The 72,089-nt window shown below is 37.3% G+C and overlaps 1 protein-coding gene across 6 annotated transcripts; it reads left to right on the top strand.

Moving 5' to 3' along the window:
• Positions 1 to 21,556: 21,556 nt before the first annotated feature.
• LOC125656965 (uncharacterized) lies at positions 21,557 to 66,868 on the top strand. 6 transcript variants are annotated; one of them, XM_056142867.1, is made up of 10 exons: positions 21,574 to 21,597; positions 23,855 to 23,910; positions 45,680 to 45,751; positions 48,878 to 48,949; positions 53,351 to 53,422; positions 58,194 to 58,265; positions 61,283 to 61,342; positions 61,483 to 61,554; positions 62,568 to 62,663; positions 62,819 to 66,868. In XM_056142867.1, the coding sequence occupies exons 2-9, from the start codon at positions 23,889 to 23,891 to the stop codon at positions 62,660 to 62,662; spliced, it is 537 nt and encodes a 178-aa protein (XP_055998842.1). In that variant the 5' UTR covers positions 21,574 to 21,597; positions 23,855 to 23,888; the 3' UTR covers position 62,663; positions 62,819 to 66,868. The 6 variants fall into 6 exon arrangements, with proteins under 6 accessions (XP_055998845.1, XP_055998842.1, XP_048743546.1 ...); XM_048887589.2 differs by lacking the exon at positions 21,574 to 21,597 and adding an exon at positions 21,618 to 21,688; XM_056142870.1 differs by lacking the exon at positions 61,483 to 61,554 and having other exon boundaries at positions 21,557 to 21,597; positions 62,819 to 63,044.
• Positions 66,869 to 72,089: the final 5,221 nt, after the last annotated feature.

Here is a 72,089-nt window from a genome sequence, read left to right as displayed (position 1 = left end):
CGTGATATACACTGTACAAACCGATATTTCCGTGATAGTGATACCGGTAAGTATCGTGATATACACTGCACAAGCCGATATTTCCGGTAAGTATCGTGAAATACACTGTACAAACCGATATTACCGGTAAGTATCGTGATATACACTGCACAAACCGATATTTCCGTGCTAGTGAAACCAGTAAGTACCATGATATACACTCTACAAACCGATATTTCCGTACTAGTGATACCGGTAAGTATCGTGATATACACTGTACAAACGGATATTCCCGGTAAGTATCGTGATATACACTGTACAAACCGATATTACCGGTAAGTATCGTGATATACACTGTACAAATCGATATTTCCGTGCTAGTGATACCGGTAAGTTTCATGATATACACTGTACAAACCGATATATTCGTGCTAGTGATACCGGTAAATATCCTAATGTACACTATACAAACCGATATTCCCGGTAAGTATCGTGATATACACTGTTCAAACCGATATTACCGGTAGGTATCGTGATATACACTGTACAAACCGATAATCCCGGTAAGTATCGACATATACGTTGTACAAACCGATATTCCCGTGCTAGTGATACCGGTAAGTATCGTGATATACACTGTACAAACCGATATTACCGGTAAGTATCGTGATATACACTGTACAAACCGATATTTACGTGCTAGTGATACCGGTAAGTACCATGATATACACTGTACAAACTGATATTTCCGTGCTAGTGATATCGGTAAGTATCGTGATATACACTGTACAAACCGATAATCACGGCAAGTATCGACAGATACGTTGTACAAACCGATATTCCCGTGCTAGTGATACCGGTAAGTATCGTGATATACACTGTGCAAACCAATATTTCCGTGCTAGTGATACCGGTAACTATCGTGATATACACTGTACAAACCGATATTACCGGTAAGTATCGTGATATACACTGTACAAACCGATATTTCCATGCTAGTGATACCTGTAAGTATCGTGATATACACTGTACAAGCCGATATTACCGGTAAGTATCGTGATATACACTGCACAAACCGATATTTCCGTGCTAGTGATACCGGTAAGTACCATGATATACACTGTACAAACTGATATTACCGGTGAGTATCGTGATATACACTGTACAAACTGATATTACCGGTAATTATCGTGATATACACTGTGCAAACCGATATTTCCGTGCAAGTGATACCGGTAAGTATCATGATATACACTGTACAAACCGATATTTCTGTGCTAGTGATACCGGTAAGTATCGTGATATACACTGTACAAACCGATATTACCGGTAAGTATCGTGATAGACACTGTACAAACTGATATTTCCGTGCTATTGATATCGGTAAGTATCATGATATACACTGTACAAACTCATATTACCGGTGAGTATCGTGATATACACTGTACAAACCTATATTACCGTGCTATTTATACCGGTAAGTATCGTGATATACACTGTACAAACAGATATTACCGGTAATTATCGCGATATACACTGTGCAAACCGATATTTCCGTGCAAGTGATACCGGTAAGTATCATGATATACACAGTACAAACCGATAGTACTGGTAAGTATCGATATATACATTGTACAAACCGATATTTCCATGCTAGTGATACCGGTAAGTATCATGATTTACACTGTACAAACCGATATTTCTGTGCTAGTGATACCGGTAAGTATCATGATATACACTGTACAAACCGATATTACCGGTAAGTATCGTGATATACATTGTACAAACTGATATTTCCGTGCTAGTGATACTGGTAAGTATCGTGATATACACTGTACAAACTGATATTACCGGTAAGTATCGTGATATATACTGTACAAACCGATATTTCCGTGCTAGTGATACCGGTAAGTATAATGATATACACTGTACAAACCGATATTACCGGTAATTATCGCGATATAGACTGTCACATGATGAAAAATGCAGTTTCCGCAAGGCTGAAACACTGCGGAAACTTAGGTATACATAAGGTTTCTGCCAAGTTTCCGCTTGGAAACTTAAAGTTTCAGCAAGATTCCACACTCCGGAAACTTAGGGTGTCCACGAATCCATATGGTTTCCGCAACGGAAACTTGCTGAAACCTCAAGTTTCCGCGAGTTTACACAGCCATAAACCATTGACATACATATGGTTTATCATAAGTTTCCGCAGGCGTAATCCATCAACATGCATATATGGTTTATCATAAGTTTACGCATATATAAACTATATTGGTTTATATATGGTTTACGTCAAGTTTCCACAAAGTTTACGTTAAGTTTCCGCATGCATAAGCTATTGATATGCAAATGGTTTCTGCATACATGCATTTGATATCAAGTTTCCAACTTGATGCTCAAAGACCTTCTAATGTACAGAGAATACAAGCCACAATTTGACAGTTTTATTCATTCTTAAATATCATCATATTCACACAAATGAACTTGATGTAATAATACTGATACATTAATACTAAAGCAGAACAAATCTGTATAAATATATCAAGGTAACTCCATACTTGCAATGTTCTCTGATAAAAGTATCGAAAATGCATTTATTTCAATTTATTAAAGTTAAAATTAATAAATTATCAAATGAAATATATAGGTCATCACACTTTTTAAGATGCTAGCTAGACATACTTAAACAGTGTCAAATATAAACATCCGAAAAATTGCAATTCTCCTTCAACAGCATTATTAAAATTTCATAAAAACTGGTTATAACGGTATAATATTATTAATTGTGACCTTGAGCCTTTGGCTCAGGTGAGCTAGAAATGAGGAAATTAAATATAACTATTAACAGTAATAGCATCATTTATAAGTAGAGGAAACGGCCCACTCTTGAATGCTCCTAGATGGTGGGGTCATAGTCATTTCCGTTCTACTTCTAATGGTCTTGGCTTTTTGTCTCTTTGATTGAAGTTGCAAAGATTCAGCATACTCTCTGTCCAGGTCGCACTTAACATTACGCAGCAGGGATGACTCCCATATAAATGGTAAGACCTTCCTCTGGGTGGCTTCCTCATCATCCGTTACTTCTAGAGACGTTGCCTCCTTAGTCAGCACCTTTTTAATTTTTTTTTGTCCTTGGTCGAGAAATTGGAATCTCTCTCCAGCTGGGCCTTTCGACTCTTTAGTTTCTGTAAAAAGATGTGCAATAAATTATAACGATACTGATGGTGAACTTATACTAGCAATATTCGTATATAGGATACTTCTGCATAGAATCCAAAGAAATGTCATTCAAGCATTCAGTATCTTGTTTAACACATCATGTGTACTAACACTTCTTATTATACAGTAAATTTCATATTATATCTGACTGTCCTTCACACAAACCTAATTTCTATGAAAATAAATTGTTATATAATTCTCAATTGGGATCTTTACAGATTTTCCCCAAACATCAATGAGTACAGAATCCAAAAATGTATCTGCAACATAAATTTCAAAACTATTAATTCAAATCCAAACAAGAGATGTTTGTAAAACATATATGCCCCCATGGTGCAAAATTGAAAAGGGTTATACACATGCATCATCTAATTTTATAGCAGTATCACCAATTCAAAATATTGAGAAGACAATATCTTCCTATGTCAGGAGTGGATTGACCATGTGACCTAAAAATCAATATGGGTCATCTACTCCTTATGCTTTGCCAGTGTACCAAGTTTGGTGTCAATCAATCAAAAAATTCTTAAAGTATAGGAGACAATATATTACTATGTCCAGTTTAACCCTTGACCTTTGACCTTGTGACCTCAAAATCATTAGGGGTCATCTTCTCCTTATGCTGTACCAGTGTGCCAAGTTTGATGTCTGTTAAGCAAAGAGTTCTCAAGATATTGAGTGGTCAGTATTTTCTATGTCCAGTTTGACCTTTGACCATGTGACCTCAAAATCACTAAAGGTCATTACCTCTTAAGATGTACCAGTGTACCAAGTTTGATGTCTGTCAAGCAAAGAGTTTTTAAGATATTGAGTGGTTAGTATCTTCCTATGTCCAGTTTGACCATGTGATCTGGAAATCACTACAGGTCATCTACATCTTAAGATGTACCAGTGTGCCAAGTTTATTGTCTGTCAAACAAAGGGTTCTCAAGATATTGAGTGGTCAGTATCTTCCTATGTCCAGTTTGACCTTTGACCATGGGATCTCGAAATCACTAAGGGTCATCTACTTCTTAAAATAAACCAGTGTAGCAAGTTTGATGTATGTCAAGCAAAGGGTTATCAAGATATTGAGTGTTTAATATCTTCCTAGTCCAGTTTGCCCTTTGACCATGTGACCTCAAAATCCCTTGGAGTCATCTACTTCTTAGGATGTACCAGTGTACCAAGTTTGATGTCTGCCAAGCAAAGGGTTCTCGAGATATTGAGTGGTCAGTATCTTCCTATGTCCAGTTTGACCTTTGACCATGTGACCTCAAAATCGCTAAGGGTAATTTATCTTAAGATGTACCAGTGTACCAAGTTTGATGTCTGTCAAGCAAAGGGTTCTCAAGATATTGAGTGGTCAGTATCTTCCTATTTCCAGTTTGACCTTTGACCGTGTGATTTCGAAATCACTACAGGTCATCTACTTCTTAAGATGTACCAGTGTACCAAGTTTGATGTCTGTCAAGCAAAAAGTTCTCAAGATATTGAGTGGTCAGTATCTTCCTATGTCCAGTTTGACCTTTGACCATGTCACCTCAAAATCACTAAGGGTCATCTACATTTTAGTATGTACCGGTGTACTAAGTTTGATGTTTGTCAAACAAAGGATTGTCAAGATATTGAGCAGACAGTATATTCCTGTGTCCAGTTTGACACTTGATTTTTGACCATGCTACATCAAAATCAATGGAGGTCACCTACTCCTTACAATGTACTTGAGCACCAAGTTTGATGTACAACGGACTAAGATAAAATTCAAACTAAAACCTTAGTCCCTATCATGGCCCCAACTACCCCTGGAGGCCACGATTTTTGCAAACTTGAATCTACACTGCGTCAGAAAGCCTTCATTTAAATGTCAACTTCTTTGGCCCAATGGTTCTTGAGAAGATTTTAAAAGATTTTCCCTATATTTGTATGTAAAACTTTGACCCTCCCCCACTTGTGGCCCCATTCTACCCCCGGGGGCCATGATTTGAACAAACTTGAATCTGCACTATGTCAGAAAATTTTCTTGTAAATATCAGCTTTTCTGACTCAGTGGTTATTGAGAAGAAGATTTTAACTATATATTTGTATGTAAAACTTTGATCCCCTATTGTGGCCCCATCCAACCCCTGGAGCCCATGATTTGAACAAACTTGAATCTGCACTATGTCAGAAAGGTTTCATGTAAAAATCAGCTTTTCTGGCTCAGTGGTTCTTGAGAAGAAGATTTTTAAAGATTTTTCCTATATATTTGTATGTAAAACTTTGATCCCCTATTGTGGCCCCATCCAACCCTCGGGGCCCATGATTTGAAGAAACTTGAATCTGCATTATGTCAGGAAGCTTTCATGTAAATTTCAGCTTTTCTGGCTTAGTGGTTCTTGAGAAGAATATTTTTAAAGTTTTTCCCTATATATTTGTATGTAAAATTTTGATCCCCCCTTGTGGCCCCATCCTACCCCCGGGAGCCATGATTTGAACAAACGTGAATCTGCAATATGTCAGGAAGCTTTCAGGTAAATTTCAGCTCTTCTGGCCCAGTGGGTCTTGAGAAGAAGATTTTTAAATGACCCCACCCTATTTTTTGCATTTTTGTGATTATTTCCCCTTCAAAGGGTACATGACCCTTCGTTTGAACAAACTTAAAAGTCCTTCACCCAAGGATGTAAAAATGTAAAGAGTTTACAGATGGACAGATGAAGGACAACAGTCGATCGGAAAAGCTCACTTGAGCTTTCAGTTCAGGTGAGCTAATAAAAGAAATAGTGGTATAGGATTTGACATAATGTATATATATATATATATATATATATATATATATATATATATATATATATATATATATACACACAAGCACACGAAGATAAGCAAATCCATTACTTATTATCATATAATAATTCTATTATGTTGTACATGTATTTATAACTAGAATAAACCTTACCAGTTACCTAAAAAGCCTCAAAACCATGGAGTCCTATCTCCCCTTTAACAAATCCTGGATCCACCACTGCATGCATTTACATGTACAAGATCATTTCGGGATTCTAAAATAGCAAATTTTATTGCTGGTAGTGTTTTTGGTACAGTAATTTTAATTAGATTTATTTTGTGTACATGTGACATTGTTTATAAATGCATATGTGTTTATCTATATGCACATGATTACATAAAAAACTAGCAGACATCTGACAATTTCAAAGAAAATTATATAATACAGAACACATTATTTGACTAGAGGCCACCAAGATCATTATGACTATACACCAGTTTATGTGTTAGATTTCAGAACTACTACCTTTCTAGTGGTGTAACTCAATGCATTCGAGTACTTAAATTCATCAGTTAGTTAGACAATAGCAAGTGAGTAGATTAATTAATATCCAGGGTCACCAAAAAAATGTAGGTTGGGTGGTGGATTTTATTTTATGAGAAAAGACATTGATGACAAAAGTTATTTTTGTCAACAGATGGGTGTCAATTAAGAAGGAATGCTACACCAGAGAAATTTGATGAGGATGAAAATGGAGGATATGTACATTTTGAAATTGAAAACTTTTAAATTTACTTTCTTTAGTCAAAAAATGCTGTTTTAGTAAAAAGTAATCGAGGGAAAAAAAATTAAAACCCCTGCCAAATTCCTACCTGTGATGTACAGCACAGCAGTCGATGTGCTAACCCACTAAGTTACTCAGCTAGGCAATGAAAACCAAAAGGAGAAGACATATTGCTAATATTTATATTTTCATACATGGTTTAAAAGGACAGCCATTATCATGCTGTAGAGTACCCCCTTAAAGCCTTTATTTTAAAAAGATGAAACATTTCTAATTTTATAGACCTGACTGAAACAACATAGTAATTTTATTGTATTGTGGGGCAAATAAAAATTGAACTACAGTATGTCAAAAAATGTGGAACTGTATTGAAGACTGCATTGAAGTGAATGACACTTGCTACAAACAAAACTTTTTTTTCTTGAAATGATGAAAATGGACACTTAATTTATGTTAATATTATAAGTAAAATTAATACAGTTTATAAAATCTGAATTTTGTTCTTTTCTCTATATTATCTAATAAAGTGGGTCTCTATTATGTAGAGGGAGGGGTTAAATAATCTTTAATATTATAGTAATTTAGCAGATGTCCTTGAACCTTTGCATTATTTACATAAAATGAGCATATACACACTTAGTCCAAAGTATCTGATGTTTTTCTGGCTTTTTTATGATTTTGATATTTACCGTGCCAGGAAAACGTCAGAACCGGCTCCATTACGTAAACTGGAAATTCACCGCCTCCTTTTGGAGGCGGCATTCTCGGGCCGATTTTAAATACTTTGGAGTCGAATTCAATGTTAAACTCATAATTAATCAATAAAACGATTCCAGTTTACATAATGGTGCCGGTTCTGACGTTTTCCTGGCACAGTAAATATCAAAAGCCAGGAAAACGTCAAATATTTCGGATTAATACAAACTATATGTATAGATTACGGGTGATTTCAACGTCATAATATCATATGAATAATAAGGGGCCTCCGTGGCCGAGTGGTTAGAGCATCGAGCTCAAAATCACGCGGCCTCTCACCTCTGTTGGCGTGGGTTCCAATCCCGCTGATGCCGTTAAGTGAGAAAGTTTCCCAGTTTACTTTCGGAGAGTCGGTGGTCTCTTCCCAGGTACATTGTATCTGGGTTCTCTCTTCCACCAATAAAAACTGGGCGCCACCATATAACTGAAAAATTGTTGAGTGTGGCGGAAAACATCAATCAATCAATCATATGAATAATATCTTTGCACATGTTCTATACTGAAAATTTGAAATTGTTACAATACCAAAGAGAAAAATATATCATATGACAGAAAATTTTAAACAAATTTGTATACAGCTTAGAACTTGATAGCCTTGGTCAATACAGCTAAAATATTGGAACATTTTCCCAATGATGTGAATATATAGCTCTGTGCGTTGTGACTTACTTTTTCATTGTGACATTTTATGGTATGGTGTGAAGTACATTGCTCAACATGAAGGTACATTTATGTACAGCACTGAGACTTTTGGGGGGATTAGCCTTAACTTAGCTGTGTAGCAGTGAGGGTTCTTTATCGTGCCAATACCTACTGTGATATGGGGCCTTTGGTTTTAATGTCATGCCTAAAACACCTGTGCCTTTCACTTCTAATGCTGAGGGATTGGCACAGGATTTACTCCTCATCTTTAATTTGATGCTGCACCATAATTGAGAATAGAAACTATTTCTAGGACTAGAAAATTCGGATGGTTAACTGGAAATAGTTTGTAGATATTTGTATGGCTAATATGCAATAGTCGTAATATCATTTGGTCCCAACATACATTACTGTATACAGTATTATACGTAATACCCCCCCCCCCCACTAAATTTCTCAAAGACTACAATGCAAAACCATTTCAAATTTCACATAAACTAGATCTATATAAGGACCTTGTAATCACAACACAAAATCAAACGTTATATGTAAAACCTTTCACCACTTACTGAAACATCCCATCATTGTTTGTATAAGGCATACTGCATGCTTGGAGGTTGTCCTTGCATTTCGTATTTCCTTATCATTAGAATGAATATTCCTGCATCGACCAGTTCGCCACACAAAACATATGCACTACCCCATGCAAATGCAATGATGAATCCGCAACATCGTGAATGTAAATGTTTCAAGTCAACACCGGAAATACCTACAATGATATATAGAGATGTAGTATGTGGGGAGTCGTCCCCAGTACGACTTGTTTGGCAGACAGCTTCCGGAGCCCGGATCACAGTTCCCGCCAAGAGGTATCTTTGAACTGCCTGTTGAGAAAGACAGACGTATATTGACAGTACCGAGAATATTGCATAAAGACAGCCATACAGCGTAAGTCTGCGGGTAACTCACGGGTTTACTGGGTCACTTAATAACCCCTTAAATACTTTATTGGCGCCCAACGTGGGGCACAGGCTTATCGGTGATTTGACAGTTTGTTGTTTCTTCACACCACGCTGGTCAGCCGCCATATTGGCGGGAAGTCTCAGTTTGACTTAGAAAATTTTTGTTTTTTACTTTGAATTAGATTAAGATTTTTGTGATTATTTTAGGATTTAATATTTAATTACAGAATCAATTTAGATTATTGACATTTGCATTTTTGTATATTTGTGCATTGTTGTGTATTATGGATACATCTTTTGATGAAGCGCTGTCTGGATTGGGCTTACGAGCCCACCCAGACACCCCCGCGTTCACGCGTCGTGCCCCTACGCTGTCGCAGTTAGCTTCAGGTAGAGTTGATAACCCATGGGGTTAGGGGGGGGGGCTTATGACGGTATGTCAGGCCCCGGGTTAGAGCCATATTCCCAAGGTGGATCCTTGGTTGGCGGCGATCCCTTTGTCACGCTGTCCTTGCATTCCTGTTTGAGGGAGGTGGGTGGTAGGTTGAGGGGTGCCCCAGGAGGGGGAGTGAGGTTCTCGGACACTCTACTTGGTTCTAGGGAGGGGGACAGCCGAGAATGGGGTATACGGCGTAGGTGGAACTCAGCAGAGAATCTAATTGGCCTAGATTCACCCAGAAAAGGTTCTGGACTCGACACTTCGTGGTCTAGGGATAGGAATAGGTGGGAGGAGGATTTCTTGTCCCCCATGGGGGGGTCAGTTATTCCTAACGTCTCGGCAAGGCCCACACCGGGTAGGGGGGATGGTTTCGACTATGGATTTAGTTCAGGGACTTTCCCGGAACATCATACCCCCTCCCTGCATCCCTATGCTCCAGGGTCACGGAGGTTTTCGGCCCCACTCCCTCACTCGTGGGCCGATGATCAGGCTGTAGGCTAGCTTAGTCAGAGTTTACCCCTGGGGGGCTTAGGTTCACGCTCACAGCGTCCCACTCCCAGACAGGATCCCCCAGTCGCCCCTTTTTCGGAGCCAGGGATTTCCTATGGGAATTATCACCCCCCCCACAGGCCAGCCCAAGCTATGACCTACTTACAGGGTCCCCACCCCCACATGCCCATCGTTCACATGCGCAAGACCCTTGGGCTGGGGGAAATACCCCCCATCCCCAGCATTCGGTACTCCCCAGGCTTGGCGGTTACGCTAGCACACCTATGCCCTACCCTACCCTACCATGATGACTCCACCCTATCAACAGGGACCCTCCGCTTATCCTGGCACCACGGCCTGTGGCTTAGGGGACGAGGGGGTTAGAGTAGCTCACGTTCGGCCCCAGTTAGGTGTTCCCGACACACATACCCCCTTCCTTGGACCGTTGGCCCAGGGGCCCGCTCCGGTGCCCCACCTCCCCACGCCCACCCCTCAGTACCCTAGGTCTGGGGGATACGCGACGGGCACTGGAAGACACGCGCCTAAGTACAAGGATTTGCGGTACGATGGGAAAACTAGCTGGAAGTTCTTCCTGCACAAATTCGCTCCCTTGGCCCGTAGCTAACAGTGGACCGAGCCTGAACAGCATGACCAGTTCTGCTTCTCCCTGGAAGGGACCACCAGTGATTACTACACCCTGTTGCTGGACACTGATCGCAACCTCTCATTGACCGACATCCTGAGGAGATTTGAGAAACGTTTTGGATCCTCAGCGCCAGACCTGTCACACCAGCTGAACTTCCAGTCAGCGTCCCAGAATGCAGGCGAGTCATTGAGACATTGGGCAGATAGGGTGCTTACCCTGGCCACACAAGCCTTCCCATCCGTGCCAGATGTTCATACTCATGCCATTCCGCGGCTGTGTTATGGCGCCGAAGACCGGGATGCAGGACTCTATGCCATGGATGGCCAGCCCAAGACGGTTGAGGAAGCTGTTGATCGAATGCAGTACTACCAGCATTCGAGGCAGACTAAGTCGTCAAAACCTAGGCGGGATGTGAAGCAGGTAGCCCAGGAGGAGGCCCCCGATTCTGACAAGGAGCTCAAGAAGATGCGCCAGCGCCTTCAGGAGATAGAGAAGGAACTCCGAGGGCGGACCCCCTCTCCTCGGAGACCTTCATCGCCACCTTTGAGTGGCAATCGGAAGTCAGTAGGTTGCTACAAGTGCGGGGCCATGGGGCACTTCAAGAGGGAATGCCCGGAGCTGAAGGGGAAAACTGAGGCGAACCAGGGTCAAGGGGCCAAGGCCAAGCCTAAGGACGGCCACGAGACGCAGCAACGTTCGTCAGAACCACGGGGGCGGGGAGCCAAGACCCGCCAGTCACAATTTAGTGGAGGGCCTACGTAGCGGGAAGTCAGGGTGCTGACTCCAGAACGCTCCCCAGTTAGGCCAGGGCGTGCGACGCTCGCACGGGGACAAGTCGGTTTGCAGGAGGACACAGGCAGGCGCCCTCCTGCATGCGCCGCTCCAGGAAGGGTACACTCCAAGTGCGGTTCAAGGAGGCATCCGAGGAGGAGGAGGAGGAGGAGGAGGAGGAGGAGGAATCCGATGAATACGAGGAATACGAGCCCTCTCCCAGGGATATGTTGTCGGGATTCAGGCTCCCTGAGGATATCGTGGTGCCGGAACTGCCCAGGTTTGGGGCAGAGAACCAGAGGGATGGGGAGGAATTTCCGGAGGATTCGGAGGACTTGCCGGATCAGGAGCCCTCGCTCATTCAGGAGGAGCAGGCCGGCGCGTACCTCGCGCCCAGGCCTAGTGAGTGCCCGGAGCCAGTTAAGGCGCAGGTTCAGCCCAAGGAGGAATGTGGGCTGGGGGTGGTCAGTGGCGAGGCGGAGGACGGGACAGTGGATATGCCATGCCGGCATGCGGGAGAATCCCATGAACATTTGCCTGTGCCTATAGGGCAGATACGCCCAACCACCGGATTCATGGTTGAAATGGTAGTCCAGGGAGTTAGACTACAGGCAGTGGTAGACACTGGGGCGGAGGTGAGTGTGCTGTCCACCCGGGTCTACGAGGAGCTCGACCCCAAGCCTCCCATCAGGCAGCATGTGACCTTGGTTCAGGCAGGGGAAAACGCCCGGCTGAGGGGCTTCGTCATTGGCCCTGTGGCAGTTTGCCTGGGAGACACAGAACACAACGTCGACCTGTATGTGGCTCCCCTGCAGGACCAAATGCTGCTAGGTATGGAGTTTTTGCATCAGCAGAAGGCCCACTTAGACCTGGAGCATGGCACCATGACCTTGGGAAAGGAGAAGGTCCCTATGACGTTCGGACGCCCAGGAGGGGGACAGGAGGCTCAGGTTTCGGTGACAAAGTCTATCAGGGTCCCAGCTGCCTCAGTCGTCTTATGCCCTTGTCATTTGGATAAGGAGTTGGAAGACTTTGTAGTCAGCCCTCAGATCACACGACTCTCGAACGTATTACTGGTGCCGCACACTTATCACACTGGGGGGAGGTCAGCAGTGACCTGCATTATCAACGCCTCGGACGAGGATGTGTCCATCCCAGAGGGCAGTGTGATAGGCTCGGCCTCGGAGGCCGGATTTCGGACGCCGACTCCGGACTATGTCCGGAATGTTTGCAGTGTGGCTAATCCCCACACTGATTCGGGGGCTGAGGTCCCCGAACACTTGAAGGACCTCCTTGATCGCTCGTCCAAGGAACTGACCCCAGAGGAGCGACGGATGCTCGCAGACCTGCTCAACGAATTTCAGGACGTATTTGCTACGGGGGAATTCGACTTTGGCAATTTCACGGCTCTGGAGCATGAGATCGACACAGGTGAGGCTCGTCCAGTTAAGGAGAGGATGAGGCGCACCCCGCTGTTCTTCGTGGACGAGGAGGAAGCACATCTTAAGAAGATGTTGGATGCAGGTGTGATCCAGCCCTCGGTGTCAGAGTGGGCCTCTGCCCCTGTGCTGATCAGGAAAAAGGACGGGCAAGTTCGGTGGTGCCTAGACTACCGAAAACTCAACGACGTGACCCGGAAGGACGTATTCCCATTGCCCTCATTGACGAGTGTCTAGACACTTTGACTGGCAATGTGTGGTTCTCGAAGCTCGATGCCAACTCAGCTTTTCACCAAATGAAGATCAGCCCTAAGGACAGGAAGAAGACCGCCTTTGTCACGAAGTACGGGCTCTTCGAGTTTGTTCGTATGGGATTCGGATTGTGCAATGCGCCGGCGACTTTTTCCCGTGCCATGAGCCTGGTGTTAAGGGGACTCACATGGAGTATAGTCCTGGCTTTCCTGGATGACGTCTTAGTCCTCGGTAAGGACTTTCAAGGTCATTTGGACAACTTGAGAGCGGTATTCCGGAGATTCCGGGAGTTCGACCTGAAATTCAAGCCCAAGAAGTGTGAGCTGTTCCAGACTAAGGTTGAATTCTTGGGGCACCAAGTGAGCGGGAAGGGTATTGAGATGGGGGACACTTACATCGCAGCAGTGAGGGAGTGGGCTCCCCCAACCAATGTTAAGGAGGTAGAAAGGTTCCTGGGGTTTGCGAACTACCATCGGACCTTTATAGCGGGGTATGCCCAGTTAGCGAGCCCACTTTATCAGGTGACAGGAAAAACACCCTTTGAATGGGGTCACGAGCAGCGGTCAGCATTCTACGCTTTGAAGAAAGCACTCACTAGTCCGCCTACACTGGCCATGCCTATAGCAGAGTAGATGTTTGTATTGGATACGGACGCGTCAGGGGAGGACATAGGGGCTGAGCTCAGCCAGATTCAGGATGGGGTTGAGAAACCTATAGCTTATGGGAGCCTGGGCCTGAATAGAGACCAGAGGAAGTACTGCACTACACGGCGGGAGCTACTGGCGGTTGTGAGGTTCACTCGCATGTACCGCCATTACCTCCTGGGAAGGAGATTCAGGGTCAGGACAGACCACCATAGTCTCATTTGGCTGCTGAACTTCAAGTCCCCTCAGGATCAGCTGGCTCGTTGGTTAGAGGAGCTTAGCCAGTATAATATGGAAATACAGCACCGCCCAGGCCGGCGCCATATCAACGCTGATGCCCTATCCCGATTGCCACACTCATCTTGTGCCTCTGGCGCCGATTTTGCCATTCATCCCAGCGACCTGCCCTGCGGAGGTTGCCTGAAGTGCACGAAGGCTCACCAGTCATGGAACACCTTTGTGGAGGAAGTCGATGACGTGGCTCCACTCGCCCGCCCGGGTACTTGGACTTACTTAGAAGAGCCTTCGTCGGACGAGGAAATCGACTTGGCTGAGGACTGGGCTATCAACTTGGCCCAGTGCAAGCCTGGAGTCGTTCCGGAGGGCCACAGCCCTGAGATCAGTGAGGCGGCTTGGAACTATATCTCCCGAGAAATTCTCGGGCCACCAAGCCAGATAGTGGTCCTTGAGAGTGACAACACGGCATCTGGTCCGTTCAGAACTCAGGTACGGCTGCTCACCAATCATCAGATACCAGCTGTTGTCAGGACACTTACAGACACTGGCAGTGGTTCCCTGTCCTCGTAGGCATGACCGCAGACGAGATGATGCAGAGCCAACAGCAGGATGCGGACCTGAAGCTCTTTGGCTAGTGGCTGTCAACTGATGGAGAGCCGGCGGAGGGGGAGCTGCTCCTAGCAAGCCCGGCTTTGAAAAATTACTGGATTGACAGGGAATTTTTCATGAAGGATGAGGACCAAGTCCTTTGGAAGTTGGTGGGGGAGGGAGAGTCGAGGAGTCGCTATTGGTAGTCCCCCGGGAATTGAGGGAGGAAGTTCTCAGGCTGTGCCACGACGTCCCAGCCTCAGGCCATCAGGGAATCAGAAGGACTAAAGCCCACCTTAGGGAGCGCTTTTTCTGGTATGGCATGATGAGGGAAGTAGAGGGCTTTGTGAGCACTTGTGGGCCCTGCAGCAGGAACAAGCATCCCCAGCGACACGCGCGAGCAGAGATGATAAAATATCATGCCGGAGCTCCCATGGAGAGAGTGCACTTGGACTTCCTGGGCCCACTGCCCAAGACGGACGGTGGCAACGAATACGTGCTTGTTATGGTGGATCAATTTACTAAGTGGGTCGAGTGTGTACCACTTCCCTCCCAGACAGCTGAAGTGACCGTCTCAGCAGCTGTGAACCAGTTCTTTGCCAGGTTTGGCTGCCCGTTCCAGGTATTTACTGACCAAAGGCGCAACTTCGAGAGCAAGCTCTTTGCAGCAGTCTGTGAGCTCCTGAAAATCCATAAGGCACGGACAACCCCTTACCGACCCTCGGCCAATGGCCAAGTAGAGCGGTACAATCGGACGTTAATGGAGGCTGTCGGGTGCTACATAGACAAGGCTCAGAACGGCTGGGACATACATTTGGCACAGATAGCAGGCGCCCTGAGATCGTCTGTGAACCGTAGCACAGGGTTCACTGCTAACAAGTTGATGTTAGGTCGGGAGACCAACACCCCGGCAGACCTGATGTATGCTCCCCCCATACGAGGCGAGGACCTAGACTTAGAGGACTATGTGGTGAACCTGGAGAAGTCCATCCAGGCCGCCCACGAGATCGCCCGAGCCCGACTTCGGACTACAGAGGAGCGCATGAAGCGTGACTACGACCTTAAGGTCAGGTTTCGGGCCTATCAGGAGGGGGATACAGTCTATGTCCTGGACACGGCCACCGTGAAGGGGAAATGCCGTAAGCTCAGCCCCTCATGGAAGGGTCCAGGGCTGGTGGTCCAGAAGCTCAGTGCCCACCTCTACCGAGTAAGGACCAAGGCGACGGTTATGCTGGTCAACCATGACCGCATGAAAAAGTGCGAGGACCGTGACTTACCTCGCTGGCTTGCCAATGCCCGGGAGAGGTACTTAGCTGAGAAGGGTTCATGTCAGGCCATAGACGAAGGGGTTCATGCCAGAACCCCCACCGGGGCTGTGTCAGAGCCGGAAGGCATCCCGAGGACACAGGACCCGGCAAGTCTCCAGGATCCAGAGGTTGCACAGATTCCCCCGGAAGAACCAACCCCTACACCGAAGCGCAGACGGGGAAGACCGCGTAAACATCGCGTACCGTCACCGGCTCCCCCGAGTACCCCCACGGGGAAAACGCGCTATTGCTTCTGCCACCAGGCGGACGATGGCAAACTTATGATCCAGTGTGATAGGTGTGAGGAGTGGTTTCATGGGAAATGTGTGGGAGTGACTCTGGAAGATGCAGAGAGGTAAGATAGTTATGTGTACTCCCCTTGCTCCTGTAAGGGTACGGGTGGCTCACCCCTTCTTCTTTCTCTTTGCAGGACGCTGAGTCAGAGGGGGGTTCCCCCCAGGAGCTGGAGGCGGGAGCGGGCACGCTCCCAGAGGGACGACTCCTCGTCCCAGAGCGGGAGGAGGCGGAGGGCCACTCCGTCACCCCGCAGGCCCAGCCCAGTAAAGATCAGGGAGGACTTTGTGGACCCCAGGGATGCGGGGGCTCCCAACCCCTTAGCCCCCACAGCAGTCGGGACTCGGAGTGCCCCCTGCTGTGTGGGGTAGCTACCCGAAAGCTCCGGCAGCATGTCATCCTCACTCACTTGCCGCCGGTCTTCCGGTGTGGCGTCCCCCCCCTCCCAGGAGGTCTCGTCCATCCGGGAGAGGGTCTTGAAGTGGTTGGCCAGGACCTTCCTCGGACCAGGTGCCACTCTGTCAGAGTTGGCAGCCTCCTTACGGGCCGAGGAGGTGTTCCCGGACCCCCACGGTGGCCTCACACCAGATCTGGTGGAGGCCATGGACAGTTTGTGCCGTAGTGTGGGGGAAGCCCCTCCCCCAGTCTACGAGTTGCACGGGTATGTCCACCCCGTGCTCCTCCTCCATTGGAGGGCACAGGCTGTCTTGCTCGCTAGGATTGACCCCTGCTCGAGGGCGGCCTACAAGAGGTTGGCCGCCAGCGAGAGGATAGGTCGCAGGCGCTTGAGGGACTTCTCTATGAAGCCCAACTCGTCGGGGGGTCCCTCACGCGCCAGAACGAGGCCCTCCTCGGGGGCTCCGGCTTCGGGGACCGCTGCTCCCACGGTGCCGCCGGTAGCTCCTGAGGAGGCCCCGTTCGTCCGCCAGGAGCCTAGAGATGCCTCCCCCTTCTCGGATGATGGCCCCCCCCCCCTTGAACCGATTCAGCCCGAGGGGTGGGAGTTTGACTTCGAGGAGGAGGAGCCGGTCGAGTGGTACCCTCTTGGACCAGAGATGGTCGAAGGAGGTGCCACCGACCAGCATCAGGGTGAGGAGGATTCGTCCCCCATGCTCGAGTTCAGGCAGAGCCCTTTGGACGGGGATATAGGGGGCCCTCCGGTTGGTGGGGAGTTCCCTAGGCCACCCCCTGGGTTCGTTACCTTCCAGTACCTGACGGCGGAGATGCCTCGGGGGTGGCATGGTGCCCGCAGGGTGACCCTGGCGGTGATCCAGGAGTGGTAAGTCGCTCCTGGATGTTTTCCCCTGGTATTGGGGGGAGGTCGCAGTTTTAGTGTGAGAGCCAGGGGTGACCCTGGTCCACATGGGGGGTGGATTTTTAGGGGGTTTCCCTTTACCACCGGGCAGGGGTGCATGGCCCAGGACAGGCTGTCCTGGTTTGCACGGGGGACTAATTCGGGGGGTTTCCCCGTCAGAAGTTTAGGGGGTGTGGGTCACAGGGTATCCCTGTTCCACACCGGGTAGGGACCTTAGAGGTCTCAGTTAAATTCTTCCGGGAGTATGCCCTGGTCCTCTCTTTGCCGGAGTTTTCCGGCGTCCTCGGATAAGTCTCTCCGAGGGGGCGTGGCGCGCCCACCTTGATTACTGGTGAGACCCATTTCTCCGTCCTTCAGAGAAAACGGGGGGGGGGGGGAGTGTAGTATCTGGGGAGTCGTCCTGTTTGGCAGACAGCTTCCGGAGCCCGGATGACAGTTCCCGCCAAGAGGTATCTTTAAACTGCCTGTTGAGAAAGACAGACGTATATTGACAGTACCGAGAATATTGCATAAAGACAGCCATACAGCGTAATGTATAGGTAAATCTGCGGGCAACTCACGGGTTTACTGGGTCACTTAATAACTCCTTAAATACTTTAGAGAGAAAGAATAGGTTAGATAACGTTCTGTTTCCGAATCGGAACAGGATATTTTTTTTTATTTTTTTTATTTTTTTTGTATTTAAAATTCTAAAAGGTGAATATCAAGCATGTTTTGATGTGTTCTGTTGTGATTATGAAATGAATATTAAATATCATTGCTCTTTTATGAGAAAAGGAAAATTTGTATAGTCAGAGATAACATGATATCCCGTCAAAAATCGTTTAAATGAGACGGCAATTGCCAGTATTGGCTATGGACAGACTCATACTAAAATATTCAATGAGGATGCATCATGGAAGATTGTTTTAAAAAGTTCCAGAAATTTTTACTCAATACCCTCTAAAAGACATACCTGAATGATGCCCAACAACAGTAGACGTCTCCTATTCTCAGAAAATCTTTGGATCTTCCATTCAATCAAAACATGACATGGTTCCATTTGAGTCACGCTAGGTTTTTTGTCTCACAAACAACAATAAATTTTTGCCCGCCGAAAATTACAACCAATCAGCGATCAGGAAAGGATTTATGGGAAAACATACTTTTATAGATATCTAATTTATTTTGCGTGTAAATTGTTTCACAAACGTCTGAATTTAAAAACTCATGCATGTGTTAAATTTCTGCATCGTTTTTCTATATCATAGGATTTTTTAAAATAGCGTCCCTGCGACCTTGAGTTCAAAATGGCCGCCCTTTGTTTACAATTTTAAATGTAAATAATCTGAAGTGTGCTTTATGTTGTGTTATAATGAAAAGTTTACGTTTATTAGAGGTATAAAAATCATGAAATAAACTCAATACCGGTGTAGCATACAGTCACACAAACTTTCTTCTGCATCTTTATGGGGTATTATAAGGTGCCCCTCTTCTGCCCGACTTTTCTCTGTTCTCACAATATGAGCTATAAAGCAAGTGTATATACAAGACTGGACATTCTGCATGTGAGATATCCAAATACATGGAAATGTTTTGAAGAATGAACTGCTTTTTTCTTAGCAACACATTAATTTCGCCTCGCAATTGTCAAGGATATTTGTAAACACATGTACATGTACGTGTGCCCTCAACCATCTACTTTCATTTAAAGTGGTTTCGTAACTACTGGAGTCTCAATTTTTACTGAACTAAAACGTTGAAATCGTTAGATGATAGATGAAACACAGGAACTATATACTAAATTCAAGTAATTGCTTAAGCTTCTTTTTCTCTAATTGATATCTCAGTCGGGATGCATGTCAGTAAAAATAAAATATTGATTCTACAAATGTATAATAAAAATCAACAGTTAGACATTCAAAATTTTATTCGTTTGTAGTAAAACAATATATTTTTTCTTGTAAATATCAAAATAGTCCGCAAGTACATATATCTGCGATTAGAAAAATAGTTACGGACAGAATTGTGGTTGAGAAGTACTTGCTGCTAAGAAACTGTAGACATATGCATGATGATTATGAAATTCACCGGCAGAGAATATATGAAAACTCATATGCATGATCAGTATATACATGTAGGTCTATATGTACCTTTTCATCAAATACGTTTGTGTTTCTTTTTTCTTTCTTTTTTTTCCCTTTTCTTTTTTGTGTGTTCGGTTTGGTTTGATCAATAGATACATTGTAAATCATATCTAGATCTACATGTACATGTATTATAGTTATCAAAATATGTTACCAAGAAAATAATACTTATGTACCTCTCTCTCTCTCTCTCTCTGAAAAAGAAGTTTACATCATATATATGCTTACATAAAAGAATAAGATGAATATGAAATGTAGACAGTATACCTTATGTTATTGAGTTCGTATTTCAAAATTAATATGTGTGAAAATATCCATGTAACTTATTTCCCATATGTATGCAACATTGATATATGTATGAAGTGAAAAATTCGTAAATATTTTTTTTTTTAAATCAACAGTACACATTTGAGAGCTTCTAAGTTTGCCGATTATTGTATGCTTATATCATGTTCATTTGTATGATATCACTTCCAAAGTGCATGGATATATATTGTTGAGCGTTATAATAATATAGAGATGGTGAAGATATTATCTAATTAGATTTGCTTTAATTTACTACCAATACCCGAGTTCTAGATCGAGTTGTGTAGAATACATCCCCATAGAACGTATTGTCGAAATAATGCACATCGAATTGTATTGTTGAGTAGATGCAGATTTTGCAAATGTTGTAGGTTTAGATTCAAACTTCTAAATAACAGCAAATAGACTTTCAGGTTACAATATGGACTTTCAGGAACTTAAATTGAGAAGTGTTCATAAGTGCATGTTTGTATTAGAATGCTGAATTCATTTCTAATGTGTGAAACTTTGCATGGTTTCAAACTGCACTGCATTAAATTCATATTATAAGATATGCTGATTCCAAAATTAACTAGTCCTGAATTTTGTGAACAAGTATTATATGCAACAAATATTCGCATACAGTTTAGTGCCCAAATGTTACAAACATGCGAGGTAATTTAAAATTCATCTGCATAATCGAACACAAATACATCTAGGAATGTAAGTAAGTAAGTAAGTAAATGATTTATTATAGTGACATGTGTTTTATACATTACAGAATTGAAAAATACATTAAAAAGAATAATAGGAATTTAAACACCCAGCCCATCGGGCCTATATGTCACTTTTAACAGAACCCCCCCCCCCCCACATTAAATAATAAATACAGTGGTACATGTATTACGCATGACTTATACTATTATGGTATATGATAGATTGTCTGTAGGTGTATGCGGAGAACAGGAATTTTGCAGTTTGTCTTGGGAAATTTAATAATAGAAATTTTGTTTTGTCTAAATCTGAGATATTGATCACAGTGGGGTTAAATCCGATACTGGTAAAAAAGATTACTCTAAGATTTGAATAAGAGGAACAATGAAGTAAAAAGTGACATTCATCTTCTACACTATCTGAAGAACATAAAGTACACAGTCTATCCGATAACGCCTCCCCCTTGTACCGTCCTGTTTCAATTCTTATAGGTAAGACACCACATCTGAACTAGGCAAGTATAGAACGATGACTTTTTGGAATATCCATGATTACATATTTTTCTGTTTGAAAATCACTCATATTTTTACGGTCGGTAGGTTCTAAGTTTTGGAACGATATGGACCTCTTCATTCCAGCCATTCATAAAATCCCGACGAAGTTTTTCTTCCACCGTGTTCAAGTTACAGACCATACGATTTAGGAAATATACTGTCATATCAAGAGATTCAAAAAGGAATTTGACTGTATTTGACCAATTTATGTTGTGTGATTATTTCATATCCCACATGAAGTTTTTAGGGAAAACTCAGATAAAAATAGAATTTTCAAAATGCTCATATTCATGTAAAGCTGTTGTTTTTTCCTTTCATTTCAGTTAATGTCTGGCGGTTTAATTAGAAATATGTAATGTGAAAACATTACAGGATGACAAATAGATTAGAAATAAAAACGAAAGTGGTATGCATTTCACAATGCGGTTTATTTTGCATTCCAAATATAGATACGTTTAAATTTAGATTTTCAATGTACATTTTGCAAACACGAACAGGTAATGTAATTTATTTGATAGTTTATAATACAAAAATTTCGACAGTGAAAAGAAATTGTAAATATACAAGTTCAATACTTTATACGATGGAATCACGCAGTAGTCTATGTTCATCTCTTTTTGTTGTTGTTTGCAAAGAAATCACAAATTATTGGGTTATCAGACGAGCTTTTCAAAGTTGGTCCGATACTTGACTATCATCGTTAGTGTTGCCATATTAATTATTTGTAATTTCTTTTTAAAGAACGTACATGCATCTAAGTGAAAATGATGGGATATATAATTTGATATTTTAACACGTTCTACAAAATTACAAATCCTTCGTAAATATTTTCCTTATGTAGTTTTGCCTTTTCTTAATTATCTCAGTTTAGTATTATTTTATGTTTTTTGATGTATTTATTGTTCTTTGTTTTGCTTTGTTTCACATGTAAAGCGCTTATGGGTTATTGTGTTGATTAGATAAAGCACTATAATGACCATATATTCCTCTTAAGCAGAATTTATTCACAATCTTCTACATGAGAAGAAAAAAAAATTATCTCCATGTGGCCTGTAATGTGACATTTAGATATTGGTCATCGGATAAGAAATATAAATGATAGAAAACCTCTTTGGAAAATACATAACATTATTTGGGGAGGAGAATCTTTACATGCAGGGATAAATTTTAGAAATTCATTTCAAAATTAACTCATGTTTAGCTCTATCCTTGGACGAATTTGGCTCCAGTTTTTTTGGCACTCCAGTTCTCCTTTTAGTTCTTAAAAGTTTATTGTTATTTCGGATTTCCAAAATTTCGGCTTGAGCATAACTGAAGAGGCATTATTCGTCGAAATGCGCATCTGGTGCATCAAAATTGATACCGTAAAAGTTTTACATGAACCTACATGACGATAAAATGAGTAGCGATATACTGAGGTTATATATATATATATATACATATATTGTGTGTATCTGTGTGTCTGTCTGTGTGTGTTCGTGTCATTATCCCTGCTTACTCAGACTGTGAGGCGTAAAAACCTAGAAAAAGTCGGTACACGTACTTACTTATCTATGTGTTCTCCAACTCTGCACATTGAATTAAACAATAAGATATTTTTGTTTTTTCTTAGGGTGATGAAGGTAGCTATACGTAGCATTGCAAGAAAAAAAATCAAAAGCGGGTTATGGATATTTTTCTGCAATGATTATTATTTTCATCCCCGATAAAACATCAAAGAAAGACTTTTCATATTCATATTTTGATGAAATTTTTAGAATAATATAGATCTAAGTATAGTATGCCTGTATGTGTATATGTCTCTCTCTCTCTCTCTCTCTCTCTCTCTCTCTCTCTCTCTCTCTCTCTCTCTGTGTGTGTGTGTGTTGCGTAAGTTTTAAATATAAAGAGAATACTGGTCTAAGGATGAGCTAACAACGTGTCAAAGTACGATTAAGATATGTACAATGTTGTTTGATGTATACACAACATATGTTTTAGTGTTACACTGAACTTTACAAAAAGAACTTATGACCTGGTTAATTGTGAGATGGAAAAATTATCACAATAATAGTGTAAAAGTAAAACACAGGCCATGATACAAAAATCATCCTACAGCGTCAATGATTATTCATCATTCTCCTTAAATACACAACATTTACATTCATCCAATCTTTCATCTTATATTTCTTTTGAAATTGATATTGCTTTTATTTTCGACAATAAATGCATGCTTGTTACAAACTACCTCGATCCAGTTTTAGTACCACCTGTCTATGTAATCTTTACGAAATATGGAGTGTCGTCAAGGTCAAAGGGCTGTAACAAAATGGTCTATGATAGGATATTGCAGTAGTTACATGTAGATCTATATTATTTTAAAAAAAATAAATAAAAATATGAAAATGAAATGTCTTTCTTTGATGTTTTATCGGGGGATGAAAGTAGTGATCATTGCAGAAAAAATCCATTACCTGCTTATAATTTTTACATGCAATGCCAAGCGTAGTTACTTTCATCACAGGATAAAACAACAACAAAAATATATTATTGTTCAATTCAATGTGCAGAGTTGGACAACAAAGAGAAGAAATCTTCGACTTTTTATAGATTTTCAGCCTCACATTCTGAGTAAGCAAAATATTGTAAAACTTCTACGAAATTATTTTAATTACTACATGCAGGAACTTACTGGAAAGATTGGTCCTTACAGACGATATGGCAGAACAGTTTGGAAATGGTTAGTCCCGTAGATGCTTTATTTATGATTATGTCACAACACTTGTATATCCAAATAAAGTGAAATTTCCTGTGCTTTATATATATATATATATATATATATATATATATATATATATATATATATATAAAGCACTGAAAAGGCCACGACACTGTTGGTTATTTAAAACTAGTTATATATATATATATATATATATATATATATATATATATATATATACAAGATATTAAAAGAAATATAATAAACAGTACACAAAGTTAAAATTTTAACGCAAGTGCTTTCATTTTATAATCCTCAGGCGATACATTTTAAAATGAAACGCCTGACGATTGTTAAATGAAAGCGCTTGCGTTAAAAATTTAACTTTGTGTGCTATTTATTTTATTTATTGTAATATATATATATATATATATATATATATATATATATATATATATATATATATATATATACAGTAAAACTCTGATATAGCGAATTTCTACGGACATTCTATAAAAATTCGTTATAAGCGTAATTCGCTATACGTTTATAGCGAATTCATAATTCAAATATAACGAATTCGTTATAAAACTGATTTGTTCTACATGTATATCAGTTGTACAAAAAAGCGGCAATCGATATTCTTGCGTTTGTATTGTCTCTAAGAGAACTTAAGCCTATATAATTTCGAGAAGAAATATTTTTATACAAAAATATACACATTATTTATATATAATAATTTATCTTGATTGATTATTAAGTCACGCAAGAACATGTCGAGAGAAAAATGTTAACAAATGTATGCGCAATACATACATGTACAGTCTATTGCAGTTGTCATTTACTTGTTCCTTTAAACAAATAAAGGAATGTACGATAAAATAAATGCAATCAAATTTCAAATTTGCTTAACGAGAATAGTAAAGAATACCGACAATATATTTGCTACACGTATGTGTAAGTATTGTTTTGCGTTAGCAACCTTTTTTGAAAAAATACAAACAGATATTTCGTAATAAGTGTGGATCCTTTATGGCAATGGAAACCCATTTTTAAAAATCGCAAGTTTGAAATGAAAAAAAAGATATTCGTTATAAAAGATGATTTTTACGTTCATTTTTAATTCAAGGGGAATAGGAATTTACTTCGTTATATCCGTAAATTCGCTATATCCGTGTTCGTTATAAACGCAGATTTTTATATAGAATATATAAAGAATTTGCCGGGGAAATCGTTTTCACTTCGCTACATCCATAATTTCGCTATATCCGTGTTCGCTATATTCGAGTTTTACTATATATATATATATATATATATATATATATACATATATATATATATATATATATATATATATATATATATATATATACACGAAAGGTGACGATAATGAACAGTGATCAATCCCATAATTCCTATGAGCAATACATAGTCACACCCGCCGTGAGCCTATAACCTGATCAGGTACAGAGTGTTATTTGTAGTCAAAATCAGTGTGCCAAGAACGGCCTAACAAGCGGTATGAAACACGTCAGACAGCATTTAACCCAGTGATAGGTCGTGTTGACGAACTAGATCGTTATAATGACCATAGAATTTGTAAAATCCTGACTTCAATCGAGACTGTTGAAACCCCTGTACCATCAAATTCTTTGTCAGTAGCTTGCCTCGATTTAAAAACTGACTATGCACAGAACAAGCTCTTGTGTATCAAATCAGTTGAGATATATAAACACCATAAGCAAGTGATAATGGAATATGGCTACATAAATATGGGAAGTTGACGATGGAAAAACTGCAATCATCCCGTTTGTCATACAATTGACACATAGAATTCTTGAGTAGGATTAGCAATGTGGGAAAGGAATATACTGGTCATTCTTTGAAAGTGATGGTCAGTGCTGTAGAGGGAGCAAGCTTGTCCAGGCTGCTGATTTTCTCTCCTGGTATCAGGTCTTCTAGCTGATGCATGGTGTCTGAATTTTTACCTGTTACCTTGTACCATCTTCATTGAATATGTTGACTTTTACAGCGGTGTTTTTAATGACATTACATTTTGCAGCGGGACTTTCTTGATACCGTAGACTGCTAATAAACGTATTTACAGGGTCTTACCCTTTATAGATAGATTTTCGTTGGTTTAACTTTGTTGTTCAATCTCTTTCATGGTCTTGATGTTTGACTAAGGTATAGTTACATAGTAGCTCGTTGGATTTTCAGACGTCAGGTTAGGGACCATCCATAGGATAACGTTTGCTATACCATAGATCTCATAAAGGCTAAAGTGAATTACATGTGCAGGACCCAGAATTCACAGACTTGTATATGTGGGATTGTTTTCCTGAAAGGAAATAGTAACTACCTTATGAATTGCAAACATAGTTGAATAAATAATAAGCTGAATATAATTACATTTGGGGCATGGTTCTAAAGCTAAAAACTGATTGTTTTGTACAATTTTTGTAATACTCTTCTGAAGTTGTATTTTGTTCATTTTGGTAATTAGAGAAATATGTTCATATATGAGAAAATAATATTTCAATCGTTTTTATGATTTAGGGGAAGAATGGATAATAGTTATTTGGAAAGCTTCAAAAGTAACTACATCTTACAACCAATGATATGATAGCATGTAACCCCACACAAAGACAAAAAAAATAACCTTTCTAATTCTTTACAATAAGCAATAGATATCGTAGAGATGGACATAAAAATATGATTCAACAATTCTAACACTAATGTTTTAATCATTGTTGCATTTGTACATGCTCGTATATAGGGAAAATCTTTTAGAATTTTCTTAAATTTCACTGGCCAGAAAAGTTCAAATTTGCATGAAATCTTCCTGACATCGAATTGATCCAAGTTTGTGCAATTCATGATCCCCGGGGGTAGGTCTTTTTTCTATGATATATGAAGAATACCACGGTAAGAAATACGTTTGTCCTTATTTCAAAAAGCAAAGTTTCAAGTAATAACTGATAAAGATTTTCTTTTCATTTGGAAGTTTGTATAAATTATCCATGTTTGTAAACCGGAACTACATATTGATGTTTAACCTGTGCAATGTTATCTCTAATACTTTGTAGATATATACCATCGTAAAGTAGGGAATGTTGAATTTCCATAGCCCCTTTCCGTTTTTGAATTCGTTGACAGTTAAGAACAACTCCCTGTAACTACTTATAAAACTTCAGCACGCATAGTCACCAATAACTCGCCTGAATGAGACATATGCTTCATCTAAATAACATATTCAAGAAAATATAATTAAAAATTAGATTGTTATCATGGTTGCTATGGAAATAGGTACAATTTTATCAAATTTGGCTGTTTTCTAGCATTTGGTAGGTTTTGCACAAAAAGTTCCAAATAACGCAATATGAATAGTCTTAAAATTCTAGTTTTCATATCAAATGATAAAACAGATCCTATATTTTTTTATTTAAGGAATAGAAATGAATAATGGACAATCCTAAGTGATTTTTATAATGGAATAAATCTATAAAATTGTGTTTGAATTCAATGGTTTTTAACGTCTCCATATGAGTGAAAAATTATCGAGCGAGATGTTAAGCAAGATACAATCAATCAATCAATCAATGTTTGTTTTTGTTTTGTCTTAATAACTTTTATTCGCATCCACCTCAAATAAAGTAACGCAAGTTTTTACAGCAACTAATTTATGTCGTTCATAAATCTAATCCAAAACTTTTGGGAATCTGCCTATTTCATATAATTTGAAGTGAATTATTGATGAAAAAAATGTATTCCGTAGCCAAGAGTCATTCTCCATTGAAACTCTTCAAAGTGATAAATCAGTAAAATTACATAGAAGCACAAACAATACGGCGGTGGCGAGGCAATGTCCTACTGCATGCTGACACAAGTTTATATGAAGACATGTGGCATTCAGAAAATTCTTTCCACTTCCCCACACGAAAGAAGGTGTGAGAGACATATATCAGAATACCAGAGTTCTAGTAATACAGGTAACTATTTTATTTACTTTGAAATTCATTCACAAGCCTAGAATTAATTAACTTGATCACAGTCATTTGATTTCAAATGTTTTCATAGATATTATGTACAATTATGAATTTCTCTAGATCTTTTGCAGCATATATGGCACATATGATATGCATACATGCTAAATCCACCCTTCATCTCGCCACTGTATAGTTTGTATTATGAGGTCAAAATATAGACTGTCACACATTCATTAGTATATGTACAGTACTTGGGCCCAATGCACTTCATTTTGTAGGGGATCGTATGACTAGGATGAAAAATAGATAATCAATGTGTTAGCTCTTTATCATTAGTTATTGTATAACAACATGAAGTAATAGAATCATTAAAATTCTCTATACTTATTCATTTGAAAAATGCATGACCTTTCGTCTCTATACATAATTACATAAAAGAAAAAAGACGCCCTGTTGTGATTAAGCTATCGGATAAGTCTTTATTTTTTGCATTGATACATATCAAAACCATTGAATAAACTATCCTTAATGAAATAAGATAATGGATCATAACATTAAATGTTATCTATCATTTTATCTACTTGTACTAGCTCCTTTAACTGAGACGTGATGTAGGATAGATATACAGGTACAAATATTTCATTTAGTTAATTAAGTTATCTCAACTGAGAAATGAAGTAAAGAGGGAACAACATTCAGTTCTATAAGTACGGAAGCCCATTGGGGACCTATCAAAACTATTTTTGAATTTAAAATAATGAACTAAAAAATTCGTTATTACAGATTTCATATTTTATTTCAAACTTTTCAATTCGTTATAACGGATCAAAATTTGTTGTAACGGATTTGTTGAATTTGTTATTTCAAATTTCAAAATTAGTTTTAACGAATTCAATTTGAAAACGCTTGTTTTAGAAATTATTGTATCAAATTATCAAATATGATATAGCGATTTCTGAAACCGTTGATATCAAGTAAGTATACAATTCATGATAAAGATTGCAGAATCTTTTTTTTTTTTTTTTTACCTTTTGATCAGTACATTTTTTTTAAAGATTTTTTATAACGAATCAGACAATTTGATATGACAAATTTCAGAATTTATCATTTCAAATTTGATTCGTTATTTCAAATTTTGAAATATATTATTATGAAGTTTATAAAGAAGGTGTTGCACGTCTCATGCTAATTTCCCTAAAGGTGTTGCATGGGAGATCGATAAAAGCAAGCTGTTCAAATATATGATAAGACCAATTCGAACTTATGTGTTGATTCAAACATTTTTGAAAATAAGTTTTATTATATACTATGTTAAGGCAAAACATCAAAATGATAGCAGTTTTGTAGTGTACATTGTACTTGTAAGCTGACCTTGTCCTGGGATGGAAGTAAATACACAGCAATATGTTTACCTATACAAGATTTATGTTTTGCACTTAGTGTTTTTTAAAACAACACCCCTCTAATTGTGACTGTTGTTGGTCTTGGCAACTAAGCAATGAGTAAAAGTTTGAAGTTTTACATTAAAATTTTACAATGAAAATTACACCTGTGTATTGACACCCAAATGGTATAGGCCAAAACACATCATTTCCTAATGTTATATCATAAAATCAAGCAACATATTTAGTAGATCTTCTCATTCCAGTGGACGGCAATGAGACGATTTGCAATTAACCCCAAACATCAATCATTAAAATGTCATTTTTCAATTAAACAAAAACCATATGACTATGATTCCGGTGAGCGGCAATCAAAGTCTATCATATATATGTGTGACAAAATTGTCACCAAATAATTCATTACATACAATATTGTCCAATCAAATAATTCAATGTCCATTCACAGGAACCAGACGCGCATGCTTCCACATGGCGGAAATGGTTACAACATTAACCCTTGAAGCCACCGCCACCAAGGGAAGGGGGGGGGGCTAGTTCCTGGAGCCAAGACCTTGCCTCAAAATACCCCGTCCAAATTCTAGTACAAACTTGGATACACTTGCAATCCTTTCGTTATAAATTGCTCTAATCCTGCACTTATGTTGTTGAGAAAATATGCATTGCCTACATTTGATATATGGACCCCATCTGCCTTAAAAAGCTCTGTGTTTACATGCTTGCTATCTAAATACTTGATATAACATCCCCTATTCCTTACTATATAAGCCGCCACTGAACTCTTGATTCTTTTGCAGAATTATTCATTTTTTTCTATGCTATGTGATGAATATCAATTCTTTCTAGGTGATATTTGTAACCATACAGTACTAGCTTTGTATTGGATAAAAGTTTCCAAATTTTGTCAATTGTCACTTTCATATCTTGTATAAGCTGTTTGACTGGTGTGTAACCAACATTATTACCACCACAATGTAAATTAATGTAATCAGAAGGGTCAGCAACTTTCAATAATGTTTTGATCTTGTTGTACATTTCATGCCAGCCCATATCCCCTTTTCCTTACCACCAAATAGACACATTTAATCTATACATTAGTCCCAAGTTAACTCTATCTGGTCTGATTCTAGCTGCTATAAATGCTCTTTTGACTATTGATGAGCCCACTACCCATATATGGTGTTCTGAGAAAGTGTATATATAGAGACATGATAAGATTATAATAATTATATGAATTTAAACCATTTTCATATACTTAAACATATGACAATCTTAAGGGTTACACCTACATTTATATTATGATAAAATCCTAACATAAATTCTGTATGCTTTAGATTTCCATCTTCCTGCTTTACAGATTTCTTCCTCTGACATGTCAAACATTGCTGCACTGGTTGCTGCCCCAATTCTGTGTATTTTTTACCTTCTAACCCTATTATCGACCAAACTTTATTTAACACTGCCGTAGATTGGTATCTAGTTAGTGGTTGTCCACTAAAATGACAGAACAACTCCCCCTGTACTGAAGGTCGTATGGCTATTCTTGAATAATCTTAACTGGTTCTATTTTAGACCCAAATTGGCTATTTTGAATAGTAATTGTTTCTCCTTCCCCTATTTGATCCACTTTGCAATGCTTTAGTTTTATTTCCATTTTAATTTCTCCTGTAAACATTGTTATGTCTTCATAATCAATTGCATGTCCCAGATCTTTTTGGTTTTTTACTGTCATTTCTCCAAGAACCCCAAAAATGCTAAAGTGTAAGCTGCTTGAAAAAGTTTGCATTCATAGTAGTTTGTACAAATCAAGTGCAAACTTTGTAGTATTTGATTTAATATATTTGATGTAATTGGCAGTCTGGCATCATTTTTCTTGACCTTTCTTCTGAATCCTTCTAAGAGTTTCTTAACCAGAACGCTTTGAGTTTCATCTCTATCGTTATGAACTTTCAGTTTGTAAGAAATATATGAAATGTAGGTTCTAGCTGTTGCCATTGAGAGATGTTTTGCTTACATGTAACCTATAAATAGAACTATTTGCTCTGACATAGGGGGCTACATTTTGCTTAGGTTTAAGGAATCCTGGAAATCCTCAGAGTATCTTAGTCCCTGATTGTATGTTTCCTGAGTATTTTGGGCTGTTGCTAGATGTAAAAAGTTGCTTACGTAACTTCTAACATCAACTGCTGAAATTCTACTAGTATTGTTTTCTGGTATCTTGTTTGCTTGTGGAGCCAATTTCGGAAATGTTTTAAATTGTTTACGTGACAGTGCATCTGCAATACTATTTTGTGTACCTGCTAAATGTTTTACCTTGAATATTATGTTGTTTTTAACAGTATAAGGGCCACCTTTCTTATCGAAAACGTGATTCTGTTTGATATTGATGTTTGTTTGTTAATAATTGACACCAGTGCATTGTTGTCAATGTACATTTATAACCCTTTTGTTCTTGAAGAACATTTCGCCCCATATGTAAATAGCTTTTACAATGAGCACCAGCTCCAAAAATGACATTTCTTTAAACATATATAAATCCCATTATGTTGGCCATGGTCATAAAACCCATCTATCTTCCCAGCATACACTACATCCTAAATATGGATTGCCTGTACAATCTGTAAACAATTCAATATTTTCAATACTCAGCCATTTACTCTAATGCAAGAGTCTAACACCATTAAACTGTTCTTAAAAAGTAACCAAGTTTTAACATCTTCCCTAAACTGATTTGTGATTTTGATATGATGATGAACTTTTGTCACCCCACAAGTATCATCATAAAACCTCCTGTTGAATGCTCTTGCATTTGGCACACCTTTGCTGAAAAAAAATTAAGCTTCCAACTATGCTTTGTACTTCTTCTAACTTTAATGACTTTATAATGAGGGCCATGTTTAGCATATATTGCAACTGTTTTACCTTTCCTAGAGGACTTTTTACAACCATATCAACTGTATTTATTTCTAAACCTAAAAATATAATGCTTGTAGATGGCCCTGCTGTTTTTCATTTGCTAACAGTACACCCACCAACCTGCAGAAATTCTGAAACCCTTCATTAAATTTGAACATTCTTGAGTACCTACTATTCTAATAGATAAGAAATCATCCAGATAATGATAAATCTTGCCAACACCTGTCTGTTTCTGGAGTTCCAGTGTAAAAATGTTGAAAACTTTTTAAACAGCTTACATGACATTGCACAATCCAGTTTAAACATATGTCAATGTAATAATGTTCCTGAAATTTGAAATCTAGCAAATCAAAATCACCAGGATGGATTATCATTAGTCTAAATACAGATTTGATATCCATCTTAGCCAACAATGTTCCTGGTTCCAACCTAGCTACTGTTTCTAAAACCTGATCTAAAGATGTATAAGCTACTGTACATTCTTGGGAATCTATGTAGTGATTGACACCATTATTTTCTGGAAAAGATAAATGTGTAATTAATCGCCACATTCCCTCGGAATTTTATTTGGGGGGGGGGGGTACAATGCCCATTGGTAATATCTTTAAATTTGATATTGGTTTATTTAAATATGGCCTTACTAACCTTCCTTTTTCCACTTAATTATCTTTTTGTTCGTTTGCTTTTTCTTTTGACTGATGTATGGTTATATGATTATCTCCCTATTCTTGGCCCTTTGTACCCTAATCTGAATCCCAATTTAAATCCTTGCAAAAGTTATAAAGCTATAGTTTTTAGGATAACTGTGTAACAATGATTCCAAATTGCTTTCTTTATAAGGGTGGTCCCAAGCTTCTATACATTAGACAGTTCCACTTTGACCTCTGAATTGAGACTCCCTACTTCCCCTTTTGTTTTTGTACTAACTCCTTGAAAATCTATAATTTCCCTGTCCACGAAAATTACTAAAACCTTCCCCTTTTTGCTAATGTTTTTTGACTGACAAATATTGCTAGGATGTTGATCCCCCACACTTGATACATACATGTAAATATACAGGGTGATCTGAAGCATGAATCTTGGTATTTGTAATTGTAATTTAAATCTGCCTCTGGTACATGTAAGTTGAAGCAGACGAGCAGACAGAGTTTTAGCAGCAGGTAAAACAAACATCAACCATTATTCTGAATCAACCTCACCATATGGTTTTGTAGGGTTCTTTTTAATCTTAATTGTTGGTCATACTCTTTAAATCCAAGATTTCCTGACCTAGATGCTGCTAACCTAACATCATTCATGTATTTCAAAATTGCTGAAGTTTTTGCCGGATGTGCTTCTAAATAAATACTGCAAAAATTATAAATGCATCCGTCCATTGTTCAAAGTTGTTGATTTGTTAAATAATTTTTCTCCGATGTTTGTAATTCCCCATTCACCATTACAATTGTTTACTTTTGTGGCCCATTAGCAGTTTTGCCAATTCTACATATTTACCACTGACTATTGTGTTTTTAATTTCTTGTGCAACATTAAGTTTAATGACATTATTGCAACTGTTGATCATATTTGGTTTATCTATGCCCTGTGTACCTCGAATAGATTTCCTGGAATTATCCATGTAGAATCCCGATGGTTCAGCCCTGGGTGATGCATTTAATTCACCCTCAAATCCATTATTTGTTGATGTTTCCATTGTCGTCAGTTCTTGAACTTCAACTGGTCCTTCCATGTTTTTATTTTTTCGTCCATTTCTCATAACGTCAGCTCCCTTCCTCTTTTTCGCCCTTGTTGATCTTTATTTTGGCATGTTTTTTCTACAATTTAACTTACTTTCCGTGGCTTCTGAATCTTTAAAAAAGATTAAAATTTTGTCTTGACCTTTCTCTAACATTTCTTCTGAAATTGCCTCGTCATAAAAGGAAATGTTATTGCATTTGTTAACTTATTTCTGGTAGGATTCTGGAATGGTGTTTCCGACAAAAATCTTCAAAAATAAAATGTATTTAAGTCTGGCTAAAATAAATGGATTTATAGTTAAGTCTATAAATCTTATTAAAGACGTTTGTTGACAACAATTAGTCACAATTAAATCAAGCAATAAGAGATATATATCAATTTTAGCGTTAAGATGGATGGATATCCTCGAATTTTAGAAAAAAAACTGCCTCCGTGAAACAAAACAGATTTAGCATTAATATATTCTTCAAGTTTTCCACTAAAACAACTGCCACTTTGACATTTTGTTCCACGGGGGCATATTTTGAAAAATTCAAAAAATCGAAACGAAATGTATGGTCTACTGCGTGGTTCAGTGGGTGAGGTCGTCGAATCTAATATGTAAATGTGTTCTTTTTCAAAACGACCGGGTTCGAATCCCCCACGAACACATAGTTCATATTACGTTTTCCATCTAGGTTTTTTTGTTAATTGAAACATACTTCTAGTTTTTATAAATGTTTCAGTTCAAATCTATGTTTATTACAATGTGCCGAGTTTGAAATAAGCTTCCAATCTGAACACTGTTTAGTTTGTGAATGGAATTCGCTGTAAACACGCCGAATACAGCATGCAGTACCTTTCTGAGTGAAAGGTGTTGACAAAGGCATACTATGTATTTCAAGAAAACCCTTTGTGAACTTCGGGAAGCTCTGTGATTTTTTAAAGGCCAAAAAAGTAAACAACCGTTTAACAGTTTGAGTGGATAAGATGTTATGTATTCCGGTAGCATATTGCTATGGTAAATTAATGTTTTCATGTGCATGTACAAGTATACATAATTCTGTTGAACTTTATCAATGCGTATTAACTTCCCATATTTTGTTTGTGGTCAGAGTCATGTGCAGTTACTAACTGTTGTCTGTAGAAAATAATACATAGAGTATAAGAGCTTTTAGATTGTAGTCGTATAGAATATTAAATATTTGATACACTCTAATATGTAACAGTACACATTGTTTCTGATAATCAGAAGAAGGAAAAAAATCTAATGTTCACAATTTCAAAACTTATGTCTATACTCCATGTATAATGTATTGACACATAAAATGTATTAGGCTTGCCTTTAGTAGTAGGGAATCCTACAGATATTTAAATGGCAAGTACGCAATAAGAGTATAAATAAGGATGAAGGTCAGTTCTAGGTCACGAATGCTGGCACCGAGCTCCGATTAGGGAAAATTTCCGCTTCGGTGCAACACCATCTTTGTTATAACGAATTTAATCCGTTATAACGAATTTAAAAATTTGAAATAACGAATTAAAATCGAAATCTGGAATTCTTTATTTCAAATTAGAAATATATTTTTGATAGGTCCTAAATGGGCTTCCTTACTATAAGACATTCATGTATGAATTATTCAATATTCTTTACTTTTGATGATACTTTAAAAAACTGTAAATTCTCTGAATAAATTCAATTAAATATTGTAGAAATACCAATGTGGATACACCTTATACATGTTATGCATGGGAATTTACTTTATTTCTTATTTTTTCTTCAGATTGATTTCGTTTTCGTTTTGCACGTTCGACTTACAAAATAAATGTGTTGATTAAAACATATATAATGCAACATTTCTGATATTGTTTTTTTGTTTCTCCTCTTCTGTAGTAATATTACTATACTTATACAGTACCGGCAACGTTATTCTTGACATTCCTATCGTGTTCTATCGAGCGTGTATCCTATCGTATCGTGCGTATATCCTATCGTATCGTGCGTGTATCCTATCGTATCGTGCGTGTATCCTATCGTATCGAACGTGTATCCTATCGTATCGTGCATGTATCCTATCGTATCGTGCGTGTATCCTATCGTATCGTGCGTGTATCCTATCATATCGTGTTTTGCGTTTATCAGGTTTTCCGTTTTCTATCGCGTTTTGCGTGTATCAGGTTTTCCGTTTATCGTGAAAATCGTTCATCGTGTAGCTTCGGAAACTATCGGGATTGTATATCAAATCTAATGAAAAGGTACGATACTTTTCGAAAGCTTTATTCGTTTTGTTAAAGAAGCTATCTTTAGGAATCGAGAAAAGACAGTACATGTACATTTGAAGGAGAACATAAAGCTGTCGATTTTAAGGCAGAAGAAGAGCTATTTGTCTGTCCAGAGAGGGTGAAAATTTATCACCATTTCATTCTAAGTAACATGAAAAGTAGGCAGTGGTTTGCCGAGCAAACCGGGGACAGTAAATCTGAAAGCTCTTTCATGTACAGTTCATAAACATTTGCTTGTATAGGAACAATTATTTGTAATTAACACTACCAGAGAAATAGGAAGTTCCAATTTGAAAGGAAAAATCAGTAAATTACGTTGTTTAATAAAGGCTCGTTTTCTTCCGATTTTTTTCCACCTGTGTTCTATTTATATACCCGCCATTGAACTTGTGCGCGTCTGTGTATCACCCGTGTTTTGACTGCAAAATTCTCAGGGACACGACAAGGCTGTCATCGTTGTTTTTTCACTTGTACGTGTACACTTGTACATGTACCTATAATCGTACGGGTAGATACTTGGAAATTAATACCGGGTTTGATGAGTATTTGTATTTTTTTTTTTACATACTACACACAATTTATTTAAACCTTTCAAGATTGTGAATTTAAAAAAGCCGTGGAGGTTATTTATTTTTGTTATTAAGATATCAATTCAAATACATATGTTCCAATTACTTAGGAATCTCAATCATCACTCATCGTGTAGAAATATCTAACGTATGAAGATTTGGTGGAATGCAGTGGATCTTTTTTAAAACGGTCATGATGAAAATAATTGTAATTGTTGAATGACCGGTGAACTTAGAGCTTGATGCAAAATAACCCCCTCCTCGCTACACAAACATTTTCCCTGGTTTATTTCACATTCAAGATAATAGACATTAGAATTAGAGAGTTACTGAAGCATGGTATCACTACATTATATTACATTTAATTAATTCATTGTATAATTTATATCTTAAACATTAGGTGACAATTATAATTTTAGAATCATTGGCTGGGGAAATTCAAATAGATATCAAATAATGAAATAAATGCCGTATACAGTTTAGTTTTCTGATTTTAGCTGTGATGGCGTAACAGATTGAAATAAACCTATGTTTTAAAGTACGACCGTGTATTAAAGAAATTATACGTTTTAGGTGTATAATGAATATTGAAATCCTTCAGTATTATTACCAACATAATGTAATTATGCTATCGGTATCAAAATTTCGTCCTGTCTAAATTGATTCTAAATTTACAACATTTCTATCAGGTTTTCCGTTTATCGTGAAGATCGTTTATCGTGTTTTGCGTTTATCAGGTCTATCGTGAAGATCGTTTATCAGGGTTTGCGTTTATCAGGTTTATCGTGTATCCTATCGTAACGTGCGTGTATCCTATTGTAACAGCCAAGCGATTGATTTTATAGTAACTGCCACCAGTTGTCTTCCTTGACAACAATCCAATATTTTGAAAATTGACTCTGATATAAAGTTTACTAATTTATTGAGTTATGTATAAGTTAGGTGAAGTTTGTTATACAACAATGTAATACTACAGAAATATTTCTGGGACTTCATGCACAGAATATAAAAGAACAATTGTAACAATATCAATTACAATAAGTTATAGCGACTGAACCTGGTGCCAATTGTATGAATTAATACTAAGTTATAGTCTGACCCAACCAATGAAAGGTGAAGATAACAAATCCATATATTAAATTATCATTGGTATAAAATAATAACCGGTTCCCCTCTTTAGATTGATTAGTTGAATTGTTACTTCTATGAATAATATTCTGAATCTTACACTTATTATTAAATTGTGACTTTACACCAGTAATTCTGAACACAGGTAACTGGGAATGATTCTTAACCTAAGTAATTACCTAATCTAATCCTAATTAATTAATCAATCTCCAGATCAGCCTTATCAGGCAACACTGGGAACGTCCTATTCGTAAAGTAAAATTAGCTATCTCCCAGAATCTTGTCGGATTCTAACTTATATACACTTTTTGAAGTCCGGAGCAACAGACGGGACAACCCCACCAGGGACGGGGCAACGCATGTACAGACGGGTCAACCCTAACTTTCCCCGGACAATTCCAATCCCCATCAAACCAACCCCGGCTAAGTATTCTACGGGACTATATCGTTTATCTATAACTAAAATAACTTAAAATCAAGTCTATAAATCCAATTATAATAAAGATCAAACACTTGCATTATAAGCACTCTTCGTAGTAAAACAGCCGTCTGCAACCTAAACAACTTTGACCCGAAGATCGGGGTCAAATAAAAATAGACGCGGCCCTAACTCTGACTTTTATCAACAAATATGGCACCTTACACGAACAACGTGCTTGTTTATCACATTAAAAAAATCGCTATATACACAAATATATATGGATGAACACCATGCTACTGAAGTAATCAGCGTAAGTAGGCAATAGTCATATTAATAACTTGTGGTTTTACATACAAACCTTTGATTAAAACTATAAATAACACCGGTAACATCGAGTGTATAAAATAACACATGGCACATATGCACATGTATGTAAACATACTCAGTCAACGACTGGAAATAACGAGAAAAGATCGTAAGCTATAAATACATATAATCAAGCTTGCAATATTAACAAAAGAATCCCATTTTCCTACACTATCCTATCGTAGGTGTATCGTGTTCTATCGTTTATCATGTCAAGAATAACGTTGCGGGTACTGTATACCGACCTGGGCAGCTTAGATATTAGATGGTTTGTAGGAGTTATGTTATTGATCACTGATAGTTATCTTCACCTTTGATATCCAAATTTGTAATGCAGTGGTCCCGGGTTCGATCCCCCATTGTTCCAGATATTTTTCTCCCTTCTTTTCTAAAATAACTTTGCAATGACCTTATATATACAACCTTCTGTAACACATAACGTTTACTTACAACAATTAGAAACTATCAAAATATTGAGTATGCTATCTCTAAAACAGATGTGGTAATACCCCAATATTTGTTTGTAGAAACGAGATAGTATGCAAGTGAATTGCACATTACATATTTGTCATGAAAATTATATATCATTGAGAAACGTTACATATGTCCTCAAATGAGAAAACACTATAAAACATTTTTCACTATTTTGAATATAGTAATTTAACAATGTGTTGTCTAACTGAGGTCATATAATTACTTTAGAGTTTAGATAAAACTGACCCTAGATAATAATATGTATATTTAAGTAAGTAAGTTATTACCTACCATAAGAAAGGGTTTGAATGAGATTTCATTCAAACATATGATTTAAGGAATACATATTCCAGCTAAGTGTAATTCTGGTAGATGCATATGATATGGGGAGAACAAGTCATACATATTAAATGGGATATAAAATTTTCATATACTTGAATGTATTTTGGTGTGTATCTTATAATAGATACTATTTATTAATTTTGTAGGAAGTATCATATTGTCATTTTGGTGGGAACCAAGTCAACAGCATCAGTGTATGTTCGATCCGTATGTTGCTTCAAAGGACACTAAAGGGTGTGGTTCATTTTCCCGGAAGTGTTTTTTTTTTCAGGACAGCAGATAACATTATAGTTTACTTGTCTCTATGCCATTGAGAAGACGATTCGCTATGATGACTATATATGAGGAAAATTAGAAAATGAGAAAGATTGTGTGTTTGTCTTTTGAGGAGGTTTTGTCTAATTTGTAATATATGATTCTTAAATAGAGGTATACCATTTATAATAGGATACGATTATGAAATATCCATCAGATATTCATCATCGGATCCCACTGCTCAAAGGCCGTAAGCGCCAAACATAGGCCTAAATAGTGCAGTCCTTCACCAAAGTGGTGACATCTCTAAATGAGTGAAAAATTCTTGGACCGTTAAAAATATCCAATCAACCCACGGGTTTTCTCTCCGTAATGCAGTATAACGGAAAGAAAACCCTGGAGATCCAACGACGTCAGATGTTAAAGATATTTATTTTCCCAGCATACCAAATGACTTTAATATGACCTTCATTGGTACATTACAGATACAAGCCATACCTTCTTATGATGTTGAAATATGATTCACATAACTTTGTTTAAAACAAATATGTTAAACAAGTAACAAGGATGAACATCCATTGTTTTGAAGTCAAATGTCAAGGTTACAAGTCAAGGTCAAAATACTTTGTCAAGTCATGTATTATTCATATCTAGTGATCAGTCATTCAAAAACTTACCACGCACAAGTACTCTGAAGTTGAAATAAAAAATATGCTAGAGTTCCTCATTAACAATATCTTCGTGGTCTTTGGTGATCAGGTCTTCCAACAGTCTGTTGGAATTCCCATGGGCACGAATTGTGCTCCTTTGTTAGCTGACCTGTTTTTATATTCATATGAAGCAGAATTTATTCAAAAACTTCTACATGAGAAGAAAAAATCTCTCGCTGTGACCTTCAGTTCGACTTTTAGATATATTGATGACGTTTTGTCTATTAACAATGATAGCTTTCATTCATATGTCGATTTGATATATCCCTGTGAGCTCGAAATAAAGGACACCACAGAGTCGTCCACTTCTGCTTCATACTTAGATATTTTATTGAAAGTAGACATTAACGGCAAACTGACAACTCAACTGTATGACAAACGGGATGATTTCAGCTTCTCCATCGTCAACTTCCCACATTTATGTAGCAATATTCCATTATCACCTGCATATGGTGTTTACATATCTCAACTGATTCGATATGCAAGAGCTTGTTCTGGGTATAGTCAGTTTTTGGATCGAGGTAAACTACTGACAAACAAGTTGATGGTACAGGGATTTCAACAGTCTCGATTGAAGTCAGCATTTCGCAAATTCTATGGTCGTTATAACGATCTAGTTCGTCAATACAACCTCGCATTGGGTCAAATGCTGTCTGACGTGTTTCATACCGATTGTTAAGCCGTTCTTGGCACACTGATTTTGGCTGTGGATAACTCCGTTTACCTGATCAGGATATGGGGCTCACGGCGGGTGTGATCGGTCAACAGGGGATGCTTACTCCTCCCAGGCACCTGATCCCACCTCTGGTGTGTCCAGGGGTCCGTGTTTGCCCAACTATCTATTTTGTATTGCTTGTAGGAGTTATGAGATTGATCACTGTTCGTTATCTTCACCTTGCATTAGGAGATGTTAGTTTAATAGATTTCATACATGGTACTGGCATATTTAAGTTTGCACATACATAGTAAGCAGAGCTAATATTGAACTACAGGGGGGGGGGGGGGGTTAATGCCACATCATTCAATAATAAATTACAATCTTTATGTATCCTAATTAGTTTATTTAACTTGAAACAATTTTTAAGATCAATAATTCAATTTCAATGGCACACTTAACTCGAGTGGCAAGGTGAAAAAATGTATATGATAGTTTGAAAAAAGTTGGTAGTTATTTTGATGCATGTTGATACAACTCTTAAGATATATCTAATTTGTGATACAAGTACAATGCACATATAGAAATCATGCACATTTGAAAAAAAGGAATAAAAATAATAAAGAACAAAAGCATTGATTCAATGATCTGCTACAAAAAGTTTTTAAGATTGAAGAAAATGCATGAGGTAAAATCAAATGTGATTTACTTGAAAAGAATGTGAAAATCAAGTTTGCTGTCTTCTGATATTTTGTTACCATAGCAACCAAGTGATATGAAATATCTATCAGCATTATTTTGTTTCACTATGACATGAACTATAGTTGAATCTGTGAGTAAAAGCATTTTTTTGTCTAAAAATTTACTTAATTTTAGGTGGATTTCGAATTTGAAAAGAAATAATAATTTTCGTTTCCAATGCAACCAACATTAATTCTCATATCAAATTTGTTAGAATTTAAAGTCAAACATCTGTAAGAGTCAGTTGTCAAGATTATATAATTTGAATACAGAGAAAATTGTATTTCAAATTACATTGAAAAATGCATCTCAACTGTCATATCATCAGGAAATGCATCATTTTGTTTCCATGGAAACACAGCTAAGAATGTAGATTCTCAAACATGTGTCATTGTTACATGATAGTACTATATCTAATGTACATGTATGTTGAACAAGAATTTATGTATTTCACGCTGAAAGCAGGAATTTTTATCCATCATTCAAATTTGCCTCTAAATTAGTTTTTTTTTCAGAAAGTATCAAACAACTCTCTTTTAGACATAATAATAGAAATATTCAAACTTCTAACTAAATAATAGAAAGGCTATATATTATCATTTTAGAATTATTTTAGAAGTCAAACAAGTAAATCCATTATAGTTCAATAAAAATGTCATATTTCATGTAAAATATGACTCTTTTAAGACATGAATTACATGCACGTGTTACCATGGCAACAAAGTTGCATAGCAACGAAATAATGATAGTTTTACATTACTTATACTTATGTCAGATCAAGTTCATGTACCAAATTTGAGAAAACAAAATCAGTGTTATTTTGTCACTATGATAAACTATGAAATATACGATTTGAAATTTCGACAAGTTACGAGGTCCTCATATACAAGGGTATCAAAGTAAGGGAAAACGGGGATTTCTTGATGCATATTTATGAAGGGATAATGTTAATGGTGGATAAAAAAGCGCAAGAGAAAAAATGTGATTAAAAATAGCATGGGAGTTAAAGATTTCATTTAAAGCATATAGTCATACTTAATGGTAAATTCATTCTAAGCATGAAATTCAACTACCCCTTTATTGCTCAAAAACGTCCTCTCTTCTCCATCTTCGGTCTGACTGTCTTTTATTTGAGCTTTAATGTAATGTGAATTTTAAATAAACGATGCACTGCACACCATAACTATACCTCCTGTCCATGGAAAATAGAAAGATGGGATGCTTACTCCTCCTAGGCACCTGATCCCACCTCTGGTGTGTCCAGGGGTCCGTGTTTGCCCAACTATCTATTTTGTATTGCTTGTAGGAGTTATGCGATTGATCACTGTTCGTTATCTTCACCTTGCATGAAATACAATAGGAAAGAAATATAAGAAAAAAGGGCTGAGAAGATATAAAGCATTCAAAAACAATTTAAAAATTCTTAGCTTCAAAGCCTTCACAATGCCCTGGGCCTCCTTCTATGCCAGCCAACGCCCATTACTGGAAGTTGAACTAACACAATAAATATTAAACCAATTATATTTTTGATAGGAAATTTGGTTTTCCGAAATAATTAGAGTCAATGTCATTTCTTCCTCTTTCTGATTTTCTCGTCTACAATGTCCGGTAGATCAAACATCATCTTAATTCCATCTTCCTCACCGTTGACATTACCATTGAAAAGCCAGTCATGGTCGATTTGTGGATGGTCCTTGAGTTTTTTTTTTTATCAGTAGAACACCCAGTTTCATGACATTAGCCGATTTGAATTTTTCTTAACGGTAGCTCCTTTATGCATTACTCTGGATTTTGCTACACTGTTTTTCATCTTCACGAGAGTTGGTTTGGTTCTTCCGCTTTGCCCGTAGTTTTGTAAATAGCGATGATCTCGGCTCATCTATCTTTACCCCCTCTTTTTCAGGAACCCGTTTCACAACTTATTTTATGTTTTCACTGTGTTTCTTTTATTCCATTGAATTCGAAAGTTTTTTCTTAAATGTTGTTCGTTTTCGTTTGCTATCGAAAACCATGTCATAGCGAAATATTTTTATTCGTCAAGGTTCTCTTCTAGTTCGTTCATTCTCTGTTCGATTTTTCAACAAATTAAGGTGAAATTGTAGCGCTCGAAAAGTCTGCGTATTCTCGTCGACTGATTCTTGGATAATGTTTGTTCATCCATTAAAGAAAGTTAATCCACAATGCACTCAACATTTCCTACTTCAAATAACGGATCTGATCCATTGTATCTTAAATTTGTTCGAACTATGTAAACTCTGAGGGCTTTACTCAGTCTTTGTATTGACCCTTGTGGATATTTCTCAAATGATAGTTAATGATAGGTATGAACGCTCTATAAACAACACACGTTTTATTGTCGATATCTGTGTGTACTCACATCTACATTGATCGTTTAGTACAGGTGTCCCAAAGGTGCAAAGTTCCCATAAATAGCTGCCATCGCAATGTCACAAAATCACTGAGGTCGACGCAGAAACGAGATAGAGGAAATTTCTTTTACTGAAGTTTTGACTAAATTTTAATTGAAATGTCTAAGCCTTCCTCAATCACAACTCTCAGGATCCTGTTCCTCCAAACTATCTAATATGTTCTAAAATCCTGACTCGCATCCCCAATGATCCCACTTCTGACACAATATTGTCACAAAATGACCGAGGGCGAATCAAGAAATAAGATTGGGTAACATTCTTTTCAAATATTCAATAAGACTATTGCAATAATGGTAATAGTTTCCAGTCAGTATTAATTGTGAGAGGTTGGCCTGCCTCGTGCGTCCATATCATGCAGAGCTCCGGGTTCCTTCTCGATAACACATATACATGGGCCAGTGGTCTACTTGTCAACACAAAAGGTTTACAGTCAGTCCAAGGACCCAGCACGCAGGTACTAGCCAATGTAGGACCTATACACGAACAATGCACACTCAATACACAATGCGTATTTTGCACTGGTGACTATACACACAAATACATAACTGACATGTAGTTTCATTTTAGAAACAAACATATACATGTAACGGTACTTAAATACTCGTTATCCTCCAGAAATACTAAGTCTAGTTTACAGACGCAACAGCGTCACTTGTAGCCAAACTATTTACACCATAACTGAACATAATACTAAACTAGTATTTGAATATAGAACAATTACAGTATTCACAGAAATTTACAATTTAAAGGGAAATTTTGTAAAAGGGAGGATTTAAGACTTAACATTCATATTGCAATTTACAGTAAGAGCAATAGATAAATGCATACTTCAGAGAAGTTGAACCAATATTCTACCTCAATATTGCCTTAGTAAGTGACATTTGGGTATGAAAGAACATTCAAATATGTTAATACTCGACAGAGAAGTATATGAACGTTTTTTTTCCTGGACTGCCATGTCCAAATTTAATTGCACTGACTGGCAATTTTAGGGTCTAGTGAAGAACAATATTTAAAAGGCATTTAAATCCATATATACACGAGGTGTCACATAGAGTAAAAGAGTAAACAACGAATTGGAATGCAAGATCGAACCCTAAGCATAAAACAAACTCGTTCTGACTGATTTAATGTGACACACAACTCACGATAGGAAAAACCACTATGTCCAAAGATTTTTGGTTCTCAAAACGCTCAATACTATAGCATAAATCCATCACAGAAGCAATCATTATGATACTTTGAAATGGCAGAAGGTTGATAATTGACTTTAGGTGAGTGCTCTCGACACAGTTGACCTCCCAACACGTCTACTCTGTTTGACGCTATGTGTTTCTCTTTTGTACTATGATGTTTAATTTCATATCTTATATAAGTTTCTAACTGTAATTTTAAGATCAACTTCCTACATTTGAGAATGGACAGACAACCCGAGTAGAAGAGTTAGAGCTTGAGAGAGCTGATACGGGTAAGTCATTTCGTTAAAAGATTGTAATTATGAAATTTGATTTTTCAGTACTCCTAAATATTTGGCTACATGATGCATATCTGTAAATCATGACACTGATTGGATAACCAACAAAATCCATTTGAATTTTTCTAAACGTGTTTATTGTTTTTTATCTTCACGATCATTGGTTTCGGTTCTCCCGCTTTACCCAGAATTCTGTGAATAGCGATAATTTTGCCTTTATCTAACTTGACCTCCTCTTTCTCAGGAACCTGCTTAACAACTTAGCTTGTGTTTTCACTGAGATGTTGTTGTATTCCAATAGATTTCGAAAGTGTTTTTCTTTAGTCTTGTATTTTTGTTTTCTATCAAATAACCCGTCATAACGAATTTTTTATTCTTCACGATTGTCGTTTAGTTCATTCATGTCTTGGTTATGCGCTTTTCCATTAATACAGGCCTTTCTTACTTTGCCATACAAATGATAAGGATCCACACAGTTCAACACTAGTCTGGCCAGCTAGGTGTTGTTCTGTTCACAGAAATTAACATTACTAAAAGTCTCGATTAACACACCAGGGAATAAGCTACATGATACTGGTGATTTGGTTTATGAAGAAGAAAGTCTGATTATGCAAAACTGTGCAAGATCTGTCCATATGTTGGCTTAATACTGTTATTTTCGTCAACTTGAGAGTTTATTGAGTAGCGCTCAGGGTGAGGATATGGTATACTGGCAATACGGTGAAAAAGTCTGCCTCGGTCTTTTTTGGGTGGAACAGATGTTTAAATGTTTGCATCAAAAGATGTGTACCTGGTCTCTGACTAGACCTATGTTCTGGCACAGCAAATGTATAGCTGGACTTGACACGAACTGAGTGTAAACGTGGAACAAGCTTAGACAGACGCAAAGAAATCCCATTAGAGTCACTACAGTGAAAAGAGTCATCAAAATACTCTTTGTTGTAGTTAGATAGTTTCTCTGACTTTTTGTTGACCTCGACCTTGCCAGGGAGTTGGGGAAGGGTAGCTTCTGCACCATCTTCTGCCTGTAGTTCCTGTCCTAATTGTAAATACTCACCTAGCTTGAGGTGAAATTTAAGCATTTTTGATGTTCCCAGCATGATCCACTTGATCCAATGGAGGTTGTTCAGTCTGGTACAATGGGTTACCAATATGTGACAGCCCATTATTACATGCATTTGAATCACCATATAATCAGTGCCTGGATTTGGTTGCACTTGATTACCCGGATCTTGTTGTAATGGGTAAACATAATATAAACCAGACCATGTGGATGCATGTTAGGTTGCATACAGTATCCAATCAAATGGTGTCTATTGGTTAGCATACATAGGTGGCATATCAGAATACTGCTGTCCAACTGATTGATGTGGTATAATAAGATATAATACCACAGTTGTGTCAATCAGATTGTATTGATTTGACATAACTTCACTAAATGTTGACTGACTTTGAATGGGTTGAACTGGCATTTACATATGACCTTGCATGTTTGTATTTTAATATTGACTCTTTGTAGATTAACCTAACATATGATGACTATACACCTCCCCTTAGACAATTTTATGAGATGATGTTTTCTGATAGGTACAATACTGGCTTGCTATAAGTTGTCCAATAGTTGGCTGACTTAACACAAGCTTACATTTATGTCTCTTGATAGCACGTACTCCAGGTTGACTTTCTTAACCTCTAATTGCTCATTTGTAATCTGATCTTTTATTTTCTACCCCTACTCATCCTCTCTGATAATAATGCTACTATATATATAGTGTACCTTACTAATAAAGCAATACTAGAATATAAACATTGTACCGAAAAGAAAATAATTACAATTGACTGATTCAAACAAATTTTTTGTTTCCTGCTGATATTACTATACTTAATTCCTCCATAATTGCAGTATTTATTGTCACTCTTTGAATTGGTCAGTAATGGAATCCAATATTTTGATTACTTTGACAAGTTGGCGGAAAATTGCACGTACCGGGCGGAAGAGGTCGGAATTTATGAAATAATGCGGAAAAAATGATTGTAGTACGTGAAAGGAATTATACAATAGTCATGTAAACAATATCCATTTAATGTTTTGACATGTGAATACTGAGTAGACTATCTGCAAATCTTAAGTGCTGCGAACAGAACAATGAAAGGTGAAGATAACAAACAGTGATCAATCTCATAATTCCTAGAAGTAATACAATTTAGAGAGTTGGACAAACATGGACCCTTGGATATACCGGAGATGGGATCAGGTGCTTCGGAGGAGTAAGCATCTCCTGTCGACCGGTCACACCCGACATGAGCTTTACATCTTGATCAGGTGAACAGAGTTATCCGTAGTCAAAATGACTGTGTGACAAGAACGACCTAACAATCGGTATGAAAAACGTCAGACAGCATTTGACCGAATGATAGGTTGTATAGGCAAATTATATCGTTATAACGACCATAGAATTTGCAAAATGTTACGCTTAAACGAGACAATGCTGTAATACCAAACATGCACCAAAACAATTACAGTACTTCAAAGAAATTTTCCCGGAGCATTGTCACCAAAATGCATAGGATAATGTGACATATACATTACGTGCTGCGAACACAACAATTGTCAACTATTGACACGGGAATTTCGAATATCACACATAACAAGTCGTTATGTCAATTTACCGGCAACGCAAATATAGTAAATCGTTGCTATCCATCTAACCTCACCAATTATGTCAATATAGACAGCAAGGTGAATTCCTCGATGTGTGGACAGCAAGGAGAAAATTAGTCGATATATACCAAGGGCAACGGTGTGTACGGAACTTGGTTCTTGAAAGCAAATGTTCTCTGATAGGCGAATCACAATCAACTGGTACTAATAGTTCATACTGTACTTCCGGTACTAGATTATGTGTTCCAGAATTACTACGATATTATAACATAAAGGACATCGCAGAAGCAATCATATTGTCCCTTTGAAATGCCAGGAGGTTGAAAATGCACTTTAATAAGTTTCCTCGGCGCAATCGACCTCACTACACGTCCAATCTCTTTGACCCTAGTTTTTCTTCCTTGCTATTATGATGTTCGATTTCATATCTTATATAAGTTTCTAACTGTATATTTAAGATCAACGTCCTAGAGTTGAGATTGGACACACGACTCGAGTAGAAGAGTTAGAGTGTGAGAGAACTGATACGGGTAAGTCATTTCGTTAAAAGACTAACATGAAATTTGATTTTTTAGTAGTCCTTGATATTTAGTTACATTATGTATTATATATGTAAATTATGACACTCGTTGGATAACCAATAATGTCCAAATGAATTTTTCTTCACGACAGATCCTTTACGCATTACGCTGGATTTTGCTATATTGTTTTTCATCTTCGAGAGAATCGTTGATGGTTCTGTCGCTTTTCCCGGCCCGGTTTTCTGTGAATAGAGATAATCTCGATTTCATCTAACTTAACTCCCTCCTTTTCAGGAACCCATTTAGCAACTTATTTTAGGTTTTCACTGTGTTTTTCTTTCATTCCATTGATTTCGAAAGTGTTTTTTCTTGAATACTGTTCGCTTTTGTTTGTTATCGTATACCCCGTCATAGCGAACTGTTTTGACTCTTCAGCATTTTCTTCTAGATTGTCAACTTCCTGTTCGAATTTTCAAAAATTTGAGTTTGAGAGACTACCTTTCAATGCAGTGCTCGAAAAGCTTGCGTATTCTTGTCGACTGATTCTTGGATAATGTTTGTTCATCCATTGAAGAAAGTTAATCCACAATACCCTCTATATTTCCTATTTCAAACAACGGATCTCATCCATTGTATTTTAAATTTGTTCGAACTATGTAAACTCTGAGGGCTTTACTCAGTCTTTGTATTGACCCTTGTGGATATTTTTCAAATGATGAGTTAATGATAGAAGTACCTGGCTATAGACAGTGAAATATATTGTTAGAATGTTAGTGCTCTAGCGCTTGTAATGGTAGCTTGCACTGTATGCTTCCTAGGAGGCTGAGAATGTTCTAGATTGAAATAAGGTCTGCCGGGGTAATAATGTATATTGATTATTGTAAATGCTTTGAGCAGCATACGCTGGAAAAGGCGCTATGCAAGGTGATGATAATGAACAGTGATCAATCTCATAACTCCTACAAGCAATACAAAATAGATAGTTGGGCAAACACGGACCCCTGGACACACCAGAAATGGGATCAGGTGCCTAGGAGGAGTAAGCTATATAAAACCAATTATTATTAGCTCTTTTGAGCCGAAGGCTCAAAGAGCTAATGCTATGGCCATTTGTGCGGTGTGCGTAAACTTTTTAGAAAAAGGGCTATAACTCAAGAACCCCTTAGCCAATTTTTTTCAAATTTGTTACAGGGTATCATTGGCCCAAGGGCTTTCATACATACTAAATAGAGGGATGTGACCCTTTAACAAGGGGAGATAATCAGGAAAATACAAACAAAAGTAGTGGTTGCTAAAAAATCTTCTTCTCAAGAACCACTGGGCAGATTATCACCAAACTTACACATAAGGATGAGGATATGTTGTAGATTAAAAATTGTTCAAGGCATTACCCTGGGGCAAAGGGCGTGGTCTCAAGGTCACTTCAAAGTTGACCTAAATTTATATTTCCTTAAATCTTTGATATTTTAGTCATTATAAGGACTAGGATCATCAAATTTTGACAGTTGATGCATCTTAGGACCTTGTGTCAAGTTGTCTCAAAAGTAGGTCACGGTGACCTACTTTTTGGATTTTGCAGTTATTTATTTTAAAATTAAATTTGATGCATATCTTGGACACTTTGAAGCCTATGATCAGTAAAACTTGTCAGTTGGTGGATCATGGGACGTTGAAATGCTTCAACTGAAAAATAGGTCACCGTGACCTACTTTCTGAATTTTATGGCTTATCATTTATACATATATTTTAAGTTGTTATTTCAAATACCGAGAGGTTTAGAATCATCAAATCTTGTAAGTTGATGCATCTTGAGGCCTTGAAACATATTTATAAAAAAGTAGGTCACAGTGAACTACTTTTTGAATTTTGCAGATATGCCAATTTCACATTTTCAATTTTAGATCCATATTTTGGGCACTGTAAAACCTAGGATCATCAAACTTTGTCAGTTGTTGTGTCTTCAGTCTTCGATTTGTGTCGACCAAAAAGTAGGTCACCGTGACTTACTTTTGGTATTTGACAGCTAAATTACTATATTTCAGACACTATTTGACCTACAATCATCAAACTTTGTCAGTTGATGCATCTTGAGTCTTCGGAGTGTATCGACTAAAAAGTAAGTCACTGTGACCTACTTTTGGCATTTGACAGTTATATTTATATATTTCAGTCACTAATTGACCTACAATCATCAAACTTTGACAGTTGATGCATCTAGAGTCTACGGAGTGTGTCGACCAAAAAGTAGGTCACCTTGACCTAATTTTGGAATTGGACGGCTATATTTATATATTTCAGATACTATTTGACCTACAGTCATCAAACTTTGTCAGTTGTTGGGTCTTGCATGTTCGAAGGGTTACAACCAAAAAGTAGGTCAACTTGACCTACTTTTGGAATTGGACGGCTATATTTATATAATTCAGATACTATTTGACCTACAGTCATCAAACTTTGTCAGTTGTTGGGTCTTGCATGTTTGAAGGGTGTTGACGAAAAAGTAGGTCACCTTGACCTACTTTTGGAATTGGACGGCTATATTTATATATTTCAGATACTATTTGACCTACAGTCATCAAACTTTGTCAGTTGATGGGTCGTGCATGTTCGGAGTTCGCTGACCAAAAAGTAGGTCACCATGACCTACGATTGGAAGTTGACAACTATACTTCAATATTCAGATACTAATTGGCTTAAAATCATCAAACTTTGTCAGTTGATATTTCTTGGGTTCTCAAAATGTGTAAACCAAAAAGTAGGTCACATTGACCTACTTTCTTTGAATTCTTAGGATTTAACTAAAGATTTAGAATACTAAGAGGCTAAGAATAGAAATGGTGGGGTTGTACAATTTATCAGAAGAGCGATTCTAGGCCCTTGGGCCTCTTGTTGTTATTATTATTATTATCATTATTCTATCAATAGCACACTTTTTATTGTCGATATCTGTGTGTACTCACGTCTACACTGATCGTTTAGTACAGATGTCCCAAAGGTGCAAAGTTCCCATAAATAACTGCCATCGCAATGTCACAAAATCACTGAGGTCGACGCAGAAACGAGATAGAGGAAATTTCTTTTGCTGAAGTTTTGACTAAATTATAATTGAAATGTCTAAGCCTTCCTCAATCACAATTCTCAGGATCCTGTTCCTCCAAACTATCTAATATGTTCTAAAATCCTGACTCGCATCCCCAATGATCCCACTTCTGACACAATATTGTCACAAAATGACCGAGGGTGAATCAAGAAATAAGATTGGGTAACATTCTTTTCAAATATTCAATAAGACTATTGCAATAATGGTAATAGTTTCCAGTCAGTATTAATTGTGAGAGGTTGGCCTGCCTCGTGCGTCCATATCATGCAGAGCTCCGGGTTCCTTCTCGATAACACATATACATGGGCCAGTGGTCTACATGTCAACACAAAAGGTTTACAATCAGTCCAAGGACCCAGCACGCAGGTACTAGCCACTATAGGACCTATACACGAACAATGCACACTCAATACACAATGCGTATTTTGCACTGGTGACTATACACACAAATACATAACTGACATGTAGTTTCATTTTAGAAACAAACATATACATGTAACGGTACTTAAATACTCGTTATCCTCCAGAAATACTAAGTCTAGTTTACAGACGCAACAGCGTCACTTGTAGCCAAACTATTTACACCATAACTGAACATAATACTAAACTAGTATTTGAATATAGAACAATTACAGTATTCACAGAAATTTACAATTTAAAGGGAAATTTTGTAAAAGGAAGGATTTAAGACTTAACATTCATATTGCAATTTACAGTAAGAGCAATAGATAAATGCATACTTCAGAGAAGTTGAACCAATATTCTACCTCAATATTGCCTTAGTAAGTGACATTTGGGTATGAAGGAACATTCAAATATGTTAATACCCGACAGAGAAGTATATGAACGTCCTTTTCCCTGGACTGCCATGTCCAAACTTAATTACACTGACTGACAATTTTAGGGTCTAGTGAAGAGCGGTATTAAAATGCATTTAAATCCATATATACACAAGGTGTCACATAGAGTAAAAGAGTGATCAACGAATTGGAATGGAAGATCGAACCCAAAGCATAAAACAAACTCGTTCTGACTGATTTAATATGACACACAACTCACGATAGGAAAAATCACTGTATGTCCGAAGTTCTTTGGTTCTCAAAACGCTCAATACTATAGCATAAAATCCATCACAGGAGCAATCATTCTGATACTTTGAAATGACAGAAGGTTGATAATTGACTTTAGGTGAGTGCCCTCGACACAGTTGACCTCCCAACACGTCTACTCTGTTTGACGCTATGTGTTTCTCTTTTGTACTATGATGTTTAATTTCATATCTTATATAAGTTTCTAACTGTAATTTTAAGATCAACTTCCTACATTTGAGAATGGACAGACAACTCGAGTAGAAGGGTTAGAGCTTGAGAGAGCTGATACGGGTAAGTCATTTCGTTAAAAGATTGTAATTATGAAATTTGATTTTTCAGTACTCCTTAATATTTAGCTACATGATGCATATCGGTAAATCATGACACTCATTGGATAACCAACAATGTCCATTTGAATTTTTCTAAACGTGTTTATTGTTTTTCATCTTCACGATCATTGGTTTCGGTTCTCCCGCTTTACCCAGAATTCTGTGAATAGCGATGATTTTGGCTTTATCGAACTTGACCTCCTCTTTCTCAGGAACCCGTTTAACAACTTATTTTGTGTTTTCACTGAGATGTTATTGTATTCCAATAGATTTCGAAAGTGTTTTTCTTTAGTATTGTTTTTTTGGTTTTCTATCAAATAACCCGTCATAACGAATTTTTTTATTCTTCACGATTGTCGTCTAGTTCGTTCATGTCTTGGTTATTCGCTTTTCCATTAACACAGGCCTTTCTTATTTTCCCATACAAATGATAAGGATCCACACAGTTCAACACTAGTCTGGCCAGCTAGGTGTTGTTCTGCTGTTCACAGAAATTAACATTACTAACAGTCTCGATTAAAACACCAGGGAATAGGCTATATGATCCTAGTGATTTGGTTTATGAAGAAGATTGTCTGATTGTGTAAAACTGTGCAATATCTCTCCATATATTGGCTTAATACTGTTATTTTCGTCAACTTGAGAGTTTATTGAGTAGCGCTCAGGGTGAGGATATGGTATACTGGCAATACGGTGAGAAAGTCTGCCTCGGTCTTTTTCGGGTTGGAACAGATGTTTAAATGTTTGTGTCAAAAGATGTGTACCTGGTCTCTGACTAGACCTATGTTCTGGCACAGCAAATGTATTGCTGGACTTGACACGAACTGAGTGTAAACGTGGAACAAGCTTAGACAGACGCAAAGAAATCCAATTAGAGTCACCACAGTGAAAAGAGTCATCAAAATACACATTGTTGTAGTTAGATAGTTTCTCTGACTTTTTGTTGACCTCGACCTTGCCAGGGAGTTGGGGAAGGGTAGCTTCTGCACCATCTTCTGCCTGTAGTTCCTGTCCTAATTGTAAATACTCACCTAGCTTGAGGTGAAATTTAAGCATTTTTGATGTTCCCAGCATGATCCACTTGATCCAATGGAGGTTGTTCAGTCTGGTACAATGGGTTACCAATATGTGACAGCCCATTATTACATGTATTTGAATCACCATATAATCAGTGCCTGGATTTGGTTGCACTTGATTACCCGGATCTTGTTGTAATGGGTAAACATAATATAAACCAGACCATGTGGATGCATGTTAGGTTGCATACAGTATCCAATCAAATGGTGTCTATTGGTTAGCATACATAGGTGGCATATCAGAATACTGCTGTCCAACTTATTGATGTGGTATAATAAGATATAATACCACAGTTGTGTCAATCAGATTGTATTGATTTGACATAACTTCACTAAATGTTGACTGACTTTGAATGGGTTGAACTGGCATTTACATATGACCCTGCATGTTTGTATTTTAATATTGACTCTTTGTAGATTAACCTAATATATGATGACTATACACCTCCCCTTAGACAATTTTATGAGATGATGTTTTCTGATAGGTACAATACTGGCTTGCTACAAGTTGTCCAATAGTTGGCTGACTTGAGACAAGCTTACATTTATGTCTCTTGATAGCACGTAGTGAAAAAAGTTCAGGGTCAGTTGTAACTATATTTACTCCAGGTTGACTTTCTTAACCTCTAATTGCTCATTTGTAATCTGATCTTTTATTTTCTACCCCTACTCATCCTCTCTGATAATAATGCTACTATATATATAGTGTACCTTACTAATAGAGCAATAATAAAATATAAACATTGTACCGAAAAGAAAATAATTACAATTGACTGATTCAAACAATTTTTTTGTTTCCTGCTGATATTACTATTCTTAATTCCTCCATAATTGCAGTATTTATTGTCACTCTTTGAATTGGTCAGTAATGGAATCCAATATTTTGATTACTTTGACAAGTTGGCGGAAAATTGCACGTACCGGGCGGAAGAGGTCGGAATTTATCAAATAATGCGCAAGAAATGATTGTAGTACGTGAAAGGAATTATACAATAGTCATGTAAACAATATCCATTTAATGTTTTGACATGTGAATACTGAGTAGACTATCTGCAAATGTTAAGTACTGCGAACAGAACAATGAAAGGTGAAGATAACAAACAGTGATCAATCTCATAATTCCTAGAAGCAATACAAATTTGAGAGTTGGGCAAACATGGACCCTTGGATATACCGGAGATGGGATCAGGTGCTTCGGAGGAGTAAGCATCCCCTGTCGACCGGTCACACCCGCCGTGTCCTTTACATCTTGATCAGGTGAACAGAGTTATCCGTAGTCAAAATGACTGTGTGACAAGAACGACCTAACAATCGGTATGAAAAACGTCAGACAGCATTTGACCGAATGATAGGTTGTATAGGCAAATTATATCGTTATAACGACCATAGAATTTCAAAATGTTACGCTTAAACGAGACAATGCTGTAATACCAAACATGCACCAAAACAATTACAGTACTTCAAAGAAATTTTCCCGGAGCATTATCACCAAAATGCATAGGATAATGTGACATATACATTACGTGCTGCGAACACAACAATTGTCAACTATTGACACGGGAATTTCGAATATCACACATAACAAGTCGTTATATCAATTTACCGGCAACGCAAATATAGTAAATCGTTGCTATCCATCTAACCTCACCAATTATGTCAGTATAGACAGCAAGGTGAATTCCTCGATGTGTGGACAGCAAGGAGAAAGTTAGTCGATATATACCAAGGGCAACGGTGTGTACGGAACTTGGTTCTTGAAAGCAAATGTTCTCTGATAGGCGGATCACAATCAACTGGTACTAATAGTTCACACTGTACTTGCGGTACTAAAATATGTGTTCCAGAATTACTACAATATTATAACATAAAGGACATCGCAGAAGCAATCATATTGTCCCTTTGAAATGTCAGAAGGTTGAAAATGCACTTTGAATAAGTCTTCTCGGCGCAGTCGACCTCACTACACGTGAAATCTGTTTGACCCTAGTTTTTATACGCCCGTCTTAAGACGGGACGTATTATGGTATGGCGTTCATGTCCGTCCGTCTGTCCGTCCGTCTGTTAGCTTTTTCGTGTCCGACCCGTAACTTAAATACTACAAGGCCTAGAATCATCAAACTTTGTCTGTAGATACATCTTGGGTAGAAGGTGTGTTGCACATTAAAACCAGGTCACTGTGACTTTTAATTAAGAAGATATCCGTCTGTCCGTCTGTTAGCTTTTTCGTGTCCGACCCGTAACTTAAATACTACAAGACCTAGAATCATCAAACTTTGTCTGTAGATACATCTTGGGTAGAAGGTGTGTCGCACATTAAAACCAGGTCACTGTGACTTTTCATTAAGAAGATATGGCCATATATGGCAAAAACTTGTCCGGCTCATAACTTGCAAACTATTAAACCTAGAATCACCAAAATTGGTCAACTAATGCATCTTAGGTAGAAGGAGTGTCACATCCTACTTTAAGGTCACTGTGATATTTAATTAAGGTGATATAAAAAAATGTTTTAATGGGTACAATCTATACTGTTAACAATATGTGACGGGCGTATCATGTGCAGTGACGGTGCACTTTATTCTTCTTTTGTATTCGCGGGTATGTTAAGGCAGTTCATGCTTCAAATATGCACGTAAACTGCATACTTTTTAAAATTTGTCTTACACAGAGAGAAGGAGCTACCAACTCTTAAAACTATTTTGGTTGTTTACATGAGAACATTTTGTATCATAACAACATGACAAACATGCGCTTCCGTATGACGTCATTGCATGACTGTTATAAATAGATCATGGAGGTACCTTAATAGAAAATGTAAAAGTAACACATTATCCCAAGATTCAAATATTGGTCTAACTGGCGATAATGACGGTAAAATACCCATAGTATATCAGAATTACCGATAGAACCCTACCACTTTCAATAAGAAATAATTATTGAACCTTTAAACACAAAACCATCTAGTTCATGTTTTACATTTTGCATGATGCTATGTAGTTTTCTTTAAAAGTTTTCTTAACAGAGGATTATATCAGTAATTGCCGTGTACATTAGTTTAGGACCTTTCAAACGGTGTAGAAAAAGTCTCTAAAGGTATGCGGGCTAAAGTACTACTTTTGCAGTTTTATTTCAGTTTGTGACAGAGGAAAATCGGATCGACATGCTAAATGGAATGTTTTCTACGTTAAACAAAGTTGTCAATGAATGATATCAGCATACCTTCTTAATATCAATAAATTCTCAGCGTTTCACATATATATTCCATATATCCCATGTCATATATTTCAAATACTCTACATTTTGTCGATATATGCATGGCACACATAAACAAATTCCTTGCATGTGTCTACGTCACTCGATGTATAGTCATGACGTCATCAGTTTACTTTCATATCGATCAGACAAAAATTACACAACAGCAGTATAGCATTTCGAATTTCGTTGGATCTTAGTAGCTGCATGGTTCATTTTATGCATAAATAAAACTTAGATAAAAAATAAAATCGGAATTTAATATATATTTAGTGATAAACTTATTTCAATTATGACGTCACATTGTTTCGCGGATTTTATCCCAGTAAAATTTTCATAACCTGCCTTAACGTACCCGCGTGTTTGATTTCATATCTTAGATAAGTTTCTAACTGTAATTTTAAGATCAACTTCCTACATTTGAGAATGGACAGAGAACTCGAGTAGAAGAGTTAGCGCTTGAGAGAGTTGATACGGGTAAGTCATTTCGTTAAAAGATTGTAATTATGAAATTTGATTTTTCAGTACTCCTTGATATTTAGTTACATTATGCATTATATATGTAAATTATGACACTCATTGGATAACCAATAATGTCCATTTGAATTTTTCTTCACGGCAGTTTACGCATTACGCTGGATTTTGCTGTATTGCTTTTCATCTTCAAGAGAATCTATTACGGTTCCCCCGCTTTACTCGACCCGGTTTTCTGTGAATAGTGATAATCTCGACTTCATGCAAGGTGAAGATAACGAACAGTGATCAATCTCACTTGACCCCCTCTTTTTCAGGAACCCGTTTAGCAACTTATGTAGGTTTTCACTGTGTTTCTTTCATTCCATTGATTTCGAAAGTGTTTTTTCTTGAACATTGTTCGATTTTGTTTGTTAACATATATCCCGTCATAGCGAACTGTTTTTACTCTTCACAAATTTATTCTAGATCGTCAACTTCCTGTTCGAATTTTCAACAATTTCACTTTGAGAGACTACACTTTGCACATTGTCGTCGATTGATTCTTGGATAATGTTTGTTCATCCATTGAAGAAAGTTAATCAACAATACCCTCTATATTCCCTACTTCAAACAACGAATCTCATCCATTGTATCTTAAATTTGTTCGAACTATCTAAACTCTGAGGGTTTTACTCAGTCTTTGTACTGTCCCTTGTCGATCTTTTTGACATGCTGAGTTAATGATAGTTGATAACCCAATACATATGATACACGTTTTAAAGTTGATAGTGAAGCAGCGCAGAGCGCTGGCTCGTCCTGCGAGTTCTAATAACTAGAGCGCGAGAAATAATCGGAGCTAAATCTAAACCTTTAACAAGAATTTTTTTGGCACCAATCCCCCAGAAGGCCCTTGTCAAAAATGGGTGAGATCTCGCAAAGTCACGTCTTAGACTTTGATTGTGAACTTATGTGGATTATCATCCTAATCTTGTGGTCTCCTAGCTCCAAAATTCAGTGCACCATTTTGCGTAATGTTTAACGAAGTGCAATGTTTATGTAAGGCAGGCTAAGATGATGTGTGACGTCATGTCTATGTTTTGACGTACGTCATAATAAGACTGACAGTGTCGGATCTAAATACTTGTTATTTCCATTTGTAAAAATTATGCTACCGGGACAAAACATGTATACGTAATCACTAGGCATACATAATATGTAATCGAAAACAAATTGTGTTTAATCGACTGCAAACTACAAATCTGATTAAAATAATATAGTCTCAGAAGGAGTTGATTATTTTAACAAGAAAAGAAAAAAAGAAACTTTTTCAGTTATGTGAAAATCTACGGAATTCGGCCGGATCGAAAACATTTTCCTTTCAATCTTTATTTTTTTAGCGTCTAAAAATAATAACTGCTTAAATATATTTCATTAGCACGTCTGGTAATGCAAACCACGATGACCCCTCATGATAACCAACCATGCCACTTGCTATTAAAGACTGAAAAATCATCAATTAATTCTAGTTTTGTGAAGAAATCTTAATGTATCCTTACAGCAACAGTGGAGAGGGGCTCAAATATGTTGCAATTTATTCAATAATATGCGAATGCTGAAATAGTTCATCATGGTGTTACAACTAGGATTATGTACAATATGGTAAATATTGTTCAAATTTTCTCTCCTGAAACATGCCATTGCTGCAAGGGGGTGGTTATGTGATTTTTTTTAATTAGATATGCACATATAGGGTGGGGCGGGATCTGCGCATGTATGTGCAATAGTGTTGAATTTATCGATTTACTTAAAATTATCATTATATTCACATGCGTTTTATGTTGAAAGGCAGTACTGTTCACACAGTTTTTTAAACTTGAAAGGTTTGCAACAAGGCTTGGGCATTTTTATCACACAATTAGTAACTTGAAAAGATCGAGGGTAGAAATAAGTAAAATAGAGGCATGCAGTCGAGAGCATACATTTTTAAGCAAGTTGTGTCTATGGTTAAGCAAGTTATATTAAAGGCAGCAGACAAAAATGTATATAATAGTATAAAATATTTTAATCACATTCATCATGTTTTAATGATTTAATATCAAAACCCGGGGAGAAAACTAAATTAGGCTGCTTTGCTGTCTAATTTCATTCCTGTACTGAGTGTTTGGCTAATAGGTACTGTTTGAATTGAACCTGATCAAAGCATGAACATTACAAAATATGTACACACATGTAGCTGCGCTCGTTCAAACGGTAGCACTGTCAACATAGCAGCGATCTAGCTCGAAGCCTTAGCTTGTACTGCGAGCCCCAATGACTACAGCGCGGGAAATAATCCGAGCTAAATCTAAACCTTTGACAACAGTATTTTTTGACGCCAATCCCAGAAGTCCCTTGTCAAAAATGGCTGAGATCTCGCAAAGTCACGTCTTGGACTATGATTGTGAACTTACGTGGACTATCATCCTAATGTTTTTCTGTCATTAACCTGATGATACAATATAAAATAAAACCAAGTTTGATCTATGTGTTTTAATTTACATGTCATGCAATTGACAATATACTAAAATAGCATATATCACGTTGATATATTTCAATTTGGCAGATTCGCAGTTCAAAATAAAAATAATTTTAATTATGCACTATACTCTCCAAGTATTGATTACAACACTTCAATTAAGCGTCCACATATTAACAGCAGAATTGCCGCTCCAGTGACCACAGATCGCCGAAAGGTTCCTTGCTTCAATTAACAGAGATCCCCTTCGTCAATATATGTGTGTGTGTGTGTGTGTGTGTGTGTGTGTGGGTGCGTGCGTGCGTGCGTGCGTGCGTGTGTGAAGAATAATGCACTTCTGTTTGAAAAATTCACTAAGGTCTACGGTTAAGCTGAGATAAAAGCAAAAAAGAAAGTGCATAATTTGATTGTGTTTGTAATCTTTTTTTCATTATTTTCCCGCATCTATCGTCATTTAGACAAGCTTTTATTTCACGTATCAGAACATTTGATAGCTTTAACTTAGCATAAAATCTAATTGCAGAATCAGATCTTGAACGTCTATTGGGAAACAGTAATGCTGCTGTGGCACGATTGCAAGCTGGTAAATTTGTGTACATTTCAATTTCATTTTAAGCATTGCATTAATTTAATACTAGATCAATTCATTTGTTAACTAGTTGCACATTGTATATTGTTTTAGAATAGAACGAATTCAAATCAAATATTGTGATTTTTGTTTAGGTAATATACCTCAACATACACAGCAAGAAATATTGCAGTATATTCGCCAGACTATTTCGAGGGCGCAATCATGTATGTTACATATTTCATGATTTATTTTGAGCATGATTTTATTTCAATCCCTTTTCCTTATATTCCTGTCACCCAGAGATCCATTAAATTTTATGAAAAGGTGACAAAACAAACAGTGATCAATCTCATAACTCTACAAAGAATACAAAATGAAGTGTTGGACAAACACAGACCCATGGACATGCCAGAGGTGGCTTATCAAATCTCATAAGCAATACAAAATACGGACCTCTGGACACACCAGAGGTGGGACCAGGTGCTTAGGAGGAGTAAGCATCCCCTGTTGAATGGTCACACCCACCATAAAGCCTATACCAGTGTGCCACGAACCACTCAACAATCGGCATGAAACACGTCAGACAGCAATTGACCCAATGATAGGTTTTACTGGCAAACATATACATATATGTAACGGCCATATAATTTGCGAAATGCTGACTTCTAACGAGATGGTACCCCTGTACCATCAACTTCTTTGTCAGTAGCTTGCCTCGATTTAAAAACTGATCATACCCATAACAGGCTCTTGTTTATCTAATTAGTCGAGAGCTATCAACACCATACACAGGTGCTAATGGAATGTTGCTACATACTATGGGGTGTTGACGACGGAAAAGCTGAAATCATCCCGTTTATCATAATGTTGAGTTGTTACGAAATATCCTGATGATACGATTTTTCATTGGTATCCCGTTCTTGTGTCGGTAACATAGATAATTTTCTTTGATAACGCTTTTAATGGCCTTTTCTGGTTGTTTCATACATTTCTACTAAAAAGTATGGTGCGAGAAATATAAATTATCTTTAATAATAACGACGACATACATATAAGCATAATCTAACTCGATAGTGGGCCCTATGCGATATTACAATACTCTTCCTAAGACTGATAAGAATGGAAATGAAAGCAATGAATAGAAGTCATTGACTAGCCTAAATCCATTGTCGTATGAAAAACAGTTCTACTATTGTTTTATCAAAATATATGACAAGAGGCATATAAATCCTTTCAGTATGGCACAACATGAACACTCTCAACAGGGGAGCACGTGCCGGTATACTCGCCAGTCTGCGTGATGTAGAGACAAAAGTGAAAGCAATGGAATAAAGTAAATGTTTATTAGTTGTTTTAATAGTTTTAGCAATTCAGGTATGTACATTCTGATAACAAAAACAAAAGAGTAAAGTCAACTTCACAAATTGATAATAAGAACTGATAATGAAAACATTTTAATGTACTGTTGATTTTGATTTCTGCTTTCAGCATTATGAAGATCTAACGACTTTGTCAAGCAAGTCTTTCTCAAGAACAAATGGCGACTGACGTTGTATTTTTCAGTTGAAATGTTTGTTGATTGAAATTGTTTCTTGAGGACATACGCGACGTTTTTCTCGTTGACAATATTAGCATCTACTTGTATGCAAATCACTGTTGTAAAACATCTTTCTCTGTATGTATGGTCGAATAATAGATTAAAACAAAGATATTATATTCGAATTAATGATTTGCCAATTAAGCATTACCCTGTTCATTTTGAAATACATTTTTCACTGGGGAAAAGGGGGATGTTTCATTGCTTGATCCGCCTTTCAACAAAGCAAACAAAAATTAATACGTCACATTTTATCACATGACGTCAGACACATTGACATGTGGATGCTATTTGTTACTTGTTTGCATATTTTCTTGTGTCGGATTTACTATTAGCGACAACATTGCATACAAGGGTAAGTTTTCATGTAGTAGAAGTTTTCACAGAGTTGAAAGCCGTAAATTACGCGGCTGAGTTAAGGCTTTCCCCATAAATAACAGCGCTGTAAAAAATGTACTTTACCGCCCTGTCACATTACATGACGTCACAATGAAAATACGTCATGATGAAGGTCATGACGTACATATCTACATTCCTTTTGCGTTTGGAAATGTCAAAATATTTTTTCGTTATTACCACCGCTGTCAAACGATAAACCGCAATCATGTAAAAGTTTCTGTCAAATGGATATATTAATTCTCTTTGATATTGAAATAGTTTCAATTTCTTCTTTATATAGCATACATGCTAAAGTAATATCCATATTATATTGTGATCTTGATATCGCCCTTAATCTGCACGTATAGTAACTTTCACAATGGACTCATTTGCATAAACAAGGTTTCCGAGGGTTTTGAATGAAATATGTTTGATTTATGTGATATGTGAACTTCAGTGCAAAAGGAAAGTTAGGGAAGCAAGTTGTGACTTCAACAGAAAACATGTTTTTCAGGCTAGATTCAACTTCGTATAGGGTAAATTGGGGCAACTGGGACATCAGGGTAACTGGGACACTGTCATATTTTTCATCGGTAGTTAAAAAATCCTTTATAGCCCTAGTATGAAATTCTTCTGTTGAAAACATTACCTCAGTGTCGTCTGCTAAAAAGTGAAATTTGGCAGCTGAAGACGAAATAAACAGAACAATTATCGGGTCTTTGATCCGAAAGGTAAGCACATTTTGTGTATGTTACGCAATAAGAAGGGGGGTTGTTGATGTAGATATTATAACTGTTATCATACAAATTATTTAACAATTTGATTTGTTAAAATTATATGGATAAACGTTCTAATCACTTTCCAATACCTCGATTTGTAAAACGTAACAAACACTCGCGAAAAATGTTGAGTACCATGCAATTTATCAATGACCCATTGCATTTCAGAATAAGAAATTCCTTCGGGATAAAGACACCATTTATTTTCATGACGGCTTTTACAAAACACAACCATGCACCTTATAAAATACTTAGAAGCGGAAAATTTATATGTTAATATTGATATAAACATTTTTTTGCAAAGTATTTATATCTTATCACATTAAAATTGACTAGAGTATTTACGAAAATTGAATTAATATACGACATCGTACCGGATGTTGTGGTCTGAGATATTGTGACGTCACAAATTGATAATTTTGATAAACACATTGTGCAATTAAATAATTGCGAAAGGGTTTCTTCTCAACCATTTCTGTTAAAACCACTGCTGTTTCCAAATCTTCGTTATTCATTTAACGTGTTGGTAGTAATGCCAGTACAATAATTACAATAATAATTATTTAAATGTATATTATTCTCCACATGATTATTTCCTTTTTGAATTGGGGTAAGTGGGATAGGTGTTCAAGTTGTATTTTAGAAAATCAGATTTTATGCATTTCAAATAAAATTATATCCTTAGATTTGGTGAATTGTGCACGGTTCTGGATAGTTCATAATGTTTAAAGGATAAATAATAAATTTATAATTCTCTATTTTAAAACATCGCAAATTTGATTCAATTAATAATCTTAGATTTCAAACATAATAAAGGTCGTTATAATTTGCTTATGATTACATGTATATGGTATGTGCATGTTTGAACAAGTGTTTTGAGTAGGTGTAATGGCAAGACGAAAGAAAATCCAAAACCCCAAACAAGTAAAGTGGTCTTAATCGTCTATGAAAAAAGCATCAAAAATTAGGCCTACATGTGATAAACTAAGCTTTCGCAAAGCTGCAGAATTACTGTCTGCAATACTAAAATCTACGCATGAAATGAGTGCGAAATGAGAACAAGATACTGATGCCCCAGCCTCCCGACCAACCGTGTACTTCACATCGGATCAAGAGAATCAGCTTGTTGGTCATATTCTAGAAATGGCTAACTGTGGATTTGGGTTGACAATTGATAGGAATATAATTGAACTTATGCTCAATATTTAATAGATAATCGAATCTGAAGCACTTTGCCGGTTTACCTGTGTTTAATGTCAAGATTGATCGGGAAAGGAGGGGGGGGGGTTGAAGGATCGAGGGAAGGAGGGAGGAAAACGGGCTGGGGAGAGAATTTAAGGGGCTGAACGACAAGATGGGATGAGGAGAGATTAGGAAAACGGGTTGGAGAGAGAGGAGGAACCCCTTGTTTGTCCTTGTCCCCACTTAATCTTCTAACTTTAGGTATCAACATTGTTGTCCCAGTTACCCCATTACAGAAGGGCAACTGGGACACTCAGCAGTTATACGATTTGTCTCCCTTCTTTTTGGAGTAATGCTTCTGAAAGAATTTCATACCTGAGAAATGAAATTTAACATATCTATCTTTTATTGCATGACATTAAACTTTTATAAATACATCTCTATTAGTATGGAATATCAAAAATAATCTAAAGTGTCCCACTTGCCCCAATTTCCCCTATGCAAAAATCACCGCATATTGCATATTCAAAGCAAAAATTAGACATGTTACAAGTCACGTTAAACTTGTTCTCATCACTTTTCAAATTAAGAACTTAATATGTTTTGAAGCTATATTAACTTCAACTTGCATTGATATCTGGATATCCTGCCAATGGAACGATTTATACATACACGGTACGATTTTATCTTGATATTTGATCACGTGATATACAGCTGATGTAGAGACTGTCTAGTGAAAAATGTATTGAAGGTCAAAATGCACTTAATTATATATACATATTTTTTTTTTGTATAAAAGGGTTGTGTGTACGGAATTTGTCAACAATTGATCTGTTTATTAATGCTTTTTCCCCATACATATTTCTATGGCCCTTCTTAACACAACTGCGTGTTGCATTTTCTGATATTTGAAGATTTATTTTGGGTAGGCCTAAAGAACGCAATTTCTCGTATTTTCTCAATATGTCGGAGATGAACGACTTCAAAGTCTATATCTATCTCTAAAGGGAAGAGAGATACGCATTCCATGGGTAGTCTACACATATTTTCTATCATGATAAGCTTCGCTTGCGATATAATATTTTGACAAATGGCTAGGCTCCGTAGTTCTAACTAAGATTAAAGATCGCGACCTTTGTGTCGCTGTTGCTAAGTGAATCATTGCGCGTCTCAGTTGACTTGTATTTTTCCGAATTTATGTACATTTTGACAAACGAAGGTTAGCATCTTTGTCTCTTGAATTAAATTATAAGGAATGACTTTAATTCTGAGGCAAGTTATACGAGTATAACCTGGTTTGGGTCAGTTTACGCTTTTTTTATAATCCGCTTCGCGGATTATAAAGCGTAAGCTGACCCAAACCAGGTTATACTCGTATAACTTGCCCCAGAATTAAAGTCATTCCTTATATATATATATATATATAGAGAGAGAGAGAGAGAGAGAGAGAGAGAGAGAGAGAGAGAGAGAGAGAGAGAGAGAGAGAGAGAGAGAGAGAGAGAGCACTTGTAATTAAGCGGTCGTCCATTTTTTGTATTTATGTGTGGCATCTTTATTCATTACAATACAAAGAACTGTGTAAAATTAAAATATATTTCTGTTTCCACGTCATTGTTGCTTATTCCATGTTCTTCAGAATTTTGGCGGATGGGAGTAAAAGTGGTGTATGTCGATGGGGTTTTCATGTGTTGGAATGCCGTTCTTTGGTATACTTAACATGTGTACCTAAGACTTATATAATATACTTCAGAGAATACATGATTTAATGTTACACAAAAGTTTGTCATTTACATACATTATATACTATAGACCTATCCAATATTACGGCCACCATATTTTCTTTACAACAGTTACCTTTCCTAACAGGTTAAAACCCCGTCCGGTTTCTTTTTCAAGCGATTTTATCACAATAAATGTTCCTACTTTTCACTAAACTTATACTTACGTGAAACAAATAGAAGATATACACGGGTAGTTATCGGTTTTGTAAGGATGTTACACGTATGACAAGAACTTGCTGTCGTGCTCCTAGAATCCCAAAGAGCGAAGATAACGAACAGTGATCAATCTCATAACTCCTATAAGCAATACGAAATAGATAGGTACGCCCCTGGACATACCAGGGATGGGATCAGGTGCCTAGGAGGAGTAAGAGTCCCCTGTCGACCGGTCACACCCGCCGAGAGCCCTATATCCTTATCGAGTAAACGGAGTTATCCGTAGTCGAAATCAGTGTGCCAAGAACAGCCCAACAATTGGTATGAAACACGTCAGCCAGCATTTGACGCAATGATACGCTGTATTGACTAACTAGATCGTTATAACGATCATAGAATTTGCAAAATGCTGACTTCAATCGAGACTGTTGAAACCCCTGTACCATCAACTTGTTTGCCATTAGCTTGCTTCGATTTAAAAACTGAGTATACTCAGAGCAAGCTCTTGCGTTTCGAATCAGTTGAGAGATATAAACACCATATGCAGGTGATAATGGGATATTGCTACATAAATATGGGAAGTTGACGATGGAGAAGCTGAAATCATCCCATTTGTCATACAGTTGAGTTGTCAGTTTGCCGTTAATATCTACTTCTAATAAAATATCTAAATATGAAAAAGAAGTGAACGACTTTGTGAAGTCTTTTATTTCGAGCTCACAGGAATATATCGAATATACATATGAAACAGTCTCGATTGAAGTCAGCATTTCGCAAATTCTATGGTCGTTATAACGATCTAGTTCGTCAATACAACCTCGTATTGGGTCAAATGCTGTCTGACGTGTTTCATACCGATTGTTAAGCCGTTCGTGGCACACTGATTTGACTGCGGATAACTCCGTTTACCTGATCAGGATATGGGGCTCACGGCGGGTATGACCGGTCAACAGGGGATGCTTACTTCTCCTAGGCACCTGATCCCACCTCTGGTGTGTCCAGGGGTCCGTATTTGCCCAACTATCTTTTTTGTATTGCTTGTAGGAGTTATGAGATTGATCACTGTTCGTTATCTTCACCTTGCATGAATGGAATTTATTATTGTTAAGAGACAAAACGTTATCGATATATTTAAATGTCGAATTCAATGCCATAGCCAGAAATTTTTTCTTCTCGCGTAGAAGTTTTTGAATACATTCTGCTTCATATGAATATAGAAGCAGGTCACCTAACAAATGAGCGCAGTTCGAGAGGTATTTATTACTAGTTTTTACCCATACATTTTTTCGTATTGATAAATTCCCCCTTGATCGGCTGATTAGTACTGCACAAAACCATAGTTGTTATACGCATAGGCCATCATCAGGATAGGAACAACTTCTCATTTTAGAGACATACTGCACATAAAAAGTTGTCTCTTGTCTTGAATGCACAAGAGGACGTGATTCTGCTATGATGTTTTTTTAATTCGGAATTTATCTGAAAATCCCAAAAGAAAAGTTTTGTAACACAATCTCATAAGAGATTAATTGGAGGTAACTCAATACCTGTGTAATGAAATCCAGAGGTTGGTTGTGTGCAGTGTAACATTAATGTTGGAGAAACATTCATGAGAGGGACTCCCATTTTCCAATTCAGTCTCTGTTAATAAGGTAGGTCCGTCAGTCCTGACTATTGACATGTCTTCTAAATGTTATGATGAAGTTACTTATGTCATCAGTCTTCCGTCTTATCAAAACATCCCTTACTTCATCTCAAATGCTAATCGACCTCCTTTATTACCAAACTTGGGATGTGCGATGTACCGTTAATGGGACATTCGGGAAAACTGAGAATTTCATTGGATGCTTGAGGTTGAAACCTATAAGGATTATGCATTCATTAGCTGCCGAATTGTGTCATATCCCACGGTGAGTCAGGATGTCTGGTGCTATGAGAAGAATTCATTATTCATACAGAGAAAATTATATTGGTTTTGAATTAATGTTTTGTTTTTTTTGTTTTTACGAAAGGACAATAGGCAACCAACCTAAATACATAACAAATAGATAAAGGGAGAAATATATTCAAATTTGTGAAATTTCTGACTCTGGTACCAGGACATGTCTTCATAGCCTACCGGTATGTATTGATGATGCATTATTTCTTTAAATAGCAAACAATCAAGCTGAGTACATAGCTACTACAGTGATAGTTTTCATGAGAACTTCGACCTAAATTGTAAAATTCATAAGCACTGGGTCAAGAGTTTTGCTACCTGGGTGGGGAAATATTGACTCATATTAAAATGTCGTTTATTTGATGATACCCTGCTTGATTCCCGAAAGTAAACAACCACACTAAGTACATAGCAGGTCTGTATGAAAATTGTGAAATCCAGGGTACTGCCTCGTGTTATACGCTTTTAGTTTAGCTTCTATAATAAGTTTCTGTTAAGTACTTTGCTATATATATCTACTTCACGTTTCTATGATAAGCTCCTTTCTAAATGTCTATGACAAGCTTCTATCATAAGCTTCAATCATAGCTTACTAGTATATGATAAACTGATACCAGAGGTTTCTATTATAACCTCTTGATATAAACCTCTGTTATCAGTTTATATCATTAGCGTTTATCATTCCAATCCAGGGGTCCATATTTACCCAACTCTCTATTTTGTATTGCTTATAGCAGTTATGAGATTGATCACTGTTACCTTCACTTTTCTCTATTGATCAGAATTATATCAGCAATGTCTATTAAGAGATTACAAGGCTTCTTGTTTTGAAGTCGTTTGATAATGTCCTGTTATTCGTCTCTATTTATCAGATTGGAAGTCTTTGTCATAAATTTCTATTATGATGTTCTTTTAAAGTTCCATTATAAGCTTCTAGTATTAGATTCTATTATAAGTGTTTATTATTGGATTATGTTATAAGCTTCTATTATCAAATTCTCTTTTAAGCTTCTAAGCTGTGTAGCTCTATTATAGATATTCAGTATTAGCTTCTAGTGTGATATTCTATAATAGACCTCTGTCAGCAGTTTCTGTTGAATTTCATATTATAAGAATCTTTCATGGGCTTTTGATATCAACGTCATTTATAAGTTTGTATTGTAAACTTATATAAACTTATAATACAAACTGATAACAGAAACTCACAATATAGACCATATTGTGAGTTTCTGTTATCAGTTTGTATTATAAGTTTATACTTACTATTATGCTATTACAAGATTCTATTATAAGCCACCATGATTGGCAAGATAATGTTTATTTCGCTTTGAACTACTTTAAGAAAACCTAATTAAGTGTAGGAAACAAGAATCATATAGTACGGATGAGAGTTACATGGATTAAAATTTGAATTTTTATCTCATATCTCAATTTAAAGAAATAATGATACACTCAGACGAGTCATCTTTCTAACCAACATTGCATATTATCATTTACGTACTTCAACATGAAATATCAATCCATTTAATAGCAGAACATCCGTACCATGTTGGATATAGCCATTGGACAAATATTTGGTGCACTGCAATTTATCACATTTTAAGTTATCAACTGAAGTTTCTGGAGTTCCCGTTGACAATATTTAAGCAGTCTTTGGTGATGATATCTTCAAAAAGTATGTTGGAATTCCCAGAGGCACGGATTATGCTTCTTTATTAGCTGACCTACTTATCAAAAAGACAGAATTTATCCATAAACTTTTACATGGGAAGACAAAGTCTCTTTCCGAGTACTTCAACTTGACATTTAGATTGTATGTATTAACAATACTCATTTTCATCCATATGCCTATTCGATACTTCCAGTGAAATCAATATTTAAAAAAACAGAGTCTTCGAAATCTGCTTCATAATTGAATATTTTATGAAGCATAGATGTTAACCGCAAACTAATAATTTACCTTTATAACAAAAAGGATGACTTCATATTATCCATTGTCAACCCATATTTACGTAGCAATATTCCATTATCACTTACCATATGATATCTATGTCTCTCAACTGATTCGATACGCAAGAACATGTTCTGCGTATGATCTATGTTTAAATCAAGGCAGGCTACTGACAAATAAGTTGAAATTACCAGAGTTTTAATTGTTTCGTTTAAAGTCAGCATTGTGCATATTCTAGGATGGTTATTACGATATAATTTACAAATACAACCTGCCATTAGATTGAATGCTGTCTACTCCACGTCTTCCATACCAGTTGTTAGACTGTTCTTTACATACCAATTTTAACTACTGGTTACTCGGTTTTGATGATTAAGAGGTAGTGCCCACGGCCTGTGTAACCCTTCGACAGGAAATTCTGACTCCTCCTAGGCACCTGATTCCACCTCTTGTGTCCAGGGATTGTGTTTGCCTACTCTTGATTTTGTATTTTAAATAGGAATCATGGGATTGACTGCTTTTCGTTGTCTTTCCTTTTTCATTATGCATATAATTCGTCTTTTCATTCTTACAAGTTAGAAAATGCAGGCCATACTACTCCAATTATGAACAAGACTCCATGAAGTCCATTCTAAATTGGATTAAAAATAAACTTTCCTTGGCACAGTTAAACTCTCGTGAGATCCAGGACAGCTATATGTACTATATTTGTTAGTAAGTTGTTTTATGTCTCATTCGATACGATATCACTTCAACCAGAATTAAGTGAAATGAGACAAAGTTTTACCTCTGTATAGATCCTTCGTTCTTATGACAATTTCAGGAAGACCAGTGACATGTACTTTTAACGCTTGACATGGGAAAGGAACAGTCAACACTTAAGCACATTAAACGTGATCGAAAATCGAATCCGGAACCCCCGGAGCAGCTTTTCTTACAAGTTAAAAATTATTGTAATTTACATTGATAATGATTCCCCATTATTATGCGCTGAAG

Source organism: Ostrea edulis, chromosome 7 (genome assembly GCF_947568905.1).
Source record: "Ostrea edulis chromosome 7, xbOstEdul1.1, whole genome shotgun sequence".
Taxonomy (NCBI): domain Eukaryota; kingdom Metazoa; phylum Mollusca; class Bivalvia; order Ostreida; family Ostreidae; genus Ostrea; species Ostrea edulis.
This window is presented reverse-complemented; position numbering and strand designations above follow the sequence as displayed.

Coding starts and splice junctions, on each gene's coding strand:
- LOC125656965 (XM_056142866.1), top strand. CDS start 44,674: ATGGGCCAGTGGTCTACTTGTCAACACAAAAGGTTTACAGTCAGTCCA. Junction 45,752..48,877: donor GCTTGAGAGAGCTGATACGG/GTAAGTCATTTC, acceptor TGTATATTTAAG/ATCAACGTCCTAGAGTTGAG. Junction 61,343..61,482: donor TGTGGCACGATTGCAAGCTG/GTAAATTTGTGT, acceptor ATTTTTGTTTAG/GTAATATACCTCAACATACA.